This window comes from Rattus norvegicus, chromosome 8 (genome assembly GCF_036323735.1).
Source record: "Rattus norvegicus strain BN/NHsdMcwi chromosome 8, GRCr8, whole genome shotgun sequence".
In the NCBI taxonomy this organism is placed as follows: domain Eukaryota; kingdom Metazoa; phylum Chordata; class Mammalia; order Rodentia; family Muridae; genus Rattus; species Rattus norvegicus.
The window spans coordinates 20,515,576-20,587,664 of NC_086026.1; the positions used below are offsets into that span (position 1 = coordinate 20,515,576).

The window sequence follows — 72,089 nt, forward strand, 5'->3', positions numbered from 1 at the left end:
CAAATCAAGTGAGAAGTCCAGGCCAGATGCAAGGGAAAGGAAGATCAAGTGCATGGCCAATGACTTGAGACAACTGATGGCAGGCATCTCTGGGGTACCCACCACACTAGATGCAACTGAACTGATGCTTTAAGTCACAGAGGAGATGAAGATGTCTCAGATAGTGAACGAGTCCCAGGTAAACTGGTGATGACTAGTAGTGATAAAGATCTGGAGCACCATCCTAGTGTGATGAGAACGGGCGTGGTGGTGGGGTATGGTGGTGGCAGCAGAGGCAGAACTCCGACAGTCTGCCCTTTAGCCCAGAAAACCAGCAGTCTCTTATTACATAGTGTACTGGCTGGTTTTATGTCAAATTGACACAAACTGGAGTCATTTGAGAGGAAAAAGCCTCAATTGAGATCCAGCTGTGGAACATTTCTATTATCTGTCTGTCTGTCTGTCTATCTATCTATCTATCTATCTATCTATCTATCTATCTATCTATAGATTTTCTTTTATTGAATATTTCTTTATTTACATTTAAAATGTTATCCCCTTTCCTGGTTTCCCCTCTAGAAATCCACTATCTCCCCCTGCTCCTGTGAGGGTGTTTCCCCACTCACCACCTAATCCCTCCCACCTCCCTGCCCTGACATTCCCCTACACTGGGACATCGAGCCTTGACAGGACCAAGAACTTCTCTTCCTATTGATGCCCAACAATGCGATCCTCTGCTCCATATGTGGCCAACCCAAAGGCTGAGAAGATTATCAGGTGGCATTTGGGGCCTACTGCTGAGAAACGTCTGCTCTGCTGTAGCCATCTACTTAATGTTTCTGCCTATATATTTGAACAGTGTCTTGACTGATGAGTTTCTTTGTTCTGTCACTATAGAAAGTAAAACTGTTGCCACGTTGGAACATAGAATTTGGAGTAATCAAAATTTCTGTTCCCGGGCCATGGCCATTCTGATGTGGCTCCAGAATAAACTATTTCTTACCCGACGTGAGGAGAGAGTTGTGTCTTTGTGTCAACAATGCATATACAAAAATAAATTCCAGGTAAAGGTAAACAGGTGAAGAAAAGACAATGTTCTTGTGCTCGGGATTGTAAGTGGAACCTGGAGCTCTTTTCTTCAGAGAACAAAAGCTTTTAGGGTTTTATGGCTGCCATTCCTCAAGATTTATCTAATTTGTGTACTTTTGGATTGTATTAGAAAGTTTCATTTTTTAAAGATTATTATTTCACAATTCCACACATGTCCCCTTTCCCTTCTCCTTAACACTGTCTTCTTTCTAACAAGTCTCCCTCATCCTCCCCTCCTGTGGCCCACAGGACTTTATTAGGGTTGCCTGTATGAGCATGGGTGACGGGCATTTCTTACTTACAAGGTCATCTAGGGGTATGACTTCCCTTCTCCGGAAATCATTAACTGTCTATAGCTCTTCAGGGAAGGATGGGGCCTTGTGAGACTTTCCCATATCCATGACGGATTGGTGATAAGCCCAGGTCTTATGCAGGCAATCACAGCTGCTGTGAGATCAGAGGTATATAAACCATGTCCAAAAGACAGTGTTTCACAGAGCTATCCCCATCCCTCTGAGTCTTGTATTCTTTCTCCCCCTCCCCTGGAATATTTTTAAATAAAATGTTCAAATTCAAACCTACTGAAGGTGATAATTTCAGTTGACATTAAGTCTTCAAACCTCTGCGAAGCTCCACCATCTGTTAAGTGCCATGTGTAACTCTAGAGACACTCTTCTGCACAGCTATGAGGAAGAATGTAGAAGTTTACACCATTGCCCTGTCCTCAGAGATGGGTCTAGGTTTGGTTGTGTGGCTGAAGCTAAGCCAAGCGGAGTATTTCTTCCCTGTAGGACCACTCTGTTTACCTATGGGTTGTGACCACCCCCAAAAAACACCATAGGAAAATATAGATATTTACACTATGATTCATAACACTAGCAAAATTATAGTTATGAAGTAGCAATGAAAATAATTATATGGTTGGGGGGGTCACTACACCATGAGGTACTGTATTAAGGGGTATAACATTACTAAAGTGGAGAACCACTGCACATATGTCTCTGACGATTATATTCATCTCTGCCATTCCTCATCCTGCTTCCTATCAATAGGCCAACAATCTCCTTTAAAGGCTGCCACTGCCAGGGTGTCCTGTTCAAGTACATGGGACCATAAAACCATGGGGCAAGCCCTTTAACCACCAATCTAAATAAATTATTCCTCCTTTTGTCTCTGACAGGTGCATGGTCATCTTTTTTTGTTTTGTTTTGTTTTACATATTTAATTATATATTATTGAGTTTTTAATTGGATAGTTTATATATTTACATTTCAAATGTTATTCCCTTTCCTGGTTAACCTCTCTTCCATTCCCCCTCCCCTGTTTCTTTGAGGATGCTCCCCACTCCCACCAACCCACTTCCACCTCAACACCCTGGCATTCTCCTCCACCTGGGAAAAAACCCTTCTCAGGACCAAGGACTTCTCCTCCTATTGATGCCAGACAATGCCATCCTCTGCTACATATGTATCTGGTGACATAGGCACTCTTTGGTTGGTGGTTTAGTCCCTGGGAGCTCGGAGGGACGGGGTCTGGTGTCGGTGTCTGTGCCACCATGGTACCTGAGAACTGGGTTTAGGCCTGTGAGGTTTAAGTAAAAACACATACTCGGGTCGTTTGTGTAATGAGAATACCAAAGTTTTTACTGTGGTTCACAGACTATATGCCCCAAGTTCACTGGGTGGAAAATTCCAGGAAGCATGGTGGAAAACAGGCGTACATCCTCAGGAACAAAGAAAGAGGAACAAAAACCAGGAACCAATTTAACAGTGTTATCACCCAGGTGTACCACCCAGGTATACCACTCAGGGCAAACGGAAAGATCAGGTTGTTCCTTTGTTAGGAACAAAAGGTTTCCACATGCATCAGCAAGGCTCAGCAGGGGTCAAACACTGACAGGGCCCAGGAGGGTCCAACGTCTGGTTGGTTGATATTGTTCCTATGGGGTTGCAAACCCCTTTAGCTCCTTCAGTCCTTTCTCTAACTCCTCCGTTGGAGTCCTCACTCTCAGTACCATGATTAGCTGCAGTCATCCTCATCTGTATCAGTAAGGCTCTGGCAGAGCCTCTCAGGAGACAGCCATATCTGGCTCCTATCAGTAAGCACTACTTGGCATCAGCAATACTGACTGGGTTTGGTGGCTGCATATGGAATGGATCCCCGGGTGGGACAGTTCTGGAAGGCCTTTCCTTCAGTCTCTGCTCTACTCATTGTCCCTATATTTCCTTGTGAGTATTTTGTTCCCCCTTCTAAGAAGGACTGATGCATCCACATTTTGGTCTTTCTTCTTGAGCTTCATATGGGCTGTGAATTGTATCTTGGGTATTCTAAGTTTTTGGGCTAATATCCACTTATCAGAGAGTGCATGACATGTGTGTTCTTTGTGATTGGGTTACCTCATTCAGGATGATATTTTCTAGTTCCATCTATTCGCCTAAGAATTTCATGAAGTCATTGTTTTTGATAGCTGAGTAATATTCCATTGTGTAAATGTACTACATTTTCTGTATCCATTCCTCTGTTGAAGGGCATCTGGGTTCTTCCCAGCTTCTGGCTAGTATAAATAAAGCTCCTATGAACATAGTGGAACATGTGTCCTTGTTATATGTTAAATCATCTTTTGGGTATATGCCCAGGAGTGGTGTAGCTGAAACCTCAGGTAGTACTATGTTCAATTTTCCGAGGAACCTCCAGACTGATTTCCAGAATGGTTGTACCAGTCTGCAATCCCACCAACAATGGAGGAGTGTTCCTCTTTCTCCACATCCTCGCCAGCATTTGCTGTCACCTGAGTTTTTGATCTTAGCCATTCTCACTGGTGTGAGGTGGAATCTCAGGGTTGTTTTGATTTGCATTTCCCTGATGCCTAAGAATGTTGAACATTTCTTTAGGTGCTTCTCAGCCATTCGATATTCTTCAGTTGAGAATTCTTTGTTAGCTCTGTATCCCATTTTTAAATAGGATTATTTGGTTCTCTGGAGTCTAACTTCTTAGATATTTTGTATATATTGGATATTAGCCCTCTATTGGATATATGAATGGTAGAGATCTTTTCCCAAGCTGTTGGTTGCCATTTTGTCCTATTGAGAGTGTCTTTTGACTTACAGAAGCTTTGCAATTTTATGAAGTCCTTCCTATTTGTCAATTCTTGATCTTAGGGCAAAAGCCATTGGTGTTCTGTTCAGGAAAATTTCCCCTGTGCCTATGTGTTCAAGGTTCTTCCGCACTTTCTCTTCTATTAGTTTCAATGTATCTGGTTTTATGTGGAGGTCTTTGATCCACTTGGATTTGAGCTTTGTACAAGGCTGCATCCCTGGGATGAAGCCTACTTGATTATGGTGAATGATCATTTTGATGTGTTCTTAGATTTGGTTTGTGAGAATTTTATTGAGTATTTTTGCATTGATATTCATAAGGGAAATTGGTCTGAAGTTCTCTTTCTTTGTAGGGTTTTTGTGTGGTTTAGGTATAAATGGTTTACGTATAAGTGTAATTGTGGCATCAAAGAACAAATTGGGTAGTGTTCCTTCTGTTTCTATTTTGTGGAATAGTTTGAAGAGTATTGGTATTAGCTCTTCTTTGAAGATTTGATAGAATTCTGCACTAAACCCTTCTGGTCCTGTGAGGGTTTTTTGTTTGTTTGTTTCTTTGGGTTGGGAGACTTTTAATGACTGCTTGTATTTCTTTAGAGGTTATGGGACTGTTTAGATGGTCCTGATTTAACTTTGGTACCTGGTATCTATCTAGAAAATTGTCCATTTCATCCAAATTTTCCAATTTTGTTGAGTATAGGCTTTCATAGTAGTATGTAATAATTTTTGAATTTTCTCAGTTTCTGTTGTTATGTCTCCCTATTCATTTCTGGTTTTGTTAATTTGTTACTGTCTTTGTGGCCTCTGGTTAGTCTGGCTAGGGGTTTATCTATCTTGTTGATTTTCTCAAAGAACCAGCTCCTAGTTTTGCTGATTCTTTGTATAGTTCTTTTTGTTTCTACTTGGTTGATTTCAACTCTGAGTTCCTGTTGTCTACTCCTCTTGGGTGTATTTGCTTCTTTTAGTTCTAGAGCTTACAGGTGTGCTGTCAAGCTGCTAATGTATACTCTCTCCAGTTTCTTTTGGAAGGCACTCAGAGCTATGAGTTTTCTTCTTAGCACTTATCGTATCTTGAAAGTTTGGTTATGTTGTACCTTCATTTTCATTAAATTCTAAAAAGTCTTTAATTTCTTTCTTTATTACCAAGTTATCATGGAGTAGATCTTTGTTCAACTTCCGTGTGTATGTGGGCTTCCTGTTGTTTTTCTTGTCATTGAAGACCACGTCTTAGTCCATGGTGATCTGGTAGAATGCATGGGATTATTTTAATCTTGTATCTGTTGAGGCCTGTTTGTGACCAATTATATGGTCATTTTTTTGGAGAAAGTACTATGAGGTGCTGAGAAGAAGGTATATTCTTTTGTTTTATGCTGAAATGTTCTGTAGATAGCTGTTAAATCCATTTGGTTTATAACTTCGGTTAGTTTCTCTGTATCTCTGTAAATTTCTGTTTCCATGATCTGGCCATTGATAAGAGTGGGGTGTTGAAGTCTCCCACTATTATTGTGTGGCACAATGTATGCTTTGTGCTTTAGTAAAATTTCTTTTATGAATGTGGGTGCCCTTGCATTTGGAGCATAGATGTTCAGAATTGAGAGTTTATTTTTGTAGATTTTTTTCTTTGATGAGTATGAAGTGTCCTTTCTTATCTTTTTTGATAACTTTTGGTTGAAAGTTGATTTTATTTGATATTAGAATGGCTACTCCAGCTTGTTTCTTGGGACCCTTTGCTTGGATAATTTTTTTCCAGTCTTTTAGTCTGAGGTAGTGTTTGTCTTTTTCACTGAGGTGTGTTTCCTGTATGCAGCAAAATGCTGGGGACTGTTTATGTATCCAGTCAGTTAGTATATGTGTTTTTATTGGGGAATTGAGTCCATTGATGTTAAGAGATATTAAGGAATAGTGATTGTTGTTTCCTGTTATTTTTGTTGTTAGAGGTGGAATTATGTTTGTGTGTCTCTCTTCTTTTGGGTTAGTTGAAAGAAGATTACTTTCTTGCTTTTTCTAGGGTATAGTTTCCTTTCTTTTTTTTTTTTTTTCGGAGCTGGGGACCGAACCCAGGGCCTTGCGCTTGGTAGGCAAGTGCTCTACCACTGAGCTAAATCCCCAACCCTATAGTTTCCTTTCTTGTGTTGGAGTTTTCCATCTATTATCCTGTGTAGGTCTGGATTTGTAGAAAGATATTGTGTAAATTTGGTTTTGTCATGGAATATCTTGGTTTCTCCATCTATGGTAATGGAGAGATTTGCTGGATATAGTAACCTGGGCTGGCATTTGTGTTCTCTTGGGGTCTATATGACATCTGCCCAGGCTCTTGTAGCTTTCATAGTTTCTGTTGAGAAGTCTGGTGTAATTCTGATAGGTCTGCCTTTATATATTACTTGACCTTTTTCCTTTACTGCTTTTAATACTCTTTCTTTGTTTTGTGCATTTGGTGTTTTGAGTATTATGTGACAGGAGGAATTTCTTTTCTTGTCCAATCTATTTGGAGTTCTGTAGGCTTCTTGTATGTTCATGGGCATCTCTTTCCTTAGGTTAGGGAATTTTCTTCTATAATTTTGTTGAAGATATTTACTGGTCCTTTATGTTGGGAATCTTGGTTCTCTTCTGTACTTAGATATTTACTGGTCCTTTATGTTGGGAATCTTGGTTCTCTTCTGTACTTAGATATTTACTGGTCCTTTATGTTGGGAATCTTGGTTCTCTTCTGTACTTATTATCCTTAGGTTTTGTCTTCTTATTGTGTTCTGGATTTCCTGGATGTTTTGGGTTAGGAGCTTTTTGCTTTTTGCATTTTCTTTGACTAGTGTGTCAATGTTTTCTTTGGTATCTTCTGCCCTTGAGATTCTCTCCTCAATCTCTTGTATTATGTTGATGATGCTTGCATGTATGACTCCTGATCTCTTTCCTAGGTTTTCTATCTCCAGGGTTGTCTCCCTCTGTGATTTCTTTATTGTTTCTATTTCCATTTTTAGATCTAGGATGGTTTTTTCAATTCCTTCAGCTGTTTGCTTGTGTTTTCCTGTAATTCTTTAAGGGATTTTTGTGTTTCCTCTTTAAGGGCTTCTACTTATTTACATCTGTTGTCCTGTATTTCTTTGAGGAAGTTATTTATGTCTTTCTTAAAGTCCTCTCTCATCATCATGAGATGTGATTTTTAAGTCCAAATCTTGCTTTTCCAGTGTGTTGGGGTATCCAGTATTTGCTGTGGTGGGAGAACTGGGTTCAGGTGATGCCATGTAGTCTTAGTTTCTGTTGATGAGGTTCTTGAGCTTGCCTCTCCCTGCCTGGTTATCTTTGATGTTAGTTGGTCTTGCTGTCTCTGACTGGTGTTTGTCCCTCCTGTGGACCTGTGAGCCTGTGATCTTAGAAGTGAGAGCATTCCTGGGAGACCAGCACTCTCAGGGCAGGCTTTATGTCTGGAAGGTTGTGGGACAGCCTTAGCTCTGGGTGCAGATGGAGACTGGAAGGGTCCTGTCCCAGGCTGTTCCTGTGCCCTATGTGCTCCTGGTGGGTCCCTCTTTGAATAGTTAGTGGAGCAAAAGTGGAGTCTCACTTGTGGGCTTTAAAGCGAGACCACTCCTGGGAGACCAGCTCTCTCTGGGCAGGTTTGGATCTGGGAGGACTGTGGGGTAGCTCTGGGCACAGATGGAGACCAGAGGGATCACTTGGTCATCTTGATGATAAAACTGAACAATACACCACAGAGCATTGGAGTCCTTATCTATCTAAAGACTAGCTTCATCCTTTCTCCTGTGACTGTAGAAGCCATAGCATCCATTGGCTTGAAGTGGCAGAGGTAGGTGTCTCTCTCTCTGGTAATCAGAGAATCTAGTTAACTTGTGAATAGATGAAATTTACAGCCATTTACTTATCAGTGGGATAACTAATCAATGACCAAATCCTGGATTTTCATTTGTTTGTTTTCAGGCACTCATTTCAATCTATGACTGAATAGTGTTTGGAGTGAATATTTACAGTACAGCAGCCCAAAATACTCTAGAAAGCAACTCAAAGCTTATTCTTAAAGAAAGATACAGACTTCTTATTAAAAGATGTTTTAGATGGGTGGAGAAATGAATCAAAGGCTGAACACACCCAACACTCTTCCAGGGGACGTGAATTTTCTTAGCACCCAAGTTGGTGCCTCTAACTCTAGCTCCAGCTCATGCGCGCGCGCGCGCGCACACACACACACACACACACACAGACACACACACACAAATACATTTTTTTTAAAAAGAAATGTTTTGGGGCTGGGGATTTAGCTCAGTGGTAGAGCGCTTACCTAGGAAGCGCAAGGCCCTGGGTTCGGTCCCCAGCTCCGAAAAAAAAAAAACCAAAAAAAAAAAAAAAAAACAAAACTTAAAAAGAAATGTTTTGGGTAACAGAAAGTGGGATAGTATCTACATTAACTTATACAGAAAAGGTTGTTTTGTAACTACAGTTCAAATATTTCCTTTTTAAATTGCCTTATAGATTTGAAGCTGTTTTTCATTTGTGCAGAGGTGTAGTTCCTTTGATTGGACTCTAACAATGTCATAACTTCCTTTCTTTCTTTTAATCCCATGGTGTTTTAAACACTTGAAAAGCATTTTCATTTGAGTGCCCATAATTAGATGTGATGGCTAAATTGTACTTTGGATGGATCATCCTCTCCAAGCAAACACACTAATAACTGCTCCCCACTATATTTCCGAGGGAACTCGTCACCTGTGGCAGTATGAAAATCTCCTTCTCAGGGGTGGGGGCAGGAAGCATTGCCAGTAGCAGAGAACAAGGCCCTGACAAGTCTATTTTCTCAAAACAAGGTTTTGTTTGCCCTTTAAAGTTAATGAATTGTGTGATCTAATAATAACTAATTGTATCTTCCCTCTGTCATGAAGCTCTTAAAGCATTTCACAGCCAATTAGCTAAAGAGCATCATTACTGGGACACTCTGAAACATGACTGACTGTATTCAGAGTTGGCTCAAGCAGTCTCACTGGTGAGCAGTCTGGGGTCAGGGTGGGGGGTGGGGAAGTGGTTATGCCAAGCAAGTAGGCTTTGAAGCCAGAAAGGAATGCTCAGCGTCTCACTAGCTTACTGGGACCCAGCTTCTGTTTCCTCATTACTTATACTCTCTCCAAATCAGTCCAGTGCTGCTGTGGAGACTGCTGCTTCTGCATTCCCAAGGTGCATTGCTGCATTGCTGCTGTTGACAAGTTAAACATGTGTACCCTTCCAAAGCAAAGTTCAATACTGAATAATTGTCTAATATATTTGGTTGGTACAGGCTAGCAAGCTGGGTGATTTAAGGCATAATGAATTTTGGTTTAAAGTCATGTTAGAAACCATTCAGGACTTACGGGTTGGAATAGCATTCAAATGCCAGTGACCTCTACTGTAACCCTCGAAGGATAATCAAAGCCCTTTGCAATTATTTGCTAATAGCACCAACGAGCAAAGATAGTGAAATGATGTGGCGTGGTTCCCTCAGCATTTTTAAACGTACACTTTGCCTGGGACATTTTAAGTTGACATGATGTGGATACGCTCATTTGAAGCAAACGAGAATAAGCTACATTTAAATAGCCGGTCATGCCTTCTCCAAAAAGGATTTCAAGGTAGTCCTTTGGAACTTACGTGATTATCTGGAGGCTCTTAACCTGACTAGAAATGGAATGCTCTGTCTTATTTGGTAATTTACATTAGGAAAGATAGCAGGAGTCTAGGATGCCCTATGAAACCAAGTTGGGATACACGTTTTAACTCTCTTCTGTCAGCTAGCCCCACCCTCAAATGACAAGTGTAGCTTGTTACTAATCACAATCAATAGGTAGGCTCAATAGTGCCTCCCACAAAGATGTCTTTGTCCTAATTCTTGGAGCCCATTAATGTCACCCTATGTGGTCCCAAACTACTTTGTGGCTGAGATTAAATTAAGAGCCTTGAGATAGGGAGAATATTGAGTCCTTCAGGTAGGCATTAAATGGAGTATCCCATATACTGAGGAGAAGAAGGTAAAAGTCAGAGATTTGACCCAGACAGAAGAATGAACAAGGTAACCAAGGAAGCAGATACAGAGGGTACAGCCACAAGTCATGGAAGTTAGCAGAACCAAAATCAAAAGATGTGGAATGGATTCTCCCTGGAGCCCTTGATGCACTCCCAGCCTTACTAACACATGAGAGAGTAAATTTCTCTTGTATGAAAACACCAATTTATGGTAGTTTGGTATAGTGGCCATAGGAAGTTTGGGTTAAGGCTGAGATCCAGGGTGAGCTGGTTTGAATATACTTGGCCCAGGGGGTAAAACTTTTAGGAGCTGTGGCCTTGTTGGAGGAAGTCTGTCATTGTGAGGGTGGGCTTTGAGACCCTCCTCCTGGCTGCCTGGAAGACAGTAGTCTTCTCCTGTGTGTCTTTGGAATAAGATGTAGAACTCTCAGCTTTTCCAGTGTCATGCTTGCCAGGGTGCTGCCAAGCCTCTTGCCATGATGATAACAGACTGAATTTCAGAACCGGTGAGCCAGCCCTAATTAAATGTTATTCTTTAAAAGGGTTGCCTGTTCATGGTGTCTCTTTACAGCAATGGAAACCCTAACTAAGACACAAGGTGACCTTGATGGCTAATCTTGGTTGCCAACCTAACTTTCTATAATCAACTAAAACTTAAGCATCTGGGCACACATGTGAGGGGTTTGCTTGATTGGATCATTTGAGGGAAGATCCATCCTATCCCTAACCCACATCTTTTAGTGCTAGTCCACATGAAGAAATATAGAAGGAAGCTTTTGCCTTTTTCACTCTTGCTGGCAAGTTCTCCTGTCCTGCTGCTGAGGTCTCCTTTCATGAGTGTTAAAACCTATTTATTTGGGATTCCAACGTAGACTAAAGAATAGAAGAATATCACTAGATTGGGACTGCTGAGATTTTCAGCCCTGTAGACAGAACAACTATCAGATTGTTGGGCTTCTGTCAGAAGTCAGCTGTTTAGGACCACCCAGGCCACACACAGACTATATGCCATTCTAATAATAAAATTTCCACTTGCTGTCTGAATATAATGAAATCATATATATGGATATGATATAGATACCTATGAATATGAATATATTTATATATTCATTCCATATTCTTTCTACCTGTTCTGTTCCTTGGAGAACCCAGACCCATAGCCATAAGTGAAAGGATACGAGAAGCCACCAGAGGTTAGAGTTTTGGCTTATAGCTCAGTGACAGAGTGTACATTTGCTTCAACTGGTGCTATGGTACATATAAATCACATGATGCTATCTTAGTTAACTTTAACTGTCATCTCGACAAAGTTTAGAGTCACCTGAGAAGAGATTCTCAATTGAAAAATTGCTTAGATCAGATTGGCCTGTGGGCATGTTTGTGGAGATTGTTTTCCTTGTTAACTGATGTTAGAGGAGCCAGGCCACTATGGGCAGTACCATTCCCTGGGCAGGTAGTTTTGGACCATATGAAAAATCTATCCAAGTATAGGTCTGTGGATAGGCTGTCAAGTAGTGCTTCTCAATGGTTTCTGCTGTATTTCCTTAGCTGTGAATGCATTCTCTGGTTGTAGGTAATGCAGTATGGACTATCAAGTAGTTCTGCCTTTACGCCAATATCTTGAGTTCCTGTCCTGGCTCCCCTCAATGGTTGGCTGTGACCTGGAAGTATTAGATGAAATCAACCCTTTTCTCCTCCAAGAAATTCTTTCTAAAGTTTTGTTGCTGCAGAAGAATGAAACTAGAACAAATGAAATATAGTCTCTGGGGACATGCGTTGTTTCTGGTTTTCTTTTCTCTCTTTTATTCGGTAGATTTTTTCATTTTGAGGGTCTCTGTTTTACTTACTCTGTTTTTTGGCAGGAGATCTGCTCCAGGTTGAATTCTCAATTTTCACAGCTGGCTGTATGGTTTGAATATGCAATATACCCCAGCTAATTCTGTCATTTTGGGAGGCTGTGGAATCTTTAGGGAATGGGGTCTGACTGGTGAAAACAGGTCTCTAGGGTGGGTCTTGAACCTTGTACCTACTCTCATGATTGACCATGAATAAGTCATACCCTACCATGTGTTCCCTGCCATGATGAATCGACAGCTCTCTAAAACCCTGAGCCAGCCTTTCCTCCCTTAAGTTGCTTCTGTCACTTAGCAGAACATTGGTACTAAGAAGTAGGCTATTGCTATGATAAACCTGGCTGTGTGGTTTTTAGATCTTTGAAACTGGTTTGTAAAGAAAGTATATGGGGCTGTGGGCCAGTGATTCCATAGGATACTGTAAGCAGATTTTTTTTTTTTCGGAGCTGGGGACCGAACCCAGGGCCTTGCGCTTCCTAGGCAAGCACTCTACCACTGAGCTAAATCCCCAACCCCTGTAAGCAGATTTTAACAGGCCATTCTGTTGGGAGTGCCAAAGATAAGAATTCAAATAGTAATGACAACAGTAAAGACTGTACACATGTGATTTCATATCAGAATAAGGACTTCACTGACAACTGTGTAGGGGCCATTAATGTTATATTCTGGCAGAGAATGTGGCTACAGTCTGTTCATGTCCTGAAAATTTTAGTAAGGCTGAGTTAAATTAATTCATTAAATTTATTTATTTACACGTTAATTAAATTAACTAATTTGGCAGAGGAAATTGTAAGGTGACATAATGTTCGGCCTGTGGCATGGTTATTGCTGGCTGTGCTCTGCCATCTTTATAGTGAGAATGAAGAGAGAGCAGAATGATGTACTTTGGCTGAAGACCAGAACGGTGTGGATAGATCAGTGTTGAAGTTTTGTCTTTTACTGTTTATTGTAATGCTAAGTACTGGCCTCTAAGATTTGGAGTCTGCATGTAGCCTGAGGAACCCTGGCCCCAGTTAATTATGATAGGTAAATAAAGATGCCAGCAGTCAATAGCTGGGAAGAAGAGACATAGGTGGGGTTTAGATATCTCAGACTTGAGACCGTGAGGAGGAAGGGAGAAAGGGGAGAGCTGCCATGGGATCAAGAAGCAAGGAGAGGAGAAAGGAGGTCCATCATGAGCTAGGGGTCTAGGGAATGTGGCCCAGAGGGCGGCCTAATTGGAGCTGAGAGCAGCCCAGATAAAACATAGTGAGTAATAACTTGGGTTACTGATAGGAGGTAGATTCTAACAGCATGGAGAGTAGGCAGTTGACTAGATATTATGTTGCCTAAGGCATATTTAAAAATAAAGGCTGAGTGTGTATGTCTTTCATTCAGCAGTATAAGTGGGAAGGAACCTTGTGCCAGAATATTTTTAGAATATTTTTTATAACAAAACTTCTATAACCCTTAGAAAGGTTAGCACCATTAAAGATAAATTGTATACCTTGAATTGAACATTGAGGGCAAGATTGCAATATTAAAGGTTCTAGGTGTAAAACAAAAGCAGATTGGAGGATTGTGCTGGCATAGGTGTGCCCTGCTTGAACAGGGCCACCCAGGGGGATACTTTTGACAATATAGACACAACTACAGAAGCAACTACAACAACTGTGGTCCAAGTGCGCCCACCTACATCTCAAATTGCCAGCAGATTTTGGCATTGCCCATGGAGTTTGTAGATGTGAGGAATATAAGAAATACAGAGTCATGGAGGCTTGCACCGTGTTTACAGAAGAAAATGCTGAGCTGAGATAATCTGTACCAAAGGCTTCCTGTATGAAACTCTTGAATTAGATGTGAATGAAGACTAAGTTACAATGAGATACCAAAACATTGGAGAGGCCAGGAATTTGAATGACCTACTAAGGAGAACATCAGGCATTGAGTGGAGCTACCTAAGAGAGGGGACACAGGTGTGGCAGAATGCATGGACAGGGATGAACTGGGCTGTCTGAGTCCTTCAGGTCACAGACGACATTACCATTTGTCTCAGAGCTCTTTGGTGTTTGGCCTTCTGGGTTTTTGTCTTGCTTTGGTAGAATATTTCTTTGCTGACTTAGTCAGGGTTTTATTGCTGTGAAGAGATATCATGACCCAGGCAACTCTTATAAGAGAAAAGTTTTAGTTGGGACTTGCTTATAGTTTCAGAGATTCAGTTCATTATCCCTGCGGGGAGCATGGTGACACACAGGCAGACATGGTGTTGGAGACGTAGCTGAGAGTGCTACATCTGGATCTACAGGATAGGAGAAGAAAGGAGAGGAGAGGAGAGGAGAGGAGAGGAGAGGAGAGGAGAGGAGAGGAGGGGAGGGGAGAGGAGAGGAGGGGAGGGGAGGGGAGGGGAGGGGAGGGGAGGGGAGGGGAGGGGGAGGGGGAGGGGAAGGAAGGGAGAGAAAGAGACTGGGCGTGGCTTGGGACTTTGAAACTTGAAAGGTCATCCCTGGTAACCTTTGAACTTCCTTCAACAAGGACACACCTCCTAATCCTTCCCAAGTAGTGCTAACCAAGCACGCAAATCTATGAGACTGTGGGGGCCATTCTTACTCAGAGCACCACACTAAACCCGTTCTCACATTTAGAGTGTGTGAGAATGTTCGTGGGATACCATTGTATGTTGGAATTGCATAACTTTCCCTTTGATATTACAGGGGTTCACAGCTGGGAATTTGCTGCCAGTCTCTGAGAAACTTTTGAGTTTGGACTTTTTCAAAAGTCAGTGTTGTAACTATTGAAAACTGTATGGACGGGGTTGGGGATTTAGCTCAGTGGTAGAGCACTTGCCTAGGAAGCGCAAGGCCCTGGGTTCGGTCCCAGCTCCGAAAAAAAGAACCAAAAAAAAAAAAAAAAAAAAAAAAAAAAAAAAAAAAAAGAAAACTGTATGGACTATGTGGAAACTCTCTGGACTCTTGAAGTTAGCCTGGATACATTTTGCATTGTAAGATGACCAAGTAGAAGCATGTTCCGATTTGAACGTGAAATGTCCCCACAGACTTATATGACTGAATACCTTCCTTGGGGTGATGTAGTTGGGTAACATTTGGGATGTGAGGGCCTCTAACGAGAGCCTTGAAGGTTTTTGCTGCCTTTGGTTCCAGTCTAGCTCTTTCTGCTTCCTGATTGGCCACAATAGATGAGGTTCCGCCCCATCCTGCTGTTGCACGAAGGACTGAAATACTGACTGTATGTGAGAGCCAAAAGAAGCCTTTCCTTCATTTCTTCTGTCATAGCAAGGCAAACCAACTAATGCAAATTGGGCTGTGGATATCTTCGTGAAAACTAGCATCTCACTGGCCAGTCTTTTCCAGTGAAAACGAAGTGTGGTGTTGGGAGAATCTTCCTGCCTGGAGTGGCCATTTTCACAATCTGGGCTCCGAAGTGCAGGCTGTGGGGACAAGCTGACAAAGGAGGATGGTACACAAGAGCTCCCTGGCTGTGTGGACTTGGGGTATTAAGTAACCTGTCTACTTTGAGGGCTCTAACTTCTGACAACAGGCCTTTGGGGGAAAGAACTTATATGTCGCTCACTACCAGGACTGGAGGGAACTGGCTGAACAGAAGTACTGCTGAGGACAAAATGGCTCAATCAGGCAGAAGTGATTCCAGGCCTGACGCCAGTCTAGTATCAGCTACCGGCTTCTCATTATCTGCTTTGAACCTCAGTAGGCCTTCCCTACCTTTGATAGTGCTTGCACGGGGCTTCGGCTGGAAGATTAAAGCGGCTTTCTGGCTCGTTAGGAAGAAATCATGTGGAAGTGGGTCTCACAGCCAGAGATGGTTGCCTCTGAAAGACGCCACTCTGTGACCAGATTATCTCCCTGCTCCGGAGTATAGAAACGCCGCTGATTAATTCTTCCCATTAGGACCAACAGTTCCTGCTACTCCCGGGTTTATGATTGAAACAATACGTTCTGATTACCATTGTGTCCTGTGTGATTTAGATGCTAAGTGCAAAATGTGAAATGTAAGGTTTTGTTTTTTTTAAGGCGGGTGACTGCAGATGAGAATGCACCTTAGAAGTAGAGTTAAAAACAATGCAACAGTAATTAAAGATCCATGTTTTCCCTGGGACTAAAAGATCCCACCGAGCCAAGATTTTGATTGGCAGCATGTAATTAAAAGGTATTTCATATGGTTATGAAACAGAACCAGCAAGGAAAACAAAACATAGAGGAACACTTTTATACAGGATTTTTTTTTTTTAAATTTTACTCATTGTGAATCTGTGTAGAGCACTTGATTAAGCATTTAAAATCAAATGCCTGAGGTACACCTGAAGTGTTTTATGCCGAAGTTTTTCTTTTGCTTACATCCAACAATTGAATGTATACTGTATTTTTTTTTTTTTTTTGTTCTTTTTTTTTTCGGAGCTGGGGACCGAACCCAGGGCTTCGCGCTTCCTAGGTAAGCGCTCTACCACTGAGCTAAATCCCCAGCCCCTGAGTTTGTTTGTTTGTTTTTTTTTGTTTGTATTTTTAAAAATTATACGTAACTGTGTATAAATTACCAGGAAAAGGGGGAAGTTTTGAGATCACAAAACGTTGGTACTTTAGAAGTTAAATCCCAGTGTGCCTGGGTTTATCCCTATTGCTACTATAGTGATTTACTATATTTTAAATTAATTTAAAAGTTTTCAGAGCAACAAAGGGGAAAATAGGAGGTTGGGGGATATATTTAATGTATAGCATATGCTTGTATGAATATATCTACAAGTTTTTCCATTCTTGGTTTTGCTTTGGATAAATCATAGCTCACTGATAATATTTAACGGCTAGCCAATTTGAAAGCACCTTGTGGTGGGGGAGGTGTCCCTGTGGGTAGAGTGACAAAGGATGCTTTCTCCTGCCCCAGAAGCAGCCTTCACTGAGTCACATCTGCAAAAGTGTCCTCTTACAATGTCCCTAGCCAGTCACTAAAGTGAGGAGAAAATTGTTTTAAAGGCAGAAAAACCATTAAGTGGACTTAATGCCTTATGGTAGGATGCGGTGTCAGACATCCGTAGTCTTGGCTTCTCAGGAATTTGAGGTAGGAGAATTGCTTGAGCCTAGAGTTTGAGGTCAGCCTGGGCAGCTTAACAAGACTCTGCCTCCTTCTTTTCTTTTAAATTTATTTTTCTTTTAATTTATTTTTGAAAGGCAAGACGATGACGTTTTACATTATAAGTAACATGTAACAAGTTGAGTCCTAGCACTAGTGATTTGCCTTAGGACAGGATGCACTAACGGCAACCTGAACAAGTACATTGGCTGTCCTAAATGATCCAGGCTGGAGTCCCCTAAGGAGGGCTGCTTCTTCATGGCTGTTACAAACAGCCATTTACTACTTTTTCATAGAAAACGTCCCTGACCTTTAAGAAAGTAGAAGGGAGGGGCTGGGGATTTAGCTCAGTGGTAGAGCGCTTACCTAGGAAGCGCAAGGCCCTGGGTTCGGTCCCCAGCTCTGAAAAAATGAACCAAAAAAAAAAAAAAAAAAGTAGAAGGGAACAATTTACTCCTTTTCTGTCTTCAAAGAAGTTATTTTTGTTTTCTTTTAGTAGATTAATAAAAGTCAACATTGAGACATGTTAATTGCAGGGACACACAGGAAAACAGGTGACCAATACTGAAACGTCAGGATGTGGTAAGTCTGTATAAAAAGTTAGATTTGATACTCTCACAAAGTGAAGGGACCTACAACAGCACTGAGGAATAATTTAATGCCTTCCAGAATAGAACTCGAGCTTTGTGGAGGCTTCCTACTCTATGGGGGCAGATCCTGTGCCAACCTACAGAGGTGCGTCCACGTCCTATCTGTTTATGTGGTAGTTTTCTTGGATTTCTGGCCGGATGTCACATGAAAAGGCCAATTTTCTAGGACTTCATCCCTGTTCTGCTCGAAGTAGTTCTGGAGGACGGTCGTCTTCTGGGTCTCCTCCATCTCACTGCTAGAGCTGCGATGGGACCCCAGTGCTGCAGTTTCCTTGGCCTTGAACCCCTTCTCCCTCTGCCGGGGGTAGTTCAGTATCAGCCCCGGCATCTTCCTCAGCCTGCTTCAGTCTCATGTGCTTTCGCTTGCAGGCTTCAGCGGACACCTCAGTTGCCGTCTTCTGACTTCTCAGTTTGCTGTAGCTGTTGGATACCCTGCGACTGACTCTATCTCTGTGGGGACTCTGTGGGGTCTAAGTCACGGCTTAAATACACGCAGAAGCCCCTCGGGTTACCCAACCCACCACCCAGAATCCTTTTATTTTTTTAATTTATAAAAATTTATCCATATATGTGCTTTACAGTAGTTTATACGTTTATAGTATGAGTTTTGATTTTGCCTTAATGCGCAAGACAGAGGCTTCCTGATGGTCCGTATCTCAGAAAGACATTGAATTCGCAGTGCCTGCCTTTCTTTTGCCCAATGTGTCAGTGTTGTTGTGTGCTGTACCCACATCGTTCCTTCCTGTCCATTCATTGTCTGGGTCCTGTCATGCTCCGCCCCCTCCCCCAGTCCTGCTCATACATCCCAGCCACTACAGTGTGCTGCTTTCCGATTATCTCACAATTAGGTGCTCACTATAGTGGGCTAATAATTATTCATGTACAGCCCAACACTTCTCTGCTTCTTTTAAAACTGAAGGTATGGGGTTTGGCTGACTACAGATTAGAAAAAAAAAATAATAACCGAACACCATTATTAATTCTTCCCAAAGAGAAATGCAGCTAGCCTTTAAATCTCCAGGTTGTGAGCATTTGTCAGTAAAAAGAGTGGCTACCAGGTTCTTGCCAGCTCTCTCCACCCTTACCTTTCTGTGAACTGCTCAGAACACTAGAAAAAGGAGAAAGGCCTCAGCCCTCCTCCCCACACCCCACAACCGGGAGTCCCTAGCAGGCCTAGTTGCATTCTGACTCCCAGGCCAACTGTAACAATTCAGGTCATTGTCTCCAAGGGCCCCACCCTCTTCTTCAACTAGCAAAAAACTGCTGTTTCCTGCAGCAATCCTGGAGGCATCCTGGAGGAAGGTGCCGTGGGGCAGAGAAAGGCTAAGTTTCTGGGGGGGCGCTGGATCCACTGTGGGGGTGGTGTATTGATTTAAATAAACCCGGAGATTACACAACACAGGAAGAAAGAAGGGAAGGTGTGTGTGTGTGTGTGTTGGGGGGCAGGCCAAAGAAGGAAATTAGAGATGATTCATCACAGACCCTCTAGCTCTCTCTCCCAGAAATCAGGCCACCTCAACATGCCTATCATCCCCCGAGCCCTCTGTGGCCAGAGTTGACAAGGCACATTCCGTGGCCTCACAGCTCCTCCGCCTTGTAGATGTAAGGTCAGCTCTCCCTGACATGCAGGCTTAAGACAACCTTGAATTATAATTTTATTTTTTATTTGGCTCCTTTCCATCCTGTGACTCCTGGCACCTAGCCTAGGTAACACCCCTTCAGGCCTGCCAAAACTCATCAGAGCAAGAAAGCGCTTTTGTTCTTTGGAACTGAAGGCTCTCCCGATGTAACACCCCAACATGCTGCAACTCTGAGAATATTCCAGAACTCAAGGTGCCCCACCCTGCTTTCTAAGATGTACCCTCTCTGTTGTGAAGAGGGTAACAAAGCACGCTCCTCTCTCTCTCTCTCTCTCTCTCTCTCTCTCTCTCTCTCTCTCTCTCTCTCTCTCTCCTCTCCCCCCCCCTCAAATCTAACCCTGCTAACAAAGCTTGTCTGAGGGACAGTTGGCTTCAGCAACCTTTTAACACACTTATTCTCTTATAAGTTAGAACAGGATGGAGGGAGGGAGAGAGGGAAAGAGGGATTATTTTAGAAAAACAAAATAAAATAAAGCCAAACCTTGTCCTCATGGTTTCTGTTTATCATCATCATCATCATCATCATCATCATCATCATCATCATCATCATCATCATCATCACATCATTCATCATCATTCATCATCATTATTGTTATTATTATTGGTTGTTTTGCCTGCATGTATGTCTGTCACTATGCACGTGCCAAGTGACATTGGAGGTCAGAAGAGGGCATAGGATCTGGAACTGGAGCTTACTGGTTGTAAAGCTGCCTTATGGGAGCCAAACCTGGGTGGCTCATCCCCATGCGCCTAACTGCTGACCCATCATCACTCTGGCCCTGTCATTTTGAAATTGAATTGCTTAACGATGTATTAGTGGGTCAGTGTTAATATGTTAAGCTGGTAAAGTATTAGCACTTAAAGCAATAAGGCTTAATGATAGGAGTACTCTAGAATATTGCTTCACCAAGACTCCAACGTCTAAGTCTGATAACAAGGCAACAATCAGCAGGAAACTGAAAACTCTGTCTTCAATTGGTTGGCATCTTTTGTAGCAACTGTGGAGGTGAAGCAATATTCTAGCCCTGAGTTTTAGAGGAGAGAAGCGAAGTCAGTTTTCCATAGCAACCAGGGCAGTGCAGCGGACAGGACCCCAGGACCCTAGTGGCCTGGTAGATCCCCACCCACTTCACACTTTTACCCTTGACCTTTCTCCAACTTAGAGAATGTGAAAGGGGCTGGGCTCCTACCTGAAAGGCAAGAGCTGCAGGCCGCTTAAACTTGGTTACAATAGAACTCCTTGATTTTCTTTGGAAATAATATTTCAAGAAAGGCCTCCCAAACCTCTTTATTCCCTAACCCCCAAGCCTCTGATATGGTATTATCACTTGGTCATTTGGCTTTCTAACTGCTTCATGGGTAATGGGTATTTATACTGGTGAGAATGCATGGAACTTTGGGAGAAGTTACAGACAGACAGGACATCTCACTGGTCTTTGATGCTTCAAGCTACAGATCCTAAAGACAAGATCTTTATTGTGTGTAATCTCAGTTGTCTTCAAAATTGGAAAAGTGGGTCTTCGGGAGCAGCTCAGTGGGTTAAGTACTTGCCACACAAGTGTGAAGACCAGAGCATCTACATAAACATGGGTTGATGGAGTGGTCCCAGCACTCAGACGGTGGAGACCAGGGCTAGACTAATTGAAAGCATAAGCAGCTCAGGGTTCCTGTGTGAGCTCCTGTCCTACGGGATAGAGAGTGATCACGTAAGACTCCTATGTAGTGCATGTGCACGCACATGCTTGCATACTCCCTGTCTTAGGATTTTATTGCTGTGAAGAGACACCATGACCAAGGCAACTCTGATAAAGGCAAACATTTAATTGGGGCTGGCTTACAGTTTTAGAGGTTCAGTCCATTATCATCATGGTGGGGGACATGGCAGTGTGCAGGCAGACCTTGGGCTGGAGGAGCCAAGAGTTCTACAGCTTGATTTGAAGGCAGCAGCAGCAGGATTTTTTCTGCAGTGGGCAGAGCTTCAGCACTAGGAGATCTTGAAGCCTACCTCCACAGTGACACACTTCCTCCAACAGGGCCACACCTATTCCAACAAGACAGCACCTTCTCATAGTGCCACTTCCCATGGGCCAAGCATATTCAAACCACCACAGTCCCACATACATCTGAGCCCCCACACATGTAAACACACATGCACATATACCACACACACAGACTCATGCTAAATATGTTTTAGTTGGAAAAGTAACACTGATGCAATCTGTGTATGTTTGTGTGCATGCGTACATGCATGTGTTTATGTGTGTGTGCGTGCTCGCAGGCAAGTGTGCATGCATGCAGGTGGAGTCACCTGTGCAGGTGTGTGTATTTCTCAAATGCTTTTCCACTTTTTTTGCTCAAGACAAAGGTCTCTCACTGAATGTGTTACTCACCATTTGGCTAGAGTGGCTGGTCCAGAGTCCCCTGGGATGGGCCTGTTTCTGACCCACACCGCACTGTAAGTTGCAGGCAAGAAACACCATTGCTAGCTTTTACCTACAGATCTTATCTAAGGCCCTTGTGTCTGTAGCTCTGTACTCACTGACCCATCTCTTCAGTTCCCTGAAGTTTCTGATCATATATGGAATCTTCATTGCCCACTCAAAGATCTTTGATGGCCCCAGCAATGTCTTTCATAGTTTCAAATGCAGGTTTCTGCACATCTTGCTGCTTCATTGTCTTGGCTTCCTGCAGCTGGGAACTGCTGCTTCACTGCACAAGGTGGGGTCCTTGGCTTAGAAAGCAAAGCGTGTGCAGCTTTACGGTGTGGATATTTGCATCCTAGCAGATACAATTCATTCACTCATTGATTTCATTTATGTCTGTGCACACACAATGGAGACCAGAGGCCAGCTTCTGGGAGTCAGTTCTCTTCCTCAACTGTGAGAATTCCAAGGATTGAACTCAGGTTATCAGGCTTGGCTGCAAAGGCCCTACCCACAGAGCCATCTCGCCAGCTCTCTGGATGACTTCGGCTTGCTTTCTTGTTTTACCGAGCTGCACATCTGGGAAGCAGAGCACACCATTGATGTCCTTGAGTGAGACTGGCTCTGACATGACCCTCCCTGTCTGTCCTTGTATCTCATGGCTGTGGTGAATAGGGTTGCTTGTAGAATGCCCTCCTGTTTGGGCTGTCTGATATCTCCACCTGTTTAGGTTAAGCGTGTGACCTTTGTGTCACGAATACCACAAAGTGATGCTGTGACTTTCTCAATGTGTGGTGTAGGAAGTCAAGTGCTCCTGGAGACCCTTTCACTAGAGATGGTAAATTTGATCACACGGTAAGATGCTGTCTCGCTGAGCTTTTCTACCAGAAAGGTAAATACTGCCTTCTGCTTTTTGAAATAGGTAATCGTTTTGTGAGTGACACCTTGGGGCGATTCTCCTTGCCTCCTTCACCTGCTCCTCCTTGACATCTTACTGCCTAGTTGTGTCTAGTTCTCTTATAGATTGATTGAGACCACCACAGTCGCCGAGGTTGTTTATTTTATTTTTTAAGTTTTGCCAACTCTTCTGTATTGAGTTTCTATGGTAAGCTGGTCACTTCTATTCTGTACAGAAGTATGGAGTCAGGTTTTATATAGTGAGTTATGACCCACTACCATTAGTAATTCTCCTGGTGCTGAGGTGTCCTATATCGACTTGAGCGGAAAGTCTCTTCAAGGTGACTCTAGCTTAATAATACCTTTTATTCCTCATCAGTCTTGGATCAATTCCTCACTTTCTAAAATTAAATCTATCTCCTTCCCTGTGTAAATATTGGAATTCGGTAGTTCCCAAGGGTCTTGGCTCCTCTGAGTTGAGAATGGTAGTTAGCATCCAAAGTCTGACCACTCTGTGTGCTTTCTCCTGGAGTTTCATTTTTTGTTGGGCCTTCTTGAAATTAGGAAGTGCTGTGAGTGTGTATATGTGTGTATGCGTGTGCATGCATGCACAAGTACACATGGGGCCTGGTCCTCATCACCTTGGCTGTGTTAGATGATCAAGGGAAGCAGAGAAGTGAGTTTATCCATTTTATATGATGGAGAGCTATAGAACTTTTTATTAAATTGTATTTTGTCTTATTTGAAAGTACCTTGTAACAATGTATTTGCTCCTTTCCTTTTCTTATTGGCAACTAAAGCTTGTTATGAGTAAAATTCTGCTTTGTTGGTTTATCCTGTTTAAACTGAGAAAGCATTCTACAAAGGAATACTCCGGTACCTGCGGCAGACCAGACACGCCAGGAAGGCTGTGATTCTTTTAGAAACCTTCTTGCAGCGTGGCCATTGTAGAAGAGGGAGGTGTGAAATGGCTTCCCTGGGAGGCATTGATTTGAGCGAGTGAGTCAGAAGATGACCAGAGGAGAAAGATAGGGTGGAAGTAGGTATCATGGAAATGTCATTTTCTTCACTGCTGTGATGAAATACCTGACAAGGCAAGGTAGAGCAGGGAGCATTTCTTCTGGTTCAAAGTTTGAGAATACAGTGCATTACGGTGGGGAACAGAAAGCAATGGGAGGGTGAGGCAGCTGGATGAATCACATCCCCAGTCTGGAAGCAGAGAGAGACTGTGGTGGTTTGAATATGCTTGTCCCAGGGCATGGCACTGTTAGGAGGTGTGGCCTTGTTAGAGGAAAGTGTGTCACCATGAACTGTGGGCTTTGAGATACTTCCCCTAGCTGCCTGAAAGTCAGTCTTCTCCTGACTGCCTTTGAACAAGATGCAGAACTCTCAGCTCCTTCTCTAGCACCATGCCTGCCTGGATGCTGCCGTGCTTCCTGCTGTGATGCTAATTAAATGTTGTCCCTTATAAGAGTGTCCTTGGTCATAGTGTCTCTTCACAGCAATGGAGACCTAACCAAGACAGAAATGAATACTCACTTTCTTTTTTCTAGTCAGTCTAGGACCCAAGCCCACGGAGCGATGCTGCTCATATTCAAGATAAACCTTCTGTGCTCAGTTAAAGGCCTCTGGAAACACCCTCATATACAGACCTGTAAGTGTGATTCTCAATCCAGCCACGGTGAATAGAGAGATCGACTTTGTCACTGGGGTTCTTCGAGCTGGCCTTTTAGTTGGGAATTTGTGGCTTTAGCTAGTCTGACGTTATTCTGAACAACTTTGGCATTTGACAGTTCAGGTAGGAAAGTCTGGGTACCTTTCGGCACAAGTGACAACATTCCAGTGAAGGATTTCTCAGGCTGCAATATGCAGCCATTAACACAGCACCATCCCCAGCAGTCACGCGTATTTCTTTTTTATAACAAGCATCTCATCCGGTGATGGCAGGATGGCAATGCAGAGAGGCTGACACATTCAAATTCAAGAAGTACGATCTGCTCTTTGAAACATACAGCTAAAGGCTTCTCTCTCCTCTTTCTAAGGCGCTGCGTCTGTCCTCATGGCTCGGGGATTTAGGAACGGCTCACCTGGTGCCGATACATTGAAATGCTTCTTCCCTGCAGTTTACCCATTACGTTGATTGAACCACAAATGAATGTCTTAAAACGCAGTCTGGTTTCTCTACCCAGCAATGACTGTGTGGAGAAGGCCATGCTTTAAAAGGTGTAGGGCAAGGAGCTATGGCTGCACTAGGGTGTTGTCCAGGATCTCGGCAACTTTTCAGGAGAAGCTGGGAGAATGGGCTGCCCAAACGGAAAGGTTTGAATTCTCCTTTTGTGGGATGGGAAGGGGAATGAATGGTTTTGTGCCTCCTCAGTGCAGCCCTGGTTCAGTTCCTTCTGCCTGTGTCCAACCTTGACTCTTGGGGTTAAGTGGGGAGAGAAAAGTGTCTGAATTATGAAACGTTTTCAAGGAAATGTAAAGTTAATTTTCCTAAACACAACTGTATTCTCAGGTCAGGTCCAAATGCTGTCATGTCTAAGCCGGGTCAGCGGGTGGAAGAGGCTTATGGTTATTGCGTCTACTGTGCGTTCTGTGAGACCTTTAACTCTGAGGCTCTAAAGGGCCAGGTTCAGAAGCATTGGGGACTTGGGGGTGCTTCCTATTTTGGGTTACCTAGTTAGGAATGCTCAGCCTATAAAGTCTAGGCTAATATATTAGAATGACCCAAACTCTAAATTCTGACATACTGTGGTCCCAAGCATTTTGGATAAGGAATGCTTAGCCTATTCTTCTAAAGTGCTGTCCTTTAACATTTGTTTTGTTTTGTTTGTTTTTTAAATTTTTTGTCTTTAGTGTTCTTTTTGCAGCGTTATTTACCACCTAAAACTAAATTTGAATTGCATCCCATATCAGCCAGTGCTTTCTGGAGGAACATGACTGGGTTGTGTGCCTTAACAGTCCCGTCTGGTGCCCAAAGCCTGGGCACTACTGGAAATCCGCTGGTCTCAGTCCATGTTGGAAGACTGAAGAATCTGTGATCTCACGGCACTGAAGGACAGCACCAGTTGTAGCTATGGCGGTAGCAGCAACCAGGTAGATGAGCTAGCCAGGAGGATGCCAAGGCAAACAGGCAAAAAGCAAGAGCTTGACCTTGGACCTTCTTATATCTGGGCTGCTACAGGAAGGCACCACCCATGTTTGGGGTGGGCTTTCCCAGGCTGAACCTGAGCTCAGAACCATTCGCAGAGGTTAATTGAACTGAGGTCACAGGTATGCCCAGAGCCTCATCCTTCGTGATCATAGATCCTGTTTGGTTTTCCTTCTTGCTGTGCTGTGTGGAATAGACTCCTTGTTCTTCCACTCCATGGGCTGCCCTCCAAATGCTGAGACACAGCTACCAGGAGAACAGAGACCCAGCAAATCCCTGGCAAACCAGCTTGGCTGTGTGTATGTGTGCGCTCAATCTGCAGGCTTAATTAAAACTGGAAGAGAAGGCTCTGCCAGGCCACCACACACTTCGTATCTGCCTTCCAGCTGCCTGGGGTCTGCCGTGCAGATGGGCAGACCTGGGAATACAGAGACCGGGGCTCTGGGAAACCCTTTCTGCCACTTTCATTCTGCAGCGCCACCCGCTTTAATTAAAGTGAGTCCTCAGCATGCACCAAGGGACGCCTGCCTGCACTGCCACACCATGCAGGCTTCCAGTGGGGACCAGAGATAACTGCTGACTATGAGGCAGGCAGTGGCAGGAGGCTAGCACCTGGAGGCACTGGGGACACAGAATGAACCTGTGCAGGCTGCCAGGTAGGAAGGGAATACAGTCCTGAGCTGTGGAGGCTTAGGCTGGCCTCCCAAGACCATCTCTGCCATTCCAACAGCCAGGACGCCTCAGGCAATGAAAGCCCTGTCCTTCTGCCTCTAACTTGCCTTCTTCTCCTAAGGAGCTTGGTAAGAGCTCTCAGAGCTGCTTATGGCTTACTGAGGGGGATAAATATCAGGTATTTAGGTAAAACTGCCAGCATTATTTCGGGAGTGCTTGATAAATATTGTTATTACTTAAAAGAAAGCTATGCACATAAACACACATCACAGAGATCTTTAAAACAGATGGTATTAATCCTATTTAACTTTTGATTGTTTCCCCGCCCCCCAAACTACATCTCCCAGGCTGAACTTGAACTTGAAGCACTCGCCTTGCTGTAGCCTCCTGAGTGCTGGGATTACAGGCACACACCATCCGTTCGGGTGAGTTTAATGGATGCCTCATAATCGGGACACACCTGGTGTATTATGAGGCTCAATAAATGTCCCATAAGTCAACCAAACTGAAATGAATCCACATGTACAAGACTGAACTTTGAAAGAGTTCTTAGTGCAGCTGAATGTGACCCTGGGAACAGCCCAGGATGGCCTCATGCCAGTAGAATTTTTTCTGAGCCAAGAGGCAAATAGCTGCTCTCCCCTCCTCTCCTCCCCATGGTTCTCTAGAGGCCTTGTGGCTTGCTTCGACCTTCCTTTCTTTCCTTTCTGCTTTTTACTGGTCCCTTTTCCTTTTATTCTTTCCCCTCTGTAACCTTGCCTTCTCCTGTTGCTACTCCCAGGCTGGATGGATGGCGAGGTGCATCTATTCATTTAAAATCACAGTATCCTCGCAGGAGCTGCCTCTGCTGCTCACTCCTGGCTGCCTCCCTCGCTCTCGTTTCTTTAGAGCAGAATCCCTCTGGGTTGCTCTCTCATGTCTATGACTTCAGAGCCACTTAAAAATCCGCCATCTGAAACAGTAGAAGCTCCTGGAAACTCCTTGCGAGTTTCTTAGCCTTATAAAACATGATATTGCTAAAAATAATGAATCTGTACTCAATCAAAGCACAGCTGGCAAAACTGTGAGCAGAATTAGGGTTCCTTGAGCTGAGGGACCATGTAGGGAAGAGAACAGATGTGATTGGTATCAATTAATTATGTATTTCAAAGGCGCCTATAGAGAGGATGCTGAATGGTCCCAGCACTAAGAATTGATAAACGTTTGAATGGATACTCAGTTATCTTAATCAATTGCACTGCATTGAATGTATTGAACTATAACACTATACCTCATAAATACATGCAGTTACTATGTGTTGATTAAAAATAAAAATACTGCTCTCTGTTGCCTTAGCAGACCCAAACCCTCAGGTTTGTCCCTTGCACTGCAGCAGAACACCAGCGCAGCCTCCCTTCCTGTGTCTCTACACCTTCTGTAGATCCCACAAACCATCCTTTCCCATCTTTCCTTCCTCTAATTGTCTCTATGTTCCAGAATCCAGCTGATAAAAACACCCCCTGCTCAACAAGGGCCGTGCCTGCCAGAAGACCATGTAGGTCGAGACCTTCTCTGCTCTCTCTCTGTTCCCCCAGCAGTCCCAATTCCTCAAGCTTGTCCCTAACACTGCAACGGAACACCAGCTGCAGCCTCCCTTCCCGATGCTCATACCTCCTGTGGATCCTACAGACCATCCGTCCTACTTCCCAGAAATCCACACCTAGGCCTATTGTCTTGATTTGGGTTTTCATTGCTATCAAGAGACACCATGACCAAGGCAGTTTTTTTATAAAGGATAATGTTTAATTAGGGCTGGCTTACAGGCTCTGAGCTTCAGTCCATTATCATCATGGTGGGGAGCAGGGCAGCAACTAGGCAGGCACGGTGCTGGAGGAGCTAAGAGTTCCGAAGGCAAATAAGACTAGCTTCCAGGTAGTTAGGAAGAGGGGTTCCAAGCTCTCCCCCAGCCCCAAAGTGACACACTTCCTCCAACAAGACCACACCTACTACAACAAGGCCACTTCTCCTAATAGTGCCACTCCCTGAGCCAAGCATGTTCAAACCATCACACCTATATCACCCTAAACTCAGATGCCTAGCTGCCAGCATAAAACATAATCACTATTAGCCAGGATATAGAGCCCAGCTATCCTACCACAGCCTGACCTGTGTATTCCAACACAAGCACAAGAAAAAGACCTTAAAACCAACTATATGACAATGATAGAGATTCTTAAAGAGGGAATGAATGAATTCTTTAAAGCAATCTATATCCATCTGTTAAGCTCTCTACCTGGAGCCTCAGATTTTTATTTAACCTTAATAACTTATAAATATCACAATTCTCTACTTGGAACAGGTGAACAAAATTTAAAAATTCCTTAAAGAAAGTCAAGAAAACAAACAAACAAGCAAACACAAACATTTGAAGGAAATGAATAAAAATGTCCAAGATCAGAAAATGGAAATAGAACCAATAAAGAAAATGCAAACTGAGGGAATTCTGGGAGTAAAAAATTTAGGAATTTGAATAAGAACTATGGAGGCAAGCGTCACTAACAAAAGATGAAAGAGAATCTCAGGCTTTGAAGATACAATAGAAGAAATGTATATTGGTCAAAGAAAATGTTAAATCTGATTTTTTTCTGACACAAAACATCCAGGAAATCTGGGATACTATAAAAAGACCAACCTTAAGTGTAATCGGTATAGAGGAAGGAGACGAGCCCCATCTTAAATGTCCAGAAAATATTTTCAACAAAATTATGGAAGAAAATTTCCCTAGTGCAAAGAAGATGATGCCCATTAAAGTATAAGAAGCTTACAGAGCACCAAATAAACTGGACCAGAAAAGAAAGTTCTCTCACCACATAATAATCAGAACATAAACAAAAAGAACAAAGGAAGAGTATTAAAAGCTGCAAGGGAAAAAGACCAAGTAACATATGAAGGCAGAACTAATATAATTACATCCGACTTCTCAACAGAGACTCTAAAAGCCAGAAGGGCCAGGAGAGATGTCCTGCAGACTCTAAGAGACTGTGGATGCCAGTATGGACTTCTATACCTAGTGAAACTATCAAACATTGTAGATGGAAAAAATGAGATATTCCAGGATACAGTCATATTCAAATATCTATCTACAAACCTATCTCTTCAGAAGATAGTAGAAAGAAAACTACAGCCCAAAGAGATTAACTACACTCATGAAAACTCAGAAAATAAATAATTTCACACCAGCAAAACTAAAAGAAGGGAACTACACCCACTACTACCACACCACCACCAATGAAATAACAGGAATTAACATTCAATGGCCATTGATATCTGTTAATATCAATGGATTCAATTCCTCAATTAGCAGATAGAGTAACAGAATGGGTGCAATCTGTTATCCAATCTCCTACTAATACAACAAACACACCTCAATGATAGACATTACATCAGAGTAAAGGCTTGGAAAAAGATTTTCAAAGCAAGTGTACCTAAAATCAAGCTGGAGTAGCCATTCTAATATCTAGCAAAATAGATTTCAAACCAAACTAATCAAAAAAGGCATGAAAGGACACTTCGTACTCATCAAAGGAAAAATTCACCAAGATAAAAAAAAGGAAAAATTACTAAAATTTAAACAACACATTGATAGAGGGAGACTTCAATACCCCACTCTCACCAAGGACAGGACATCCAGACAAAAACTAAACAAAGAAATACTGGAGCTGGGGCTGGAGAGATGGTTCAGCGGTTAAGAGCACTCGACTACTCTTCCAGAGGTCCTGAGTTCCATTCCAGCAACCACATGGTGGCTCACAACCATCTGTAATGAGATCTGATGACCTCTTCTGGTGTGTCTGAAGACAGCTACAGTGTACTCATACATAAAAGTAAATAAATATTAAAAAGAGAAGGAATACTGGAGCGAAGAGATGTTATAAACCAAATGCAACTAATACATACCTACAGAACATTTCGCCCAAACACAGAAGAATATACTTTTTTTTCTAGAACCTCCCAGAATTTTCTTCAAAACTGACCACACACTGGGCCACAAAGCAGAACTCAACAGATGCAAGAAAATTGAAATAATCTTCATCCTATCAGACCACTATGGATTAAGTGGATTTCAACCACAGGAGAAAGCTTACAAACCATGGAAACTGAACAGCTCTCTACTGTATGACTACTGGGTCAAGAAAAACTAAAGAATTCAATACTCCCTAGTAGTCAATAAAAATGAGTGCACAATATTCCCAAACTTATGCAACACAAAGGGGTGCTAAGAGACAAGTTCATAGTTGTAAGCGCCTACCTTAAAAGAAAAATGGAAGAGATCTCATAGTGATTTCACAGCACACTTGAACGTCTTAGAACAAAAGGAAGCAGAAAATAATCAAACTGAAATCGATAGAATAGAATCAAAGAGAATCATACAAAGAATTAATGAAACAAAAGTTGATTCTTTGATAAATTAATAAACCCTTATTCAAACTAACAGAAAGACACAGAAAGAATCTCCAAATTAACAAAATCAGAAATGGAAAGAGGGACATAACAACAGACACTGAGGAAATTCTAAGAATCATTAGGTCATACTTTAAAAACATGTACTCCGCAAAACTGGAAAATGTAGAAGAAATGGATATTTTCTTGATAGATATCACTTACCAAAGTTAAGTGAAGATGTGCTAAACCTAATTAAATAGATCTGTAACCCCTAAGGAAACAGAAGCAGTCATTAAGTCTTCCAATCAAAAATTTCCCAAGGTCAGATGGTTTTAAGGCAGAATTTTACCAGACTTTCAAAGAACTAATGCCTATATTCCTGAAATTATTCCATAAAATAGAAACAGAAAAACACTGGCAAATTCATTTTATGAGGCCATAAGCACCCTGATACCCAAACCACACAAGAATGGAACAAAGACAGAGAATTACAGTCCAGTTTCTCTTATGAACACAGATGGGAAAATAGTCAACAAAATTCTCACAAACTGAATCAAATCCAATACATTAAAAAGCTCATTAACCATGACTAAGTAGGCTTCATCCCAGAGATGCAGGGATGCTTCAACACAGGAAAATCCATAAATGTAATCCACCATGTAAACAACTAAAACAACAAAAAAAAAACCCTTCTCATTTGCTGCACAAAAAGCCTTTGACGAAACCTAACCCCTTTTTATGATACAGGTCCTGGAAAGATCAGGGATACAAGGAACTTCCCTAAACATAATGGAGGCAATTTACAGCAAGCTCATAGCCCAAATCAAATTAAACAAGGGGAAACTCAAAGCAACCCCACTAAAATCAGGAACAAGACAAAGTTGTTTATTGTCTCAATATCTATTCAATATAGTACTGGAAGTCTTAGCTAGAGCAGTAAGACAACTGAAGGATATCAAGGAACTGCAAATTGGAAAGGGAGAAGTCAAAGTGTTGCTATGATATGATAGTGTATATAAATGACCCTAAAAATTATACCAGGACAGGAACTCCTTCAGCTGATAAATACTTTGAGTGAAGTGGCTGAATGTATGATTAATGTAAAAAAAAAATCAGTTGCCCTCCTCTACACTAATAACACATGGACTAAGAAAGAAATCGGAGAAATAACATCTTTCATACTAGTCTCAAACAATGTAAACTATCTTGTGGTAACTCTAACCAAGCAAGTGAAAGACTTGTATGAGAAAAAATGAATTAAGATATCAAAAGATAGAAGGATCTCCCATGCTCATGGATTAGTAGGATCAACATAGTAAAAACGCCCCTCCCCCAAGCAACGTGTAGGTTCAATGCAATCCTGATCAAAATTCTGTCACAATTTTTTTTACAGACCTTGAAAAGGCAATTCTCAAACTCATATGAAAAAAACGAAACCTCCAGGATAGCTAAACAATCTTGAACAATAAAAGAACTGCTGGGGAGATCACCGTTTCTGATTTCGAGTTGTATTACAGAGCCATGGCAATAAAAAGTACTTGGTATTGGCATTCAAACAGATTCCATTGATCAGTGGAATCCAACCGAAGACCCAGACATAAATCCACATATCCACAAAACGTGATTTTTAATAAACACACACTGGAAAAATTACAGCATCTTTAACAAATGATGTTGGCCAAACTGGATGTCTGCATGTAGAAGAATGCAAATAGGTCCATATCTATTACCTTGCATAAAACTCAAGTCCAAGTGAGTCAAAGACCTCACCATAAAAGCAGATGCATTCCACCTGATAGAAAAGAAAGTAGAGAACGGCCTTGAGTGCACTGGCATTGGAAAAGACATTCTGAACAGAACACCAATAGTGCAGGCACTAAAGTCAACAATTAATAAATGGGACCTCATGAAACAGAAAAGCTTCTGTAAGGCAAAGGACACTGTTAATCAACGTGGTAGCTTGCAGAGTGGGAAATGATTTTAGGCAACTGTACACACAGCAGAGAACCAATATCTAAAATATATAAAGACCTAAAGAACTAGACACCAAAACCTCAAATAACCCAATTAAAAAATGAAGTACAGATCTAAATTACAGAGAATTCTCAATGGAGGAATCTGAAATGGTTGAGAAACACTTAAAGAGATATTCAACATTCTCAGCCAGGAGGGAAATGCAAATGTAAACTACTTTGAGATTCCATTTTATATCTGTTAGAATGCTAAGATCAATAATACAGGTGAGAGCTCATGTTGGCAAGGTTATGAAGTCTGGGGAACACTCCTCCATTGCTGGCAGGAGTGCAAACTTGTACAACCACTGTGGAAATCAATATGGTGGCTCTTCAGAAAATTGGGACTCATCTACCTCAAGACTCGGCTATAACATTCTTGAGTATAAACGCAAAATATACTCTATCCTACCACAATAACACCTACTCAAAATGTTCATAGCAGATTTACTTATAATAACCCCAAAATGGAAACAGCCTATATGCCCTTCAACCAAGGAATGAATAAAGAAAATGTGGTACACTCGTACAAAGAGTATTACTCTTCTGTTTAAAAAGTGAAATCATGGGGCTGGAGAGATGGCTCAGAGGTTAAGAGCACCAACTGCTCTCCCAGAGGTCCTGAGTTCAAATCCCAGCAACCACATGGTGGCTCACAACACTTTTCTGGTGTGTCTGAAGACAGCTGAAGTGTACTTGCATCTAATAAATAAATAAATCTTTAAAAAAAAAGTGAAATCATGAAATTAGCAGGTAAATGGATGAAACCAGAAGAAATCATTCTGAGTGAGGCAACCCAGACCTAGAAAGACAAATTTGGTATGTACTTATAAGTGGGCATTAGCTATTAAGTAAATAATAACCAACTACAATTCACAGATCCAGAGAGTATAATAGAGGAGGGTCGAAGGCAGTGGTTCACCTTCCCAATGCTGTGACCCTTCAATACATTTCCTTATGTTGTGGTTGTTGTTGTAAAAATATAAAAATAAAAAAAGTAACGGTTGTCTTTTATCCCGCTTGGTCTGCACTGTGGTGCCCAAAGATATCTGCTAGATATCTTGGCGGAAACACATCCCAGCCGCACACTTTCCTACACTCAAACCCTCACATAAAAGAACACACAACACAATAATCTTTGACCCAATTGGTAAGATATAATTGCCCACTTAAACATACAAAGCCCGAGGGGCTGGGGATTTAGCTCAGTGGTAGAGCGCTTACCTAGGAAGCGCAAGGCCCTGGGTTCGGTCCCCAGCTCCGGAAAAAAGAACCAAAAAAAAAAAAAAAAAAACAAAAAAAAACAAAACAAAGCCCGGTACCATCCGTCCTTTAGGAACATTGATAACAACCTGTAGATACACAGAGCAGAATCTTAACATCACCTGCCATGGCTTCTCCCCCCTCTCTCTCTCTCCTCTGTCCTGTCTCTTCCTCCCTCTCCTAGTCTCCTCCTCCTTCAAACTTCTCTTCCGCCCATCCTTCCTTGTCCTCCAATGACAGGCTTCCTTCTATCCTGTACCTGGTTTTAGCTTAGACAAATAAGATTACGACTGTATAACTCAATCTAGCTAATTCCTCCCTGTTAAATTACCATTTCTAAATTCCTCATAAAAACAACTTTAGAACAACCACTTTTAGGTCCCCAAAGTCTAGGGAATTGGGGCGACGACTCCTCCATAACTTCTTCAAGTTGTAAAGGGCGTTGAGAGATCCTTAGGGGTAGGGGGTAGGAAGAATGAAGCAAATGCTGTAGCAGGATGTGTCCTGACTGGACCCAGCTGAAAGTTCTTGAGACCAAGATTCCAAGTAGGCACAGTCTGTAAAATACAACTCTCAAGACAAAAGTTTCGAATCCAGATATCTTTTTGTTTGATTCTCCTGAATAAATTTGTCAGGTGGTCTACCTCTATCAAAACATAAGCTTATTCCATTGTTACTTAGTGACTGTAATTTTTCTACTGTTATAATTCATAGTGAATATCTGATAACAGGATATCTGATATGTGAACCCTGTGAAAGGGTCATTCAGGAAACATTGCTCTAGGGTTATATATATGGATCTCCTGGTGAAGGGAAAATAGAACAGATTTTATGGGTGGACTGGGGTTGGGTGGGGGTGGGAGCGGGAGGGATCAGGAAGATGGGATGGAGGAAGAGTGTGGGGAGAGATAGCAGGAATTGGGAGTCATTTGGGGGTGGTGTGGAAATCTAATGCAGTTGAAACTTCCTGGAATCTATGAGGGTGACCCTAGTGAAGACTCCTAGCAATGGGGATATGGCGTCTGAACTAGCCATCTCTTGTAGCCAGGCAAGGCTCCTAATGGTGGGCCTGGGCTGGATTTGAGAGAGTACCGTGGAGATTCTCAAACAACCCAGCCTGCCTGATTCACGAACACCCTTACAGAGGACTGCTTCTCTGTTCTTGGGTCTTCTCAGGCTAAGGAAGACCTCCTGTTGAGGGCGGTGCAATGTCAGAGCTAATTGGGAGGAAAAGGTAGTTTTGAGTGTGAATCCCAGCTCACTACTGTGTAGGATGGACAAGTCACTGACCTCTCATGTTTCTTCCAAGATGACACAGAAAGGCCAGGTAAGGTCTCAGGGGGTAAAATTAAGCCACATGGTTGGAAGTGGCTCTTCTTGGTAAGCACTTGATGGACTAGGTCTGTTTACTAAAGTGATGGGAGTGAAGTGTCTTAGGGCAAGGTGCCTCTTTCAAGCATGTTCTCTTCAGTCATCTAAAGAGGTTTGCAATATCAGTACTAAACCCTGGCGGGAGACATTGTTCCCAGTGCCTGGCAAATTGTAACCCTTTACCCCTCAGAACGATCTTACAAAGCAGTCCTGCTGTGGTAGCATGCTGGTAGCAATAGCTTCCAGGATGCCTTCTGTGAGTCTCTGTCAAACTCCTGTAAAGGAAACAACTACAGACATGCTAGGTCACTGATAGGACCATGGTTAATGGACTGTGTCACCGAGTCAGCTACCAGCTGCCTTGGTCCTTGAGGCCAGGCATTCAGCTAGAGTTTCCCTTAGGTACTATCAAGTTCATGTAGTCGGGCTATGCTACTTTGTGGGTTCTTCTTTTTCCCACCCTTTATCTCCCTGGTTTCACACATTATCACTAGATAGAGAAAAAAGGAGAGAGGAGAGGGGAGAGGGCAGAGGGGAGAGGGGAGAGGGGAGAGGGGAAAGGGGAGAGTTCCTGAATGTAATTTCTTTCTTCTTGCTTCTTCTTTGATCACAACTACTGTAACCAACCCCCTGAACAACCATCAAATACCCAACCTAGCATCAATGTATTCCCTAAAACATTCCCAGAATCCTCAACATCACACTGTAGAAACTGTAGCTGGCAAAACCACACTTCTGCTAGAGCACGAGACAAATCATAGTCAGCTGCTTCCTGACCTCAGCAATCTAGAAGGGGGGTGGGGTGGGACCCAAGGCTCAGTATTAGAACCTGATTGGGTGGTCTTAGGTTTAAAAATAACCACAACAGACTTATGCAACACGAATTACCTTTGTTAAGATTTGCAGGCCAGAGAAGTCCAAGATGAGGATTTCTGCAAGCACAGTTCCTGCTGAAGCCTCCCTTTTTGGCTTGCAAATTAGCTTGGTGTGCTCTTCTATGGTCACCTCAGTGAGGGGCACTCCAGGGACTTCTCTCTGTCCCCAGATTTCTTCTTACTAGGACACCAGTCAGCTGTGCTAGAGCCTCCCCTAATCCTTTATTCTGATCTGACCACTTCTTTGAAAGCCACGTCTCCAAATTCTGAGGGATTTGAAATTAAAGCTTCAACAGGAATTTAGAGGGTGCAATTTGCCCGTGACACCATAAAAATCTTTAAATTCTCACTAGTCAAGGCAAGGCGGACACTCTGCAGACTGAGCTCTGCTCTGTGTCTCTTGAAGGCTCCTTCAAGGTAGCTGGGGTCCTCTTTTGGAGGACTTTCATTCTCTGGCCAAAGTACCCCGTCCAGATCTGGTGACACCTGGCTTCTGAGAGGTCCAAAATCCTAGGGAATAAAAAAATGTTCAATTCCTTGGGAAGTCAATTTGGCTCCTCAGAGGGAGCCATGGACAATGGGCCTTTTAGTCAATGAGACCTGACTTAGGGAGGGTAAGTCTGGAGCCGAGTCAGCTCTGAGGATACCGAGCTGAGGAGATAACAAGGCCAGAACTGAGCTGATTCCCAAAATTCTACAAGGTCTCACCAATTATAATGAAACTAACATAGCAGCCAATCAAAATTGTACTAATGTCACTGCTTTGCCCCCTACCAATCATATTAGAGGTTACCTAATCCTTCTGGAGAATTCCCCTAGACCTGCATAAAAGGGGCCCACGAGCCCCTCGGATGATCACCATTTTGATGAATGGTTGACCCCTGCATGCTGGTGATATCTGCAGACTAGTTGAGTATTTGAATATTTGCATACTTTTTGAATTTGGGGTCTTCCTTCAGTGATTCTTGTACCCTAACACTTCAAACTGCTCTAATTAGGATCACAACCCTAACCATCACCCACCCACCCCCACCCTGTCAGATGGCAGATCTTTTATGCCTTTATCTACTAACTGGTTTCTTGTCTCTGTCACCCTTTAGACTATACATTCACCTAACCTAGACAGTACAATTTGTTTCCAGTCTGGTAAGCAGTTAACTATTGGTTTCTGAGTAACTGAACAATGAGACAAGACAGCCCTAGTATTCATCTTTCCCCTCCTCCTCTTCCTCCTCTCCTCCCTCTTTCTTTTGAAGTGTTGGGGGCTGAATAGGGCCTCACCACGCTGCCACTGGCTACATCTTCAGCTCCCCTCTTCCTTACCACTACACTGGCTCAGGATTTAAAGTAAATGCAAGCAGGATGTCATGAGATACAAGCATGAAAATGCTACAAAGAAATCTGTTATTTTGTATATCTGTTTTTAAAAAAAAGCTAAGGAAGGCCTTTCCTCAGCTGGAGGAGCAAGAGCAATGTCTGCCTACGGTTCTGGGAAAGGAGAAGCCACTCCCATGTATGGTTCACCCACACCTTACCAATGTTACTAGGGAGCCCTGGTGCCTTCATTGTGTCACCCAGAGGTCAGGGGACAGAGAGAAGCAGGAAATCATCCACAAGCCTGGAGAAGCTTCTCCTGCAGCCACATGAGATGCCCACTACAGTCATCTTCTTGTAAGTGACCCCAAAGCTCCTGTGTACAGACATGGGGTCTGAGATGTTCCCTACAACCACCGAAGCTGTTACACTTTTCAACTGATGTAATTCTTTCAGGGTGATGGAGTGATGTTGAAACATGTCAATAAATAAAGAAGAATGACAACGCAATAAAATGCTCATGATGAATAAAGACCAAAACATCAATATTTCTGACAGAGGATGTCTGAGGTGACTGAAGACGGATGTATGGTTGATGCTTGTGCTGGAGCTGTGAATAAACGTCATCAGGCCACAGAAGGCAATGTGTTTAAGCAGCCGTGGTGTATGCTTCCATTGAATGCTTCAATGCAGGCCATGGCGACTGCTTTTTCTTTACGGTTATTCAATTTGAGGCAAATGCATATTTCTATGTTTCCTTCCTTGCTTTCTCAGCAGCTCCCTGGGAGGGATGAACATGTCTTGTTTATTTCTGTGTCTCCTGCACCTGCTACATGGGCTCAAAAATTGTTTGTTGGATGAGTGCCAAGGAAGAAGATTTGAATATTATTGACGGGCAAACAGTGTACAAATATTTTAAGGCCTGTTAGGCTGAGACTCACTAATACTGTTATAGTCATTCTAATGTAGTCTTCCTCTAAACAAGGGGATTTTTTTTTAACAAGGGTGTGTTTGTGTGTGCCTGCATGTGCCACGTGCGTGTGGCATGTGGAGGTCAAAGGTTGACATCAGACATCTTCCTTGATCACACTCTGTCTTCGGTATCGAGGCACAGCCTCTCAGGAACTCAGAGCTTACCATGTACCTGGTCTAGTTAGTTAGCTTACTCCACGGATCTCCTGTCTTTGCTTCTCATGTGCTAGGATTACAGGCTGGCCTCGACACTCACCCAGCTTTTATATGGGTGCTGGGATTTGAACTCAGGTCCTCCTCACATTTGTGCAACAAGCACTTTAACAACTGGGTCATGGCCCCAGATCCAGTTAGGGAAGTCAAAAAAAAATTAGTTCAGAAAAGCTGGGATCATGGGATCAGTCTACACAGTGAGTTCCAGGCGCGGGGAGGCTGTGTAGTAAGACTTCTATAGAAAAACCAACCAACCAAACAACTGAACTAAACTGAAAGGTGGTTTAATATGAGGCCAAACTTCATTAAAGTGTGAAGGATTAAAACGCGGTCAGAGAGGCTGCATGCTTGGTTCACTTCTGAGAAGGTAGAGTAAGTTTAAATAATCCCAGGTCAGACATAATGAAAAACGAAGTGCATGGTAGGGGATCAAATGTCTGCGCAGCAGAGGAAAACATTTATAAAATCACCGCGTGCTCCAGGAGATGCACAGTGCTGCTCCACTCAGTAGCACAGTTAATAGTAAATTGACTCTAATTACTAATAACAATAACACCATTCAGTGGAGAATCAATTTATAATAAAGAATTATTTAGCTACTAAGCTCCTGGGGTCAAGCCAAATACCTGCTGGAGAGGGAGCAGGAGGGATTATTATTATTAATTATCTATCCAATTATTCCTGCTCTGTTAGGAACACCAACAATGTGCATGTCCCATCTGAAATGCCTACGCCTCCTCATGGCTCAGCCTCCTTCCAGCAGTCTGGAGAGCCTTCAGCAGCTGGCCTAGTCCTTACAAAGCCTTCAGAGCCCAGTGGGAATGTGCCCCTGTGTGCGCGCATGCACGTGTGTGTGTGTGTGTGTGTGTGTGTGTGTGTGTGTGTGTATGCATGTGTGCATGTGTGTGTATGCATGAGTTTATGTGCATGTGTGTGCATGTGCACATCTTTGTGGGTGGACATCGTTGTTTATGGAGGTGACTGCCATCCCCTTTCACAGTCTCCTTTCCTACAAGGCATGCTTTCTCACATCTCACATCTTGAGCCAACCTTTCACACTGTGCTCCCAAACGCCTCTTCTTTTTCTTCCATCCCCCCTCCCCCACTTATCTTTTCCCCTGTCTTACTTTTTCTGTCGCTGTGATAAAACACCTAACAAAAGCAAGTTTTTGATGAATTCTTTGTATATTTTGGATATAAGGCCTCGATCAGTTGTAGGATTGGTAAAGATCTTTTCCCAATCTGTTGGTTGCTGTTTTGTCCTAACCACAGTGTCCTTTGCCTTACAGAAGCTTTGCAGATGAAGACTATTTTGGGTTACAGTTGGAGGAACAGAGCATCATGGTGGGAAAGTCATGAGACAACTGGAATAAGAGAGAGGTAAAAGTTCATATTCAGCCAGGTTTCCAGCCCTGGGGATGGTAGATGAACAGTTAAAGGGCAGGAGTGTGTGTATGTGTGTGTGTGTGTGTGTGTGTGTGTGTGTGTGTGTGGTGTGTGTGTCTCTGTATGTGTGTGTTATGTGAGTGTGAGTGTGTGTGGTGTGTGTGTGTGAGTGTGTGTGTGTGTGTGGTGTGTGAGTGTGTGTGGTGTGTGTGTGTGTGTAGGGGAAAGGCAGTTAACCTAATCGAGGTCAGCCCTCACAGGCATGCCTAGAGGTTGTCTTCTAGTTGCATCTAGATCCTGTCAAGTTGACAGTGTTAACCATCACCTTCTCCCTCTCTCTCTTCAGAAACAGCTTTTGAAGGAAGGACTATGGACAGTCATGAAGGTAAACAGAGTGTGTGGATAAAATCGTGGTAAGATAGGCTTGCCATGTAAAACCCTTGAAAGCATATGACTTAGCAGAGTCAAGGCAGTCGTGATGCTGTGTGCGCCTCACCACCATCCGGTTCAGAATGTTTTTATTACTGGGGAAACACCTGTTTCTTGGAGCTGGCACCTGCATCCCCCAAACCCATCCCTGGAAATCAGCCTCTGTTGGGGGGCCTGGTAGATTCTCTCTACTGAGTATTTCCTTCTCAGTATCCACTCCTCTCTGACAGTTGCCTTTCCCCAGATTGATTAGTTCATTTCCGGGTGATGTATTAGTTCTCTATTCTTTTTAATGATCCATTTAAATTCTGTTTCACAAAGAGAGCGCTCTTTATCAATTAATGGGCATCTCGGTTACTTCCACCAACTAAGCTTTGTAAGGGAAGCTCCAAGTATCATCTCTGCTCTCCAAGCGAAGTGGGAAATGGTTTGTGCCCTGGCAAGACAAGCAGAAATGAAGCCAGCCACTGGCTATGGAGAACCTGACTAATTCTCAATGCTACATAGAACATTCTCCAAGCAGAGTTTTCCTTAATCATTTGTGATGATCCCACCTTTCTTGTCAGTGGCTAAAAAGGAGAAAGCGCTCTGAGCACTGGCATTCCGGCTTCCTCCCGGTTTCTATTACTGTGACAAAATGGCATGACCAAAGCTGACTTGGAGATGAGAGAGTTTACTTGGTGTACAGTTTATAGTTCATCACTAGGGAAGCCAAGGCAGAACTCAAGGCAGAACTGAAGCCAGGGACTGAAGCAGAGACCACAGAGAAACACTGCGTGCTCACTATGGCTTGCTCAGTTTTGCTTTCTCATATAAATCAGGACCATCTGCCAAGGGGGGCCTTACTCACAGTGGGCTGGGACCTCCTACATCAATCATCAATTAAAAAAAATACCTTCCCCATGACTTGCCCACAGACCAATCTTATAAAGGCATTTTCTCAGCTGCGGTTCCTTCTGCCCAAATGGCATTGGCTTGTGTTGTGCTGACCAAAAACAAAATAAAACAAAAACAAAGACAAAAACAAACAAACAAAAAATGTATGTGATGGGTCTAGGGGGTACCTGGAAGAGAATGGGAGACAAGGGACGTGAAGGACACCAAGACAAGAGTCTGATCAAGGTGACAACTTTATTTTTCCCCAAGGTTGAATTTATACCATAACATGGGTAACAGAGGGAGGGGGGAAGTAAGAAACATTTACGCAGGCCAAGGACACAATATTCGTGTGGTCAGGGAGTAGGCTGATGTTGACAGGTTATCAGAAAGGTCACAGGTTTGTCATATCTATTAGTCAGCAGGATGTCTTTATCATGTTATTATTTTTCTTGACCACCAGATTTGTATTAGTCTTCTGCAGCTGGCTGGGGATTTTCCATGAACCTAGTCATACTTAATTTTAACATCAACAATGGAGGGCTTCAAGGGCATCGCTCCCAACATCTCCCCCCTTCCTCATAGTCAAATGAAAAGGTGGCCAAATGGCCGTGCTTGTCCTGGGATGAGCCCCTCGGGAACTGCATCTGTCTTAGGTTGGAGTGATATTTGTCACATGGCCAAGAGAATCTTGTGGCCAGGGTTTGTCATGGGATAAGGCAGCAGCTAATGGCGGCCCTCCTGTCTTAGGCCCTTTATTCGTGAATATATCACTCTCTTACCCGTCATTGACTGTCCAGCTCAGTACGAAGGGGTGACAATTCATTGATTTTTCAGCAAAGGCATCAGGACAGCAGGCAGAAAAGAATGTTGGCCTCATTTGGCTGAAGGACAAAAATGTCCTTGCCTGGGCTGGGAGGAGATGTATAGATGAGCTTGGTCATCATCAAAGCATCCTCCATAGCTAGCCTATGATAATATACCTGAATAGGTTTTGCTGCTATATTATCTACCTGTTATTTAACAAGGCTGGTTAAACTATTAAATGTCCAAGTACCAAAAGATATAACCAAAAGAAGGCCTACTAGGGGGTCCAACAGAGACCAATTTTGATATCAGTTCTCAGCTTTTTCTCTTTCTCATTTTCTCTTTTCCAAGCCTTCTCTGACTTTTTTATCTCTCTTTAACCATATTCTAAGACACAGGAAGTATTCAAGCACTGCCTCGCACAAACCAGAATTCACTGTGATCACTCAAAATTGAGAAATTAAAGGTAAAAAGCCAACCAGAAATAAGTACACTTGTTCGAATATACAGTTTACATAAAAGAGGGGCCAGACAATTGTTCTTTTTGATTAACCTCTGACTCTTAAAGACAGTGTGGGTCAAAATTAATATATTCAGATATACTTAAAACACTATTCTATTTTGGATAGATGTGGAAGCTTAAAAATTGAATGAATTTATATGATTATAAATGTTTACCATGAAATATCACAGAAGGGGTGCCACCAGGCAGGGAATTACAATAATAACTGATATTAAACATCTTAAATAATTTGGAGAAACCTCAACATTGAGTTATAACCATCAGGAAAAAAAATAAAGACATACATAGATATCCTGTGCATGTTATGTAAGAAATAAGCGAACCTCAACTCAGTACAGTGCAGTATCAATAACTGAAAGTTAAATAATATGTTGATACATGGAAGGAAAAGAAAACATGTTGACATTCACAAAATAATTCCAATAGACAATTCAATTTGGGTTCCTGCAACAATCACAATTGCGATATCCAAAAAGTCACACCCTACAAAAGGTATCACATAGCAGAAGAATATAGCTGTCCCGGAGTGCGTGGTAGAGCTTCCAATTTTTCCTGTGCGACGGCAATGGTCTCAAAGCGGTGCAGTTCTTTGAGTAAGCAGCTCCTCTCGGTGGAGTGCAGGCTGTAGATGAAGTCACGTGTGCCCTGTGCCGTGTTTAGTGTCCTCCTGGCCTCCTTCTTTGGATCAGTGCCCAGAAGCCGGGAAGTAGGAATGTCCAGGCTCTTTTAACAATTTTATGGTAAATATAATCCCTGTATCAGCACCTGATTGAAACACTCTAAGACCCCCAAGTATATCCATGTGTCCAATCCCGGTTTCAAACCACGGAGGTAAATTTAATATTTAAGGGGATGCACCATCCCCTTGTTTTAGAATTAGAGCCTTCACAACGGGAATCTGGGACATGTATATTATTACCAGGACGAGGGGTATTATAAGTCAAACAGCACAGTGTATTAGATGATAAAATTCTTAAGAACAGGGGGATGGAGCCAGGCAAGAAAGCTAGAGGGTGGTCCGTTGAGAGCTGGTAGAACAACCAGATCAGGTGATCAGGTGACAAGTAGCATTCAGTCACGCAGCTAAATGAGGAAGCTTTTTTGGGACAAAAAGGCCGTTGCAAAAATGAGCACAAGCTTTGTGCCTGTGAAACAGAAAGGCTAGCAGAGGGGCAGCCTGTCTGTTACTGGCTGTCTCTCTGGACTTAGATTTTCCCTTAAGGAGTAACTCCCTTCAGTGTCAGCTCGGTGGCTCTGCCTCTCAAGAGACCCAGCCTCTGAAGGACACTAGGCTTCCAGTAAGAACTAATAATAAAAGGATGGAGAGATGGTTAGGACCTGGGTGCTAGATGCCAAGTGGCTGATGAAAGAATTGTATGACTTGTCCACTTCAGGGGGGACGTTTCTTCCAGGCTGTCAGACACGCCTGGCGACCAAAAGACCAGGAGAAAATAGCATCTGAGTATTGAAGGAGGCTCACCCAGGGGTGTGTGACCCGATTGAAGCCTCAGGTATCAGAGAGTAAGCTATAGTCAGAGATGACTGGCTATAAGGACTCTTTCTGCCACCATTCCTGAGGCAGGGGTCACAGTTGAGCGGGGCTTCCTGCCTCTAACATCCAATGAAGAGTTTGCTAACACTGGAGTACTGATCTTTAATAGAACTACAGCCCTCCCTGTGCCTCTGAATTCCAGGACTACAGTAGCAGCCCTTCACCAAGCCGTCTCACTGGGTTAGAGGGCCATGGAGAAGAAAACATTGACCCTGACCTTGGCCACAGTCTCCAGTGGGAGTAGCTGAAGAGCCGGTGCCCAGACTTTCTCCTCTCATCATCCTAGAGTAAAGCCTGCTCTGTCTGGCAAAACAAAGTTCCTCGCAGTCTGCTGCAGACTCTTTCTGAAACTACTTTAGGGGCTCCCCTGCCCCCCAACCTGGGGCATTTTGACCATAGGGGCAGGAACTGACTGCTGCAGGGATAGGATCAGAGGCATGACTCTGTATGTCATACAGACTTTGTATGTCAATGATGACTAATGGCGAAGGTGACTTAATGCTGGAGACGAACTCTTCTCTTAGAATAGGGCCAGCAGATAAGGCAGGCTCCCTGGCAGAAAACAATTTCTCTCAAGCAAATTATTTCCAACTTAAGCACCAAGAGGACCAAGTAAAACTCTTTGACAAACAAAACAAACAGTTCCATGATTTCAAACACAGTCACCAGTCCAAGTCCAAAAAACGAAACAAAAGCCAAAAAGACACTCGACAATACCATAGAAAACAAACTAGACAAACAAGACCGAGACAAGGTGTCCTATAACCAATTTTCACAGATGCCTGTTAACTTCACCCAAACTGCAGCTTAACCTTGGCTGCTTCTGGGATGAAGCAGACCATCTGATCCCACCTCCCAACGGGATTCCAGAGTGTCCTCTAGATTCCTTTCTCCTCCTAGAGCATCCTTTAGGGCCTGTGGCCTGTGACAACTAGCACACCTGCCTGTCACAGCCGTAAGCCCCTCACAGGACCCACAGCAACCACCAAGGGGACTCTAACCCCTCTCCGGAGGGGACTTGAACCCTTCAGACAGCAGACGCAGACAACACAAGACAACATGAAACAAAGACAAGACATGACACAGAGACAAAACAGAAAGTAACACAGAACACAAAACACAGATTTGCTCAAGCTTACCTCCGATCTCTTTGCCAATTGTGGTCTGTGGGGAGCGCAGTTCCTGGCAGGTGCACCAAAATGTTGTAAGACCCAATAGTGGCCTTACCTCAGGAACGCCACCCACAGAGCACAGATTGACAAAGTGACTGCTGCAATAGCATGAGGGTATAAGGTTTTTAATCCACGTATGTGGGGTTGCTCATCCACACAGGGAGAGGCAACCTGGAACCCAAAAAGCACACAATTTTTATTTATTACAGAGGGCAGACTTCAGCAACAAGGTTAGCCGATCCATTAACCAATCACTAACTCTGCACTATCTATTGTATCAATTGTTCCCTCCTGGGGGAACTGTGGACAACCCCCCCCCAAAAAAAAAAACAAACAAACCAAAACAAACCAAAACAAAAAACAAGCAAAACAAAACAAAACAAAATATTGAATCAGCACACAATGTATCCAGTTCCTCGTGTTCCTACCATGATGAACGGTGCTCTTCAAACTGAACCAGAAGAAACCCTTCCTTTCTTGAGTTGCTTTTTTGGTCATTTTTGTCATAGCCTCGAGAAAAGAAATCCTTGTGTTTTACTTGTGTGGAGCTTGTAGGTTTGGTCATTATCAGGCTGCTGAACAGCCCGGGAGCTGGGTGGAAACCTAGCTCAGGTCCACAGGCTCAGCCAAGAGCCTGCACTGGTTGTTTCTGTTACAAGCGGATCACTGGGACCCTGCGTCGAAGCAGCCCTGTGCACAGCCCTGACTTAAATGCCCTCACTCTTCCCAATCTGTTTACAGGAAGAAAAGGTCAACATTTCACACAACCTTTCCAAGAACCATTTCAGAGAAGTAGACCTGCAGCCAACTCTGACTGAGCCTGAATCTTTAGTCACTGCCCTCTCCAGGATAAAGTTGGCAAGTACATCTGTGGCCTTCTTCCTTCTAATACCAGAATTAAAAAAGAGGTATGCCCTCATGACCAGAATGGCATTTATGCACACCATAAGGATCTTTATGGATATACACTTAACATTAGCACCTCACCACTGGGTTGTTGTTGGTGTTGGTGTTGGTGTTTGAGACAGGGTTTCTCTGTATATCCCAGGCTGTTCTGGAACTCACTCTGTAGGCCACACTGGCCTCAAACTCAGAGATCCAACGGCTTCTGCTTTCTGAATGCTGGGATTAAAGGTGTGCACCACCACACCAGGCCTAAAACTCACTACTTTTGATGACATTCGATACTTAGTTTGGCTTCCATGTCTTGAGACATACAAATCTATAGACCACTCTCCCCAGCCCAGGGAACATCCACCGTCCTCCATCTGCCTGAAACCAGCAATTCAAGGTGGAGCTTACTGTTTCCTACACCCTATGGACCTTTAAACAGCTCTGCTGCTCCCTGTTTGAGTCAGTTGTGTGCTCTGCCTCCCAGTGTTTCCAGGGACACAAAGAACTCTTGAAGCCAGATGCTGAGAAGCCATCAGAAGCAGCACAAGGAAAAGATACTTGCTATTACCAGTCATCGGATAAGCAAAAGCAAAGGCTGCAGCAAGATGCTCCCTGATGGTGGTGGGTGTCTAGAGTTATAACCCCAACAGTGTCAGTGTTGACAAGAATGTAAAGCCACTGAGACGTGTGTAAGTTGTGGAAGGGACCTATAGGTGGTTTCTTCTTACCATGGGTTCCCAAATTTCCATTCTTAGGCTTTTAAAGAAAAACACATATGCACATGGATCCCTAGACACAAATGCTCTTCACAGCTTTATTTCTTATCCCAAACAGAAACCAAGTCGGACCATCCACCAACTGAGAACTGAGTGTCAAAGGGATGAGCTGGAGGCTAGAAGGGGAGGTGCCATTCTCCTTTCAGGTCTGTTGCTGTGATGAAACACCTTGACAATACACAACTTAGGGATGAAAGGCTTAATTTTAGCCCACTCTCCCAGGTTACAGGTTACAGGTTACAGCAGCTGGCTCTCGGTCACAATCAAGAGCAGAGAGGAATGAATGTGCACAGTCATTTCTTGCTTGCTTGTCCTTAGCTGGGTTTCTCCAGTCTTATACTCCCTGCCTAGGGATCAGTACCACCCACAGTGGGCTCGATCTTCCCTCATAAATTAACAGAATGAAGACATTCCCCCACAGATGTGTCCACAGGCCAACTCAGTGTGGACAATCCCTCATTTAGACTCTCCTCTCAGGTGATTTAGGCTGTGACAAGTTGATGACTAAAGGTAGCCATCACTGTAAGAGCAAATGGTTAAACATGAGATGCTAGAATGAAACTTTAAAAAAACCCAGAACTTGGTACAATAGATATATCACAACTAAAATAGGAAAGATAGGCTGCGCATAAGGAAAATATGTATTTGATGTAATTTCCAGTGGCAGCTATGATACTTAAGAATTTAAAAAATATACAAATAGAATTAAGTATGGATACATTCCTGCAATGGAACACTGCTTTGCTTTATAAATGCATGAACTAGTGATTTATACAACACAAACAAACGGATTTCAAAAAACTATGATGAATTAGTTCTAGAAAAGGAAAAACTGTAATGACCAAAAGCCTATCAGTGGTTATCTGAGTGGGGCTGGTTAGGGGTGTCGTTTACTGAACAGAGTGGATAAGGTGACTTTCTGGATGATGGGAATATTCTGCTTTGGTTGTGGTTTCATGGGTGCATATAAAACTGCCAACATTTATCAAACTGTGTACTTAAATAGATTCACTTTAATTTATGTGAAGTATGTATCTCTCTAAAAGTTGATTTAGTGGACCAGCTGAGGTTTAAAAGTATTTCTCCCAACTTCCCCATCTAGCAAATTAATTATTAACTTCTGCTAATTGGACTTCAAACACTGCTTTGCCCGAGTCTGTCTGCTGACGCTCTGCTGCACGGCTTGGATCCGCCGTTCCCTCTGTACCAGTGTGAACTTCCTGGCTCCCTCCCCTCTGCCACTCAGGTTCCCCGAATATTCTCCACACTCCTCATTGTACCCAGTCACACCCTGATGACAGCTCCTCCTGGTGTTTCCACAAGCTATCTTTGTCATAGTTCATGATTTGGAGTAGCCCTTTCTTCCTCCCTTCTCCTTACTTTATATACCTGAACACGGGGCATTTCTGGGGGAGATGAAAAGGGAGGTATTTAGGACCACTGACACCCCCCACCCCAGAACCACTTCATAAACTTATCCTCTGCTTAGGGTAGCTGTGCCCACTGCGTGTTTTTCTCTGTTGTTTCCTATTTGTTTAGCTTGGACAACTTCACCTCTGTAAACATTTTTTTTCTTTTTGTGACTACCCAATACTCCTCCCACCAAGTGTCTCAGAACCAATCTCTCACTTAACTGACTGGACTATACACATATGTATATACACACATGACAATAATAGTTAGAACAAAAGAAAACAGGTGGCTGGAGAGATAGCTCAGCAGTTAGGTGTACTTACTGCTCTTTCGGTGGACCTGAGTTCAGTTCCCAGCACCTACAAGGTGACTCAAAGCTGTCACTCCAATTCCACAGGCTCTGCCACCCTCTTCTGACCTCCTTGAGTATTGCACACACATGGTGCCCATGCATACATGCAGACAAAATACCAGCACACATGAAATACATGAGTCTGACTTTTTTTTTTTAAAAGAACATGAATTCAAGGGGTTATAGGAGAAGGCAGAGGGGGCGGAGGTAAGAGTGATGTAAACGCAGTGCTCATATATGAAGTTCATGAGAATAATGAAAGAAGAGAAAGAAAACAAAGTAGGGTTTTATGTTTGAAGTAAAGAGAACAGCACTAAAATTTCGCACTCCCAGAATGCTCACATCCCGTTATCAGCATCCCCCGTCAATGCGCTGTGTCAGACTCAAGGATCACCCCCAGCTGATGCATCATTACCCTCAACAGGCTCACCCGTGTAGCCATCCTGCACTCCTGATAGTAGCTACCACCACAATCATGCCTGATCAGTCTGTCTGCTCTGGCCTCCTTTTCTGTCTACTCCTCCCACCCTGACCCCATTCCTGGCAGTCTCTACTTCTCTCACTGTCTTCAAAGCCTATCCATTTTCAGAAGATTGTGGAGTTCCAAACTCCCTTATAATGGCTGGGGCTGTCAACTTGACACACCTTACATGTCCTGTGGGCAGGACCATTCCCTGAGCAGGGGATTTTGGATTGTGTTGAATGAGGGGTTCAACTGAGCACTGGCATGCATACATTAGCCCATGGGGTTGTCTTAGGGTCTTACTGCTGTAAGAGACACCATGACCATGGCAACTCTTATAAAGGAAAACATTTCATTGGGACTGGCTTACAGGTTCAGAGGTTTAGTCCATTTCACCATGGTGGGAAGCACCGCAGACGTGGTGCTGGAGGAGCTAAGAGTTCTACATCTTGATTCCAAGGCAGCAGGAAGTGAACTGAGACACACTTCCTCCAAAATGACACACCCACTATAAGGCCACACCTCCTAATAGTGCCACTCCCTGTGGACTACACCAGGAGTCTATGGTGGCTATTTCTATTTAAATCACCACAAGGACCTTTCGAAATTTGGAAATTATGAACAGGAATTTACATATACATTCTTTCCCCCAGAACTTCAGCGTGGTATTTCAGTAAACATCAAGGAGGATAATTTTGGGGGTACATGGCAAGTCTGTGGACTCTTGTCAGAAACCCCTGAACTCATTTTCTGAGTGACCTCACCGTTTTGCATGTCCATCAGCAATGAACGACACTTGGTTCTTCCTCAGCGTTGGCAGCTCCATGGTGTGGTCCGTTGCCATAGCCACCCACATATTTGTTCTCCGACTGCCTCTTCCCTCCCTTATGCCCTCAGTGATGCTATAGACCATTCTTCTAAGCGTGGGGTTCATCACACTGAATCCTCAGTCAGATCCACCTGCCCAGCTGCAGTCCATGTTCTCTCTCAGCACCACCTGCCGCCCTCCTTCATCCTCGTTGAGAGCTACTCGAGAGGGACAGCAACATGGTTTTAGGCTTTAGAACTCATGGTCCATGGGTTAGCGCAACCACAGTGGCTGTGCCCCTGCATATCCTGAAGACTTCATGTTGTTGTGGAGTTTGGCTCAGCTTGCTGCCCTCATGCCGCAGCCCTCATAATCTGAGTTGTGTGAAAACTGTAAGGGGGTCTCCAGCCCCTCAGTGGGCAATGTCATTGGCTCCGACAGAATTAGTGATTGATTAATGATTCAACCACCACTCTCAGAAGGAACTTAGAGAGATCTAGATTGTTAGCAATGACCACCGCCCTTAGAAAGACTTTGGAGTTATAGATTGTTAGTAAAGTTAGGTCAAGATGCTTTTGTTAGTGGCTTTGACATAGAAAATCTTAGGGAACAATTTAGAGTTCCGAAAGGCACACTTTTGATTATTAAGCAAAAGATGTTTTTAAGGTCAGGGAACAAGAACAATGGTAGCCCAGCCAGCACTTAGCTGACGTGTCTCTCTTGCTAATGCTGGACTGATGATCAAAGGTGATCATTAATTTCTTGTACTCATTCTTGCCCTTGGCTTCCTGATATGATTTAACAAAATATTGTTAATGAGTAGAAGTGTACCCTGAGGATATAAAATAGAAATGATGGGTTGCTTTTTATATAAAAGCTTAGATTTGTGTTTCTTTTAAGATTTTTTATATGATTAGATTTTTTTAAGATAAATAATAAAATAATTGGTCCTTTCTTTGTAACTGCAAATTTCAGCCTACCAGTAAGAGAACTGGCTGAGAAAATTACCTTATTGCTTATACTTTGTTAATCTATAACAAGTTGCATAGGTATGATTATATGTGGGCTCTTCAGAATAATTTGTCTTTTTATCAGTATGAGGTACACTGTCTATTCATGTAAAGGTATTGGGGAACATATTTTTTAATAATCTTTCATTTGAAGAAAAATAGAATGTAATCCCATGGTGTTTTTTGTACTGCTTGAAAGATTTTGCTGGGATGTACAAGCTGTGTGGAGGGAGTAAAGTTGTGGGACCTTTGCTTCATCCACCAATGCGTATATATATATATATATATATATATGTATATATACACATATATATATGTATATATATATGTATATACATATATATATGTATATATATGTATATACATATATATGTGTATATATATATGTATACATACACATATGTGTACGTATATAAATATATATATATATAAAGTTGGTTGGAACTTCTCCATCCACCAGACATGTGTATGTATATGTATGTGTATATGTAAGGTGGTTGGAGCTTGTTGAAGCTTTCTTCATCCATTAGTGTGTGTGCGTGCATGCGTCTGTGCGTGTGCGGGTGTGTGTGTGTGTGTGTGTGTGTGTGTGTGTGTGTGTGTGTTTCCCTACAATGCTTTCACTGGCTCCAGAGAGTATTTCACTCACTCACTCACTCCTGAGAGTTTCTGCTGGCCCCAGAGAATCAAGCTTTATTCCTTCAAAGAGAAGTCTGAGGAGTGATCAATCACCAAGTCTATGCCCCACCTCAGTTTACCCTGGATGTCCAAGTGGCCTTTGACAACTCCTGGACACTCCTAAGGGATCGTGTTGCCCTCTTGTGTTTCTTTACCTCCTGTGGTGTTGTGGTTTGGATAAGAATGGCTCCTGTAGGCTCTTATATTTGAATTCTCTCGTGGAACTATCTGAAAGGATTAGGAGGACTAGGAGGTGTGACCTTGTTGGAGGAAGTGAGTCACTGAGGGTGGGCTTTGAGGTTTCAAAAGTCCACGCCGGACCCCACCCCCTCCTCACCACTTACTAATCAGGAAGTAGCTCTCAGCTACTGCTCCAGAGCCATGAGTACAGTCACGCTTTCTGTCATGATGATAATGGATTAAGCCTCTGAAACTGTAAGTCAGCCCCAATTAAATGCTGTCCTTTATAATAATTGCCTTGGTCATGGTGTCTCTTCACAGTGACTAAGACATTCCCGTTCAGTATTCTTCATTCACTCGTGAGGTTATCCTGATGGATTGGTGTCCGTCTCCCACCTCAGCTCTGTGTTCTGAACAAACCTGGCTCTGTGTGCTTGTGGTTGTTTTCCCGTATATCTGGACCATATTGGGAACAAGTCCTTATAAACTTTCACTAAATAGTTACTAGACCACTAAGAAATGGATTAAGAAAGACAATAGCCCCACGGTTTGATACAAGCCTAGTTTCTGAGCCATGGATGGAGAATCATTTTCTCTGAATGAGCAAGAGTCAAGGACACTCTAAATTACACTCGAAAGTGCCCTGGGAGGCCAGGGAACATATCCCGTCCCAGAGATCAGAACTTGGCAGTTGCAGACACCTTGTTGGAAGCCAGCTGGCTCCCAGCATTTTGGGAAACACGGTGGTATATTAACTCTCAACGGCAAAGTCCAAGGGCACAGCTATGTTGAAGGGCAATGTGCCTGACTGAAGCCAAGTGGCCCAATCTCCAACTGTGTCCTATTGCCAGTGACAGTCTCTTGAGGTATGTGTGGCTGATGCAGGGCCACACTGCCATTAGGATAGAAGGAGCTGGCCCAAAGGCAGTGGCCTGCTGCCTGTTTGGGCACTTGGTTCAAAACGTGACCTTTCTGGGTTTTTATGTTGCCTTTGAAAAATACCTTTGTATAATTTAACTTCAATTTGGTATTACATTTGTAATTTTTTTCTACTTTATTGTTTGTAAATTATTAAGCAAACATCTAAAACAGAGCTGAGGTTAAAAGGAAATGTACAGGAACATTCAAGATTTAAAATGGAACATTTAGAGACCGGAGAGAGTTTGCTAGTTTAGGGTATAATAGAAGCCAGAAGTTAAAGTGTTTTCTCTTTGGCTACTACAAATCATTTCAGTGCTTTAATCCTAGCACTCAGGAGGCAGAGGCAGGATCTCTGTGAGTTCAAGGACAGCCTGGTCTACAAGACAGCCATGGTTATTACACAGAAAAACCCTATCTTGAAAAACAAACAACAAACAAAAAGGAAAAAGAAAAGAAAAAGAAAATCATTACAACTTTAAAAGTTAAAAAAAGCCTAAAGATTCCACAAAATTCCAAGTGTTATAATCTGAGGTAGGCAACGGAGCCCTAATGCATGGGCCTTGAAAGACAGTTATGGACGAGCAGTGGTCCAATAGGACAGAAAGGTGTGGGATGGGGAGGTGGTATGGGTTAGTCTGGGAAGGTGCCTTGAAGGGTACACCTGAGTCCAGATCCCTAGCTCCCACATGAGTTGGGTGGGAAGGCAACTCAGGTTTCTAACCTCAGCTTTGGGAGTGAGACAGGTATATCTCTCAAGCTTGCTGGCCTGCCAGCCTAGCTCAACCAAGGAACTCAGGATTCAGTGACAGACTGTCCCAAAAGGAATATGGAGAGTAATGGAGTAGCCCAAAGGACTTCAACCTTTGGCTTCTCGTGCACACACAAGCACATATGTGCACACATATACAAAGGATTGACGAAGGGAAATCTCTCTCTCTCTCTCTCTCTGTAAAAGAATTATATAATCAAGATGGTCCACACAAATGACACAAAAGCTTGGTATTTTATTTGAAAGCTATAAGTTTCGACTGGGCAGGTTTTGAGCTATTCTAACTTACATCTAATCCACAGGTCCCGTATTACTTGCTGTTTAAATCTCATCTGGGTCATTTCTGTTACATCAGCCTGTCTTCAGGGGCCACGTCTCCTGGCCATGTGCATATGACCCATCCACATCATGGCGGCCTCCTGTTCTCTCTTCCTTTTCCTCTTTTCTCTCCCTAGACCCCTCACTGGTTCTGCCTTCCTCTCTCTACTGCCCAGTCACAGACGCCAGCCTTTATTAACCAGTAGCTTTAAGTTGGGGAACAAGGTTTACATAACGAAGGCTACTGTACAGGAGAAGTCACTCCTCTGGGCGCAACCAGATTTTGGAGTTCACAATTTAGCATTTGAATACATAGCAGCACCAGACCAGACCAGTAACTGGCTGTCAGCCACGGTTATTTAACCAGTCAGAGAATAAGAGGAACAAGGCTTACATAGCATCATTTGGTGTACCTGAGGATCCACTCATGGGAACAACCAGATCTCAGGGTCCATTGTTTAACATTTGAACACATAGAGGCACCAGACTAACATTCCCTCACCTCTCTGTCTGCCTTGGCTGAAATACCAATTTTTCCTGGCTTGGGCATCAGCATTAACTTTTCTGGTTCTTGGGGCTTTGAGCTAAAACTTAACAGCAGCTCAGCCCTCTGAGCTAAGTTACACTGCTGGCTTTTAAGACCTCCTTGGGGTTGGGGATTTAGCTCAGTGGTAGAGCGCTTGCCTAGGAAGCACAAGGCCCTGGGTTCAGTCCCCAGCTCCGAAAAAAAGAACCAAAAAAAAAAAAAAAAAAAAAAAAAAGACCTCCTTAACCACATGAGCCAATGTCTGTACTAAGTTTCCTCTTACTGTGCCTATATATTTATTGGTTCCCTTTCCCACGGGAACTCTGATTAATACAACCACCATCTATGAAAATACCTAAGCTTCACTGATGAATGGGCAAGAGGCCTGCTGGGTTTGAACTGTGTAGCTGTTATCTGTAGTTTGAAACATTACTTGTAGTGGAAGCACGCAACCTTATAACTAATGGGAGAGCCACAAGACTCCTCATCCGCTGCTGGGGAGGGGAGACTCTCTGACCTGCCAGGTGCCTGCAAGTCTGCAAACCCTACAGGCAGCTCCAGCGATGTCCCTTGTCAGAGTTGTCACACAGTCTGGAACGGGCTTTGCACTGATGCAGCCGCCACGTCACCCCTTCTTCTGTGAATAACTCCAAAAGGCATTGGTTGGATCACCTGGCTGACTTGTGAGTAGAATCAGTTCTTTTGTGTGTCCTCTGCAGGCCTTTCTGGGATGAACAGACATTTCTTCACGTCTCCTCAGGAAAACCCACACAACAGTTTGTAAGCAGAAGAGCGGAGCATAGGGAATAACAAGAGACACAGACATGCAGCCTGGGCACCAGAGGCCACTGGTAGGTATTCACTGGGGGCACCTGTAGGTATAATATTTTATGTGCACATCACATTAGCCCTTCACTTAACCCATGCTTACAGAGAAGGCAACTGAGGCACTGGGAAGTGACTCACTCCAGACCTCGCGTCAGTAGATTGAGGCCAGCACTCCTCGCAGGCCGACTTTATCATCAGGCTTCTCTCTGGTAGCTGGAGTCTCTGTTATAACGAAAGCAAATATAGTAGGTTGTGATTAGAGCGTCTATATTCTATAACCAGAGAGATGGTGTGGACAACCAACCGAAGACCAACAGACTGCGCCGGCCACTGAAGGCGGTTCTTCCGGGCAGCGCTGCTGGCGCCGGCCATCCCGGCTTTACATTCCGGTGCGAGGCTCTGGCGGTGCCTCAGAGACCACTCGAGTACTGAAGAGTCTGATGTGTCAGGCTGCACCCTTGTTTTATTTTCTGCTGGGCTTCTCAGTGGCTTTTCTGGAGTGTGGCATTGCCTTCCGCAGTTTGGAAGGGGCCGGCTATCAGAGCGAGGGAGAGGGGATAGGCTGGTCTCTACCCAAGTGTCTTAAATCTGTGGTATTCTGAAAAGGAAGAGCCTCGAGGGTATGGGGGAGGCCAGGCCCCTCTGCCTCTGCTGCTTCCTGGTCAGAGCCCAGGCGAAGGAACCTGTATCACCATCAAGCGGTCTCTGCTTTACTCACTGCTCTCTGAGGCTCCGTTCTGGAGGCCAAAAGCCAACTTTGGAGATGTCAGTGCAGAACATACAACACGAGGCCATGCTTTCCAGAGGCAGTCTGCCAGTGATGGCCGGTGACCAGCTACACTTGGCAGCGAAAGCCACTCAGTCCTCCCCCTGCCAAAACAGAGTAACTGGCATCTTGGAGGTGGTTCATCCACACTGCTATGGGTTGGCTCACCCCCAAATGGACTCTCCAACAGGGACTCACCACACCTAAAGTGCATTTCCCTCTTGAAGACCAGAACCCTCTCTGCTGCAGTAAGGCTAAGCCTCGGAAGCTTACAGGATGCCAGATCGTGCAGGCTTCCCATCTTCCCATTATTAATCTCATCTCTTACTAAGCCGGATAAATGCTTTGTTCTTCACACCCAGACTACTCAGGGCAAAACCCACTTCCTCTTTGGGATTCAAATCGCCAGCATTTCCTTTGTTTCAGGAACTATGCTGCACCCCTAGGTGGACTTTCTGTCACCATGGCCCTTTGTAGAAAAGGGAAACACAGAGACGGGAAGAAGCTCTTTAAAGGACACACAGAGAGGGATCGTATCTCAGGCCACATTGCTGAACTTTCACTCATGAGAGGTTTTGGAAGGAATTATTTAAATATTTGTATCTCTGTTTTCTTTCCAAATGCATCACAAATCCCACGAGGGGAAGGGACTGCAGCTAAGCACTAGATTTGTAGCACTCCGTCACGCATTTGGGAAACACTTATTGAAGAGTTATGTGAACCAGAGATCACACGAAGCATTTACCAGTGTGGGGCTTTCCCTGTGGAAGTTCTCAATCCCATCCCAGGGAGGTCAGTGGGGTACCCCAGAATTACAAGGGCTGACCTACATGACCTGTGGCATTCTTGGCCATTTAGACAGTCACGGACTAATAACATATTTTATATGTACATGTATCCGATTCTAAATGTAGCTAACAAACATACTCTTCTCTAAAAATAAAAAAAAAAAAAGCAAAATGTCAATTAATCAAGGGTGTGGTATATATCCTGTGCATAAAACCTTTGTTCCTGGCTTTTGACTCAGAGTTCCTAAATACCTTGGGATTTTTTTTTTTTTTTTTTTTTGGTTCATTTTTTCGGAGCTGGGGACCGAACCCAGGGCCTTGCGCTTCCTAGGTAAGGGCTCTACCACTGAGCTAAATCCCCAGCCCCGGGATTTTTTTTTAAAGAGTGATCAGGGGGTTGGGGATTTAGCTCAGTGGTAGAGCGCTTGCCTAGGAAGTGCAAGGCCCTGGGTTCAGTCCCCAGCTCCGGAAAAAAGAACCAAAAAAAAAAAAAAAAGAGTAATCAGAACATCTTTTATTGTAGGAGTAACTCTGGCAGACCTTAAGTTGGCTACAGACTAGAGGTGAGTCAGTAGAAAGAGCAAACCTTGGTTTGAAGCCTGAAGCTATCAGCCTCTCTCCGCAAACTCTAGGGAAGTGCAGGGATGGAGACTGAGGGGTACCTGATTGATCCTGTCATTCTATGGAGTCACCATGCCATAGGATCCTCTAGACATGGGGTTTGCAGAACTCCAGGGTTGGTGAGTATGTGGTGGTGTTGAGAGTCTGGTGTAAACAGAAGTCATGGGGTACCCCATGCCCTTACCGTGAGTCTCTCTCATTTGCTGTTTTGGACGTGTCTCCTCTGTCACAAGTGGGTTGCTGTGAGTGAGGGGTCTCCCTGGGTTCTGTGCATTGTGACTTAACCGACAGCCATCAGAAGCGTGGGACCTTGTGTCCTGGGACTGACGCCTGAGTGGGGCAATAGTGCGGGACTGAGTGTGATTTCTGGGAGCCCATACTAACTACCCATCCTATTTTTAGGGCTTGCAGTTACTATCTGGAGACTCAGAGGGTGGTGTCTCGGAGCAGTCTTAAGAGACTCTCAGGGAAGCAAAATACTTTTATCCACGATGAAATATTACCCCAGAATGCATATAGGCATATTGTCAGAACTATGTAGCAAACTGGAAAATACATAGGAGTTCGCTTTTGAAAACTGTCTTCAGATCAAGGTAAGAGGCAGGTGTTAAAGGCTTTTATGCTGAGTTTCTGTCTGCATTATTACAGAGGCCTCTTGACTCATAGTCCCAAGTCTTCTGCCCAAGCGCTAAGCTCTCAGAGCTACGAGGCTTTAACACAGCAAACCAGACAGAGCTGAGCAGTGACTTGCAATTATTTTTCCATTAAATCCTAGTCTTTCATCTGGGCTGTAAAGACTGACATGACCGCTCTCCTAGCTCACTGAACTGGCATGGCAATGGTGGTGGTGATATGGATGGTGATGACAGACAGGTGGCCTGTAGTGAGCTTCCCCTGAGCTTCATACAAGTCTCCTCTTATTTAATCTTTATGACAGGCCTATGCCACCTCCTTTCTAATTGACATAGTAGCCCAGGAAGACCTTTATGCACCTCAGCCTTGCACTTGCTGGTCACAGACACTCGACCTCAGCCCCGCTGACAACCAGATCCCGCTCAGCTCTCAGTAACAATGTCCCCTTTTTGGGTGGCTGTCCTTGACAGGTAAATTTGACCCTTTGCTCCAGTCATGAAGTCCCAGGCTGGGACTGACTTCCTGCTGATGAGAACTCATTGAGGCCTTTCATGGCCAGGTTTACCCTTCCCTACTGTGTCCCTCTCTGCAAATGGACCACGCTGCAGGCGTTGTGACAGTGGCTCTCTTGTTTGCTCACTGCAGTATTGCCATCCAGCTGTGCATGCACAACACGAGTGTTCACAACATACGCATTTTGGTGAGACATGTCTGAGGAGTGTGTATCTTCATACACGCCGTGTCTTTTAAAAGCTCTGACATTTCTTCTAAGTGTTGATCACCTGCCTGCGCCAGCATCTGTCACTTAACGGGCCAGCTTTCTAGGGGCTCGCTAAGGTGTGTACACCAGTGATATGAAAAGCTGGCTTGGTGTGATTGCTTGCATATAGACAGACAGTGGCTGCTTCCCTGAAACATTAGAGTCACAGAGTTAACAGAGGGGGCCTTGGCCCATATTCCTCTCTGTAGCTTTGATGGCCTTGCTCATTTGCCCAGCAGCTTCTTCAAGGTCCCAGGCTCCGGAAACCTTCAGATGATTACTCTTGCTGCTGCACTGGCTGCCTCTTGCTCCAGTCCCTGCCAGGTGGAAGTCTCCTTATGCTTTTAGCTGAGATACAGACTCACATCTGAGGTCCACTATGACTTTGTTCAGATAAAACGCAGATGCCTGAGTCTCGAGATGCAGTACGGAAATGCAGTCCTGTGGTGGTAGCAGTGTGGACTCTACAGTAAGCGGCCTAGGTCTGCTTATGACCAGCCACGTGTGTCAGTTATGGTTCTCATCACTGTAAACAAATACCTAATGAGGACGACTTCAGGGAGGAGGGATTGGTGCTGGCTCGGGGCTTGAGGGGATACAGTCATGGTAGGGAGCATGAGACTCCATAGCGGTAGGACCTGAAGGTGCTCATATCTTAGAAGTCCAGAACTAGCCCAGAAGCATGGCTGCTGTGGCCTTTATGGTCTCCGGGCAGTTCCACGTGCAGTCTCTGGTCTGCCATAACACAGTCACCAGCTGGGGACCATGAGTTCAAACCTGTAACACTAAAACACCACGCAATGTGTTACTGACTTCTCTGAGATTTAGAGTTGTCATCTGTGAGATAATCAAAACTGTGTGAGTTGGATCTAGCTGTTCTAGAGAAATACTCTGAGCTGGGAGGCTTGTAACAAAGGCCACTGTTTCTGTAAGCAACAGAAGAAACCCTTTCTCAGTTGTGTAGACTGAGTTCTCCCTATAACCCCATAAAGCAGACATTTATAATGCTGTCTGTTGTATAAAGACACTCTGATGGCTAGCCTTTTAAAAATTCTATTCAGGAAAATGGTTTTTAATTTTTGTTTATATTCATTTTAATTAAAGTAATTTTCCTAAAATATGTTTTGATCATATTCTTCCCTGTCCCTCAACTCCTGCCAGATCCTCCCCACCTCCCTGCCCACTCGATTTCATTCTTTCTCTTTCTTAACAAAAAGGCCGTCAAAACAACAACAAAAAAAATGAAAATGAAAATCAACCAAGCAACCAACAAAAACCCAGTAAGACAAAATATAGGAAAACAAACTAAAACACTCACAAAGCTACATGGTATTGTGTTGGCCACTTACTTCTGGCCCTGGGGCCTGCCCTGGGATGTGGTTGATATGCCTAGAGCCACTCCATTGGAGGAACCTGGGTTTCCCTTTCCCAGCGTGTATCCACATAACTTCCGGTTTACCATAGGGACTGTGTCCATTCCTCCTTGACACCTGCTTACACCTGTGTAGGTCTTGCACGTGCTGCCGCAGTCTCTGTGAGTTTATTTGTGTCAGTCTTGCTGTCTCTTTCCTTGGAATCGTTCACTACCTCTGTCTCTCACAGTTTTTCTACCTCCCCTTCTGCATCGATCCCGGTGCCTTTAGGGGAGGAGCTTGATGGAGGGATCTTATTTAGGGCTGAGTGGTGCTGATCTCTGTTGCCTGCAACACGAAGGTCTTGAATGTTAACCTCGTCGCTCTGGAATCAACTAAAAGATACACCTCTTGGGGGAGTCTGTGAGAGTGTATCCACAAAAGATTGACTGAGGGGAGAGGACCCTCTCTGAGACTTGGGAGCACCTTTCTGGCAACCATCCCGTTATAAAGAAGTTCAAGGGAGACACAGCAGGGCTTCCCTGTCGGCTTTTACTTTCTGCTCCTTAGCAGGACTGCTGACACCCTTATCTTTCTTCCTTGGTCTTCTGATACTAACAAGAGATTCTGGGAGAATCCTTGAGGCCTTCAGCACAAGACTGGGACTACTGAGGCATCTAGCTTCCGGACTCCGCATTTTCAGTGTTCAGGCAGCCTTTGGTGAGCTAACCTAGTCTACACCGTGTAAGCCAATCCACTAAATCTCACTTCAGACTCTGTGTCATCCTGTCTCTGTTACAGTGGTTCTCAACCTTCCTAATGCTGTTACCGTTTAATACAGTTCCCAACAATGAAATTACTCCTTCGCTACTTCAGAACTTTAATTTTGCTACTGTTACGAATTGTAGTGCAAATATCTGATATGCGGGATATCTGATACGGGACCTCCAAAAGGGATCACAGCTCACAGGTTAAGGTCCTGACTAAGTACAGACAGCAATGAGTTTGCAAGCCCTGGTGATACCATCACCTTTCTAGGGCCCCACCTCCTTATATCATCATCTTGTGGATTAGGTTGAATCCTAGTCTAAACTGTGTGAACTGGGTTTACCGTGAAGACTTGTGAGAACGGTCTGACAAGCCGGTGCATGCGAAGTTCAAGGTCAGTCAGTCCCTGGCATGGTGAGGACTATGTTGCCACTTTCTTGACAGGCTGTGTGTTTCCGACAGTGGAAGGTGCTGGTTTTATTGTAACCCAGAGCCTTATGGTGCCTGTCCCAGCAAGTGCTGCTTGAAAGGATGGATTTCCAGCTTGGGAAACTGAGGGTCAGAGAGGTGGGGGTCGGGGGGAAGGGAGTGCTGTGGTGGGGTGGTACCAGAGCCCTGGTGTCAGTGTTCCTGGGTTAGCAGTTAAATTGTGGCATGAGCTGGTCTCCCCTTGTGTCTTTAACAAGGAATCTTGCTCAAGAATTGAAGGTGTCTTCAAACTTGTTTCCTGTGTTCACGTGTATGCTGTCAAACAATTGGGACAAATGGTAAATAAGCTGGAAAAATAATCTTTATTTTTAAGATGGACCCCGAGGGTAAGGCATGATTGTCTTTCCAATGTTTGCAGAATGTGTGGCATAAATTTGTGAAATACTTATGATGTATTTATTGTCCTAGTGTAAGGCAGAGGCGGAGCAGGGCTGCCGGGAAGAGGAGGAGCTTGAGGAGGAGAGGCGGAGCAGGGCTGCCGGGAAGAGGAGGAGCTTGAGGAAGCTCCACCAACCGGGGTGTGGGGGTTGGGCGGAGGGAGGAGGAGGAGCTTGAGGCTGTGAGTGCCGTCTACCCAGGGTTGAGGCTGGATTCTTGAGGCCCAGGAGGTGGAATGAACGTGAGAGTGAGAGGTACTCTCCCAGGTCCTACATGAGGGGGCGAGATAAATGGTGCTTCAGGTCTCTTTCTAAAATTCTCTTCATGGCCTGCACATAGTAGGGCTCACAAACCAAATTAGAGAATCCAGTCAGCTGCATTAGTGTCATGCTTGCTTATACATAGTTGAAAAACGGCTAAAAGCCAAAGTCTGGCGTGGAGTGGGATGAGTGACAGCCAGAACAGCTCTCTAACCTTACAGTCACACAGAGCAAATGGAGGAGAGCCCTTTAGAGCAGGGCAAGGACCGAGGGACTTAATGTCTCCATCACCGCACGCCCCACTTCCTCCAGCTCACAGCCCTAGACACTGAACACGGCAGGAGTCGGTAGGAAGGAGAGATGGCCTCTAGTCCCTCTCCAGTCTTCACTGACAGGAGAAACTTAACAGGTGCATTAAAAATGCACGCTGGCACTATATAGCCCAGCTGGAGGATTAAAATACAGATTGTCAGGTGAGTATTTAGTGGTGTGCTTTAATATGCTTAAGTACAAACCAGAATTTAATGTGGAGGCTAAAGTACGCATTAGCAATTTCACAAACAATCTGAAATTTCAGTAGGCATTAAAGAGGTGGGGAGGGCAGGCAGAGGGAAAAGAGAAACATGGTTCTAAACCTTGGAGTATTTTCTCTTTATTTCTCCAAGTGGGGACCTCAAATAATTCACAGCAGGGTTGGTTATGGAGTTTTCTATTATTTGGCTTGTTATTGCATTTCATATCTTACTGGAATAGGACACAATTCTCACATTAAATGAACCCTTTGCAGTGTACAATTCGGTGACACTTTGAACATGTGCAGTGCTGTGTCATGATCTCCTCTGTCTAATTATATAATAGTCATCATTGCAAGGGAAGCCCTGTGCTCCAAAGAGGTTCATTCCCCATGTGCCTCTCCAGCCACACTTATAATCACAAATCTGCTCTCCCTCCCTCCCTCCCTCCCTCCCTCCCTCCCTCCCTCCCTCCCTCCCTCCCTCCCTCCCTCTCTCCCTCCCACCCGACTGTTCCCTTTCTTCTCTCCTTTCTCATTTTGTTTCTATCCCATGGTTCACATTCATTCCTTCTTTGGACCCTAGGCAATGTGTGCTTCTTGGGCTGAATTCAGAAGTCAAAATGCTGGGACTCACGATGTTAGGTCTGGGAGGGAGAATCTGATTCGGATTTTCCCTAGCGTCTTTTGGCCTCTGTGTGTTGTGGGTGTGTCAGCAGCATGACGGAACTTAGATGTCTTCTCAGGATAATATTTTCAAAAAAGATAAAGCATATGGATTACAAAAAAAGCCAGTTATATTGAGAAACAGTTATAAAATATTGATGAGCAAGTAATTCGTACACGTCATTAACATGCTGAATAACATCATCTGTGGTTTTAATAATGCTGTATATTTTTCTTTTTTCTTTTCTTTTATTGGATATTTATTTACATTTCAAATGTTATTCCCTTTTCCAGTTTCCCCTCGGAAACACCCTATCTCACCCCCCACCCACCTACCCACTCCCTCCCGCCTCCCTGCCCTAGCATTCCCCTACACTGGGGCATCAAGCCTTCACAGGACCAAGGGCCTCTGTTCCCATTGATGCCCGACAAGACTCTGCTACATATGTGGCTGGAGCCATGGGTCACTCCATGTGTACTCTTTGGTTGGTGATATAGTACCTGGGAACTCTGGGGTGTCTGGTTGGTTGATATTGTTGTTCTTCCTATGGGGTTACAAATCCCCTCAGTTAACTCCTCCATTGGGGACCCTGTTTTCAGTTCAATGTTTGGCTGTGAGCATCTGCCTCTGTATTTCTCAGGCTCTGGCAGAGCCTCTTAGGAGACAGTTATATCAGGCTCCTGTCAGCATGAACCTCTTGGCATCCCCAATAGTGAATGGGTTTGGTGACTACATGTGGGATGGATCCCCATGTGTGGCAGTCTCTGGATGGCCTTTCCTTCAGTCTCTGCTCTACTCTTTGTCCCTCTATTTACTCCTGTGAGTATTTTGTTCCCCCCTCTAAGGTCTGAAGCATCCACACTTTGCTCTTCCTTCTTCTTGAGCTTCATGTGGTCTGTGAATTGTACCCTGGGTATTCCGAGCTTTTGGACTAATATCCACTTACCAGTGAGTGCAGACCATGTGTGTTCTTCTATGATTGGGCTACCTTGCTCAGAATGATATTTTCTAGTTCCATCCATTTGCCTATGAATTTCATGAAGTCATTGTTTTTGATAGCTGAGTAGTACTCCATTGTGTAAATGTACCACATTTTCTGTATCATTCCTCTCTTGAAGGGCATCTGGGTTCCTTCCGGTTTCTGGCTATTATAAATAAGGCTGCTATGAACATAGTGGAGCATGTGTCCTTGTTATATGTTGGAACATCTTTGGATATATGCCCAGGAGGGGTAGAGCTGGGTTCTCAGGTAGTATGTGTCCAATTTCCTAATTTCTACAGTGGTTATACCAGTCTGCAATCCCACCAACAGTGGAGGAGTGTTCCTCTTTCTCCGCATCCCCTCCAGCATCTGCTGTCACCTGAGTTTTTGACCTTAGCCATTCTGACTGGTGTGAGGTGGAATCTCAGGGTTGTTTTGGTTTGCATTTCCCTGATGACTAAGGATGTTGAACATTCTTAGGTGCTTCTTGGCCATTCGATATTCCTCAGTGGAGAATTCTTTGTTTAGCTCTATACCCCATTTTTTAAAGAGGGTTATTTGATTCTCTAAAGTCTACCTTCTTGATTTCTTTGTACATATTGGATATTAGCCCTCTATCAGATGTAGAATTGGTAAATATCTTTTTCCAATCTGTTGGTTGCCGTTTTGTCCTAACCACAGTGTCATTTGCCTTACAGAAGCTTTGCAGTTTTATGAGATCCCATTTGTTGATTCTTGATCTTAGAGCATAAGCCATTGGTGTTCTGTTCAGGAAATTTTCCCCTGTGCCCAGGTGTTCAAGGCTCTTCCCCACTTTTTCTTCTTTCAGTTTTAGTGTATCTATGGATTTCATTCTTCTACATGCTGACCTCCAGTTGAACCAGCACCATTTGTTGAAAATGCTATCTTTCTTCCATTGGATGGTTTTAGCTCCTTAGTCAAAGATCAAGTGACCATAGGTGTCTGGGTTCATTTCTGGGTCTTCAATTCTGTTCCACTGATCTAGCTGCCTGTCTCTGTACCAATACGGTACAGTTTTTTTTAATTACTATTGCTTTCTAATACAGCTGGAGATTAGGGATGGTGATTCCCCCAGAAGTTCTTTTATTGTTGAGAATAGTTTTTGCTATCTTGGATTTTTTTGTTATTACAGATGAACTTGCAAATTGCTCTTTCTAACTCTGAAGAATTGAGTTGGAATTTTGATGGGGATTACACTGACTCTGTGAAATGCTTTGGCAAAATGGCTATTTTTACTATATTAATCCTGCCAATCCATGAGCATGGGGGGTCTTTCCATCTTGAGATCTTCTTCAATTTCTTTCTTTAGAGACTTGAAGTTTTTGTCATACAGATCTTTTACTTGCTTGGTTAGAGTCACACCAAGGTATTTTATATTTTATGTGACTATGGTAAAGGGTGTCCTTTCTTTAATTTTTTTCTCAGCCTGTTTATCCTTTGAGTAGAGGAAGGCTACTGATTTGTTTGAGTTAATTTTATACCCAGCCACTTTGCTGAAGATGTTTATGAGGCTTAGTAGTTCTCTGGTGGAACTTTTGGGGTCACTTAAGTATACTATCATATCATCTGCAAATAGTGATATTTTGACTTCTTCCTTTCCAATTTGTATCTCTCTGACCTCCTTTCATTGTCTGACTGCTCTGGCTAGGCTTTGGAGTACTATATTGAATAGGTAGAGAGAGAGAGAGAGAGAGAGAGAGAGAGAGAGAGAGAGAGAGAGAGAGAGAGAGAGAGAGAGAGAGAGCAGCCTTGTCTTGTCCCTGATTTATTTTAATGGGATTATTTCAAGTTTCTCTCCATTTAGTTTGATGTTGGCTACTGGTTTGCTGTGTATGGCTTTTACTATGTTTAGGTATGGGCCTTGAATTCCTCATCTTTAAGACTTTTAACATGAAAGGGCTTTGAATTTTGTCAAATGCTTCTCAGCATCTAGTGAGATGATCATGGAGTTTTTTTTTTTTGCGTTTGTTTATATAGTGGATTACATTGATAGATTTTCGTATATTGAACCATCCTTGCATCCCTGGGATAAGGCCTACTTGATCATGATGAATAATGGTTTTGATATGTTCTTGGATTCGGTTTGCAAGAATCTTGTTGAGTATTTTTGCATCGATATTCATAAGGGAAATTGGTCTGAAGTTCTCTCTCTTTGTAGAGTCTTTGTGTGGTTTAGGTTTAAGTACATAGAATGAATTGGGTTGTGTTCCTTCTGTTTCTATTTTGTGGAATAGTTTGAAGAGTATTGGTATTAGGTCTTCTTTGAAGGTCTGATAAAATTCTGCACTAAATCCATCTGGTCCTGGGTGTTTTTTGGTTGGGAGACTTTTAATGACTGCTTCTATTTCTTTAGGGGTTATGAGACTGTTTAGATGGTTTATCTGATCCTGATATAACTTGTTACCTGGTATTTGTCTAGAAAATTGTCCATTTCCTCCAGATTTTCCAGTTTTGTTGAGTATAGGCTTTTGCAGTAAAATCTGATTTTTTTTTTAATTTCCTCATTTTCTGTTGTCTCCCTTTTCATTTCTGACTTTGTTAAATTGGATATTCACTCTGTGTCTTCTGCTTAGTCTGGATAAGGGTTTATCTATCTTGTTGATTTTCTCAAAGAACCAGCTCCTGGTTTTGTTGATTCTTTGTATATAGTTCTTTTTGTTTCTACTTGGTTGCTTTCGGCTCTGAGTATGATTATTTTCTGCCCTTTATTCCCCTTGGGTGCATTTGCTTCGTTTTGTTCTAGAGCTGTGAGGTGTGTTGTCAAGCTGCGAATGTATACTTTTTCCAGTTTCTTTTTGAAGGCACTCAGCGCTATGAGTTTTCCTCTTAGCACTGCTTTCATTGTGTCCCATAAGTTTGGGTATGTTGTGCCTTCATTTTCATTAAATTCTAAGAAGTCTTCATTTTCTGTATTTCTTCCTTGACCAAGTTATCATTGAGTAGAGCATTGTTCAGCTTCCATTATGTATGTGGCTTTCTGTTGTTTTTGTTGTTATTGAAGACCAGCCTTAGTCCATGGTGATCTGATAGGATGCAAGGGATTATTTCAATCTTCTTATATCTGTTGAGGCCTGTTTTGTGGCTGATTATATGGTCAATTTTGGAGAATGTACCATGAGATGCTGAGAAGAAATATTTTCTTTTGTTTTAGGACGAAATGTTCTATAGATATCTGTTAAATCCATTTGGTTCATAACTTCTGTTAGTTTCACTGTGTCTCTGTTTAGTTTCTGTTTCTGTGATCTGTCCATTGATGACAGTGGTGTGTTGAAATCTCCCACTATTATTGTGTGAGGTGCAATGTGTGCTTTGAGCTTTAGTAAAGTTTCTTTTATGAATGTGCGTTTGGGGCATAGATGTTCAAAATTGAAAGTTCATCTTGGTAGTTTTTTCCTTTGAGGAGTATAAAGTATCCTTCCTTGTCTTTTTTTTGATAACTTTTGGTTGAAAGTTGATTTTGTTCAATATTAGAATGGCTACTCCAGCTTGTTTCTTGGGACCTTTGCTTGGATAATTTTTTCCAGCGTTTTACTCTGAGGTGGTGTCTGTCTTTGTCACTGAGGTACATTTCATTTATGTAGCAAAATGCTGGGTCCTGTTTACATATCCAGTTAGTGTATGTATTTTTATTGGAGAATTGAGTCCATTGATGTTAAGAGATATTAAGGAAGAGTGATTGTTGCTTTCTGTTAACTTTGTTGGTAGAGGTAGAATTATGTTTGTGTAGCTATCCGCTTTGGGGTTTTTTGAAAGAAGATTACTTTCTTGCTTTTTCTAGGATGTAGTTTCCCTCCTTGTGTTGGAGTTTTCCATCTATTATTGTTCGTAGGACTGGATTTGTGTGAAGGCATTGTGTACATTTTGTTTTGTCTTGGAATATCTTGGTGTCTCCATCTGTGGTAATTGAGAGTTTTGCTGGGTATAGTAGCCTGGACTGGCATTTGTGTTCTCTTGGGGTCTGTATGACATCTGCCCAGGATCTTCTAGGTTTTATAGTCTCTGGTGAGAAGTCTTGTATAATTCTTATAGGTTTGTCTTTATATGTTACTTGATCTTTTCTCCTTACTGCTTTTAATAGTCTTTCTTTGTTTTGTGCATTTGGTGTTTTGATTATTATGTGACAAAAGGAGTTTCTTTTTTGGTTCAGTCTATTTGGAGTTCTGTAGGCTTCTTGTATGTTCATGGGCATCTCTTTCTTTAGGTTAGGGAAGTTTTCTTCTATAATTTTGTTGAAGATATTTACTGGCCCTTTAAATTGGGGATCTTCACCTTCTTCTATACCTATTTTCCCTAGGTTTTGTCTTCTCATTGTGTCCTGGATTTCCTGGATGTTTTGAGTTAGGAGTTTTTGCATTTTGCATTTTCTTTGACTGTTGTGTCAATGTTTTCTATGGTATCTTCTGCACCTGAGATTCTCTCTTCTATCTCTTTAAGGGATTTTTGTGTTTCCTCCTTAAGGGCTTCTACCTGTTTACCTGTATTCTCTTATGTTTCTTTTTTTTTTTTTTTCCGGAGCTGGGGACCGAACCCAGGGTCTTGCGCTTGCTAGGCAAGTGCTCTACCACTGAGCTAAATCTCCAACCCCTTCTTATGTTTCTTTAAGAGACTTATTTATGTCCTTCCTAAAGTCCTCTATCATCTTCATGAGATGTGATTTGAAATCCAAATCTTGCTTTTCTGGTGTGATGGCTTATCTAGGACTTGCTGTAGTGAGAGAACTGGATTCTGATGATGCCAAGCAGTCTTGGCTTTTGTTGCTTATGCTCTGTACTTGTCTCTTGCCATTTGGTTATTTCTAGTGTTACTTGCCCTTGCTGTCTCTGACTGCAGCCTCTTTCTCCTCTTATCCTTGTGTGTCAGAACTCTCTCTGTTCAGAGTTCAGCTCTCTCTGTGATCCTATGATGCTGGGATCCTGTGATCCTGGTTGTGTCTGATCTCTTGGGAGTTGAGCTTCCTCTGTGATCCTGGGTGTTTTGGAGCACTTCTGATCTTGACCGTGTTAGAGCACCTGGGAGTCGGCCTTCCTCTGGGTTTTGTGGGACTGGGTGCAGAGTCAGTTCCCAATGTCTGCTCAGTGCACTGGTTCAGACCAGAAGGTCATAATGCCATAATTTTAAAGTAGTGAGAGGGATAGATTATATTTTGAGATCTCTGTAACACTGTGATGTAAACATATCTGATTTCTACAGTGGCAGAATCTCAGGGATTGCTCATGAGCCTGGAGTGCTGCCTGCCTTCATATTGCAAAGAGAAGGTGGAAGTCAACACAAGTCAACACAAAAATATTTCCATATGAATTCATATACAGACCCTGGGTGATAAAAAGCTTCTTTGCGATTGACGGCTGGTTTCTAAGCTATTTCACCTATGGACCTGCACTGGTTAATTTTCACTGCTGAAAGACAGTCTAGAATCAGCTAGAAGATATGCTGCTGGGACTGCCTGTGATGAGGTTTCTCGGTTGGACTGAGGTGGGGAAAGCCACCCTAACAGTGGGCAACACTACCCTAAGGTCTAGGATCTCACTGCATAAGAGCAGATAGCAAGAAGACTAGAAGCATAGCTTTCTCTTCTTCCCGAGTTGACAGGATGTGAGTAGCCATCTCATCCTCCCATCTCTTTGACCTCTCCACTACGATGGACTGACCCCTCAAAATTCAACCAGGATAAACACTTCCTTTCTTATCATGGCTTTTGTTGGATGTTTTGTCACAGCAGTGGGGAAAGCAATGGATATATATAGACAGCTGTGCGAACTGAAGACCATCTCATGAGAAAAAAAAGCATTTTATACATATTACATTTCATATCTGCTGACCCCTTATACCTGTTCATGGATCATTTCCATGACTCCAGATTGGGAGCCTCAGATTTAGGACTAACAGTGCACTAACTACTTTAGGGGTCTTTGCTGTATCTGATAGATGTGACCCGGGAGCTAGTTAGTCATGGTTGAAGAAGTGGGCAGTCTTATTTGTAGCCCACATCTGGGTGGGTGACCAGCTTCTCACTCTTCCATTCCTGTTCTTACGTCTGAGTGACCTAGTCTGGGGCCACTGTCTAGACCAAATCTAAGAAAGATGATTCCAGAAGGAGTCTGAAGGAGCTTTATGTTCCCTCAGACAATAGGCATGGATGTGAAGCAGATGGGGACGGGATCAAAGTCTGTGTCATGTGCCATGAAAGTAGTGATGGATGCCAATCTTCCCCCTTGCATCACACACACACACACACACACACACACACACACACACACACACACACATCCTGTTATCTTGTTACATTTCCTGCTCCAGGAAGCCACACAGTCACACTGACAGACTGTGGTGGACTGTGGCCACATAGTGCTATTGGGCAGACTAGGTGTGTGCACTGCATTTTGACCTACAATGTTTCCACTGGCAACAGGTTTGTGGAGATGTCTGTCAAAGGGCACATGATGTTTGGAGTCACTGTGGTATCCTAAGTCACTGTGGTCTTAGGTCAATCGAAGTCGTGTTTGCTATCTTCCTTGGTTCCAGAGACACTTCTACAGCAGCCGTCTTCCTGCCATTTCCTTTTGATCTTTGCAATTCTACAGCACATTTGCTTTCTCTGACTTAGCTCTTCCTCCACATCAGGTCAGTCTTTGACCTACAGTGTGCTGAGATAAAATCCACCTCCATCAACAAACAAGTGGCTATGATTCAAGGTGTCAAGGGCTTGGGCATGAAAAAAGAGACCAAGGCAGCTCCTTCCTCTCCAGAATCTAAGAGATTATTAGATGGAGAGGATTCAGGAACACAGAAGTACAGCTGTAGCCTAGCTGAGACGGACCAGGGCAAACCTTGCTCACACTCACCTGGTGCTAACATAGCTCTCACTCATCTGGTGCTAACATAGCTCACACTCACCTGGGTGTTAACATAGCTCACACTCACCTGGTGCTAACATAGCTCTCACTCACCTGGTGCTAACATAGCTCTCACTCACCTGGTGCTAACATAGCTCTCACTCACCTGGTGCTAACATAGCTCCAATTCACCTGGATGTTAACATAGCTCTCACTCACCTGGTGCTAACATAGCTCACACTCACCTGGGTGTTAACATAGCTCACAGTCACCTGGTGCTAACATAGCTCTTACTCACCTGGTGCTAACATAGCTCTCACTCACCTGGTGCTAACATAGCTCCAATTCACCTGGATGTTAACATAGCTCACATTCACCTGGGTGCTAACATAGCTCACACTCACCTGGTGCTAACATAGGTCTCACTCACCTGGTGCTAACATAGCTCACACTCACCTGGGTGTTAACATAGCTCACACTCACCTGGTGCTAACATAGCTCACACTCACCTGGTGTTAACATAGCTCACAGTCACCTGGTGGTAACATAGCTCTCATTCACCTGGTGCTAACATATCTCTCACTCACCTGGTGCTAACATAGCTCCAATTCACCTGGA

The 72,089-nt window shown here is 43.4% G+C and overlaps 1 pseudogene; it reads right to left on the reverse strand.

The window, feature by feature from the left end:
* Window positions 1–17,834: 17,834 nt before the first annotated feature.
* On the reverse strand, window positions 17,835–56,014 carry LOC103693020 (V-type proton ATPase subunit G 1 pseudogene; annotated as a pseudogene).
* Between the last annotated feature and the right edge of the window lie 16,075 nt (window positions 56,015–72,089).